The sequence below is a fragment of the Cryptomeria japonica genome, chromosome 4 (assembly GCF_030272615.1).
Source record: "Cryptomeria japonica chromosome 4, Sugi_1.0, whole genome shotgun sequence".
Lineage (NCBI taxonomy): Eukaryota > Viridiplantae > Streptophyta > Pinopsida > Cupressales > Cupressaceae > Cryptomeria > Cryptomeria japonica.
In genome coordinates this window covers 738757178-738829266 of record NC_081408.1, presented here as the reverse complement: position 1 = coordinate 738829266, position 72089 = coordinate 738757178, and the positions used below count along the sequence as shown (strand labels likewise).

Genomic DNA, 72089 nt, shown 5'->3' with positions numbered 1-72089 from the left:
TGTCAGATTTCTGGCATTGATATCAAAGGGGGAGAGATAGTGATGTGAAAAATAAATTCAGTTTTTTACAGAGATATTATTCATAGGGGGAGAGTTACTGATATTCAGAGCTATATGGAGAAGATTGTTGGCTATCTTCCACAGGGGGAGACTCATTTGGCATTTCTTGGTACTTAGATGTTTTTCACATCTAGTGTTGCCATCAATGACAAAGGGGGGGATTGTTGGCTATTTGGTGGAATTGATTATGTGTTACATTGATGTTTTGTCATTGATGTCAACACTAGCTGTTTGGATGCTTTACCGACACCCTTCTGGTCCCGATAAGTTGAGTAGTTTTTGGTTAACTTGGATCTGGCATGATATGGTTGACTTTGGTATAATCTGGTGATGGAATTGGCTTGTTCATGATACTCATACTCATATTTGGTCAGTTGGTTTTTAGTCTAGTGATTGGATGCTATCCTTCTTACTTAGAAGATTGGTTTCGGATTCCAATGAGGGTTTCATAGGCAAAGCTTTTGGTGGAGATCTTTGATGCATTGCATAATTGGTGTTGGTGCATCTTTTGATGGAGTTTTAGGATGTTGTTGGTGATCATGTTTGAGACTTGGCATTTGGAGATCATTGCAGAAGCATGTGGACCTATACCTGGTCTCTGTTGGTCTAGGTTATGGATTGACATTGATGTAACGTGTGGATAGGACCTATTGTTGTATTTTCAGGATGCCTTATGTGTGGATATTATTTTTTTTGTTCTAAGGCTGACAAGGTTTGTAATTATGTAATTAGTTTATTTTCTGTTGGTCGACTTGATTGTTTATGGTCGAGGGTTTGTATAAATAAGATGTAAGATATTGTAGTTCATCATGGTTATTGTAATAGGTCATGGTCAAGGTATGTAATGTGTGAATAATGTAATATCATTCAGGCAGAGGAGTTGGTCGACCATTAGAGATCAAAATGGGTCTAGAAGAGGATTTAGTCCTCCAGTATTGAGCTTAACCAAAACTATACTCAGGCATAGGAGATGTTATCTTTTGCAATTCAACACTTCTCTGGATTGTAGTCTAGATTTGTATGTAGTCAGTGAGACTCCTTTTGTGATGAGCAGTATGCTCTAGGTTGTTGGCCTTCCTACAAGTGCAAGCCCCTTCATTGTAAAGTCACATACTTACTATAGAAGTATTATCTGATTGTGGGTAGGCTTCCCACCATGGTCTTTCCCTTTACTAGGGCTTCCATATACAAATCTTGGTTTTGTGTGGATGGCTTTTATTTTGTGATTATTATTTATGCTTAATTGGATTAACTGCTATTATGGTATTAGTGTTTTAAATTGCTAGTGCTTTCGGTAATCTGTGACAATTGATTCACCCCCCCCTCCCCCCCTCTCAGTTGTCTTCTGGTTATCTAAACTATCTAATAGGTTGTTATCCAGAATCTTATATGAATCAATGAAATTGAGGAATTTTTGGTTGAGGTTCATATGTCTAGACTGTTTTATTGAGCTTGAATGGATTTCAGCTTCTTTTAAAGTATAACATTAAAATTGCTTACTCTATTCAAAGGGATTCTATGTAGAGAACAAGTAGTGAGTTGTAATTAGGAAAATTCATCTCATGCTATGGTCAGTATCAAATAATAATCATATTTTTTGATACTAATGCAATTAACTATCTCCATGATCATGATGCAATTACTAATGCAACACTACACTTTTTTAATACTTGAATGTTGAATCAAAATTATCAAATAAATAAATACTATTGCAACCTTATTCTTGAACACTGCAAAATAGTAGTATGTTAATTTATTAACTTGTAAATAGAAATTTAAAAAATGCTTAAATGACATTGATAGAAACATAAAATATCATCAAGCACAATTAGGATTTTCTAATGTGACAGATGAAATACATTCTCCAATATGCAACCAAAAATTTAATAAATACCTAGTAGCTGCTAGCACTAAATCTCTTAAATTTGTCAAATCATCTCATCATCCTGATCATCAAATTGAGAGCTTCCTTGATTATTTTCAATGTTTTCTTCAATCTGCATACTTTCTCTTGAGCGCATCTCACAAATATTAGTACATGTGTCACTTTCATTGGCATTCATTCTATCACTATCAGTTGTCCCACCTTGGTTTGAAGTGTTACCCAACCCTCTTCTTTCAATTTTGGACTTCTAGATTCCCAATTCCCTTTCATAAGGAAAACTTCAAAAATTATACCTCGATATATACAGCTGCAAGCAATTTTCCAAATTCTTGTCTAGTTTGTTCCTTAACTTTGATTTTAAGAACCCCAAAGCACTAAAAACTCTCTCATCCTCCACCGAACCCAATATCATGTTTTGACATAAATCAGCAAGTTTGAGATACTCTGATAATGAATCAGCCAATTGTATGCCCTGACTTATCTTCGTCCAAACCTTTGTTACTAATCTCTCTTCCAAGGGGTTCTCTTCTTTTTTTGATTCATCGATATGATGCATCATAGTTAATGCAAAATGGGTTGATTGCTCTCTAAGAATTTTTTAATTTAAAGTTCCTTTTATAGTTTATCCATTGATTTCTACAATTTTGCAAAAATGTTTTATCAAAGTCATTATCCTATGATGGAAATCAGATGGATTGTTGAGCTCCCAATATTGAGGAAACACAATAGACATGGCTTCAAGTAAATCATCATGAGGGGATTGTTTTCTAATTTCTGAGGAAACAAAAGAGGCGATTTTCTTCAGACTAGCAGTCACAAAATCAACAATCTTGCTAAAATATTCCCTTGTGACACTTACTTCTTGCTTCATAGAGTGCTTTCCTGGTTCTGTGGTCATGGCAAGGTGATGCATTGGTATCTCAAATCCATGTACACTGACACATAACTCTCCATTTGCATTAAACTAAAAAAAATTGTTAGGATTGTTCAAATCTGTCAATGTTTGCTAACTAGGAAATTTTAAATGTACAAATATTTGTTTTGATTGATAGAGATTATCAAGGCTCAAACATTTCATTTTACATAGCTTAGCATATTTAGAAATATACATAGCTCTTTCTTGGGTTTTTTTCACAAGATGGTTCATTTCCTCTAGCAAGGGAAGAAGACCTGCTTAAGTTGGGATTGTCTCTATATCACATAACCTATGAAGAAGGTCAAGAGCTTTGTCTACTGTGTGGAGATATTTTTACATTACTCCAATCAAGGATTTTGTACATCCTTCATAAGCTTGTTCTCATCGGTTATTCCATCGATAAAATTTTGAAATTCCAAAAGTCGTTTGGGACTTTGAAAGGAGTATGAGTAGGGTTCTTTGATTAAATCTTCAACATTAGCTACTATGGGATACTTTCTCACGTGAATTTTGAAAGCTAGATTCATTATGTGGGCCATGCAGTGAACGGAATTCATGTAGGACGAACAAGAAGTTTGTAGCTTTATGCAAAGATTGTTCTTATGACCTTGCATTACTGAAACTCCATCTGCTCCTACACATACCAACTTTTTTACAATTGTCCAGTCATCCATACCTTCATATTCAATTAATAAATTCTTAACTAGTTGAAACAAAGTTTCCACTATTGCACTATCCTTCAATTTAGAAACACATAGTAGATGAAGTTGGCGGGCATGATTCTTTACGGCATAAACATTCATACATACCCAAGACATATTATTTATTGTCGTAACTTCATCCAAAGACAATGCAATAAAACTTGCCCATTCCCAACCACTGTTTAATGACCAGTGACTGTTAGGAAATTTTGTAACTCCCAAAAAGGATAATAAATTACTAATTTCTAGGTAGTCTGTCATAGGATTCCCTCTGGTCAAAATATGAAAAATAACACTTAACTGAATAGTTTTTCTCAGTTGTGCGATTGGCATTGCCTTTCCAAAAATAACTTCAAAAGAACCTCCAAATTCAATGATCTTTGTCTATCTTTTCAAATGTGCATCATATTCCTCGACACACTTAACATGCTGACATTTCTCTTTTGTTTTCCATCTTATCACTAATTTTTCAACTCCATCTATGATTTGATTTTCATAAACTTTGTTGATATTCTTTTCAATGGTGTCAAGATTCAGCTGCAACCTCTTATCCTTTCTATATTTCCCATACAAATCTTACACCTACATTCTATTGGAGGGTCACCTTTGTTTGGATTCTCCACTAGTTCAATGAATGGATACTTTGACACCCGATCAATTTGAAAATGCCTTGCCATATCCCACTCCCAACTCATTTTTTCTTTTGATTTTCTTTTCCCCTTTCTTGCATCATCATCATCTATGACATTGTCAACAAGGTCGATTATCACATTTCTGCTATCCTTGGTATCTACCAAATCTTCTTCTTCTTTGTCATCTGAGATATCGCATTTGCCACCTTCTTCAATATTCGGTGTAAGTTGTGAATGTGGTAGTTGTGATGATGTACCTTCATGATCATCTTTTGTACCACAATAATTGCTAAAGTACAAATTTAAGGTTTTGCATTTTGCTAACCTTTGTTGGCCTTCACCATATTCAAGAGTCTTACCCTTCCTTCTATTTGACATCTCTGATGAAATAAAGGCTGCAAGTGCAAAAACTATTTACTTGTTTAAGAAGCAATAATAGACTATAATATTCATTGCCCCTAGGGCCTATATTCTATACATCTGAGCTCTCCCTACTCAATAAGAATGATCTAAAAGTTGCTAACATATCAAGATGAATAGTATTATAACATTTCAAAGAAACAACCACTTACCTTTAGATTCCCAGAGAGTAGCACATAGCACTAGTAGATGACAATGCAACAATGGTTGTTCTTGTCTGTAACTTTGCTATTGATTCAAATTGAGAGCTCTGAACCAACCAAATTGTGTAAATAAAATTGTGATCTTTCATACAATCTTATACCAATCCATATTTGGTGAATACTGCGGGAATTTTAAATGGTATACCAAAAATTTGCGAATCCCACTTAATTCTAACACATCTTATGGAAACATTGGGCAAATGAAACATCGACAAAACATATAGGTTGTAATTTACTAGGCAATTATGGACCGTCCATTGGGATGGACTTATAATAAAATTGGTGAAATCATTCCTCCCCCAACATTGAACGATTAATGATATTGGTGAATATTGGGGAGAATTAAGACACTCTTCTAGAAAATATCAGGTGAATTGGCTCCTTATGCAAATTGAATTATTGATGGCTATTGGCGAATTACATGGGTGCATTGAGGCACACTTTCAAAAAATTAGGAAAAAATATTAAATAGACCATTGTGATAATGCGGACTCTATTGGCGAAATATTGAAATCGTTAGAAAAAATTAAGAAAAATAAATAGGTGAATTGAAATGCATTTGACCGAAAATTTATAAAGTTGAGGTGATCTGGCCACCTAGATCGGTCCAACTTATTCGCCATTTTTTAAATTCCTGAGACAAAATATTCACTAATTGGTGATTATTCACCACAAAAGTTTTCTCTCTTCAGGATGCAATTGATGAAGGAGGTAATATATACAAGTCATGTTTGATTTTTCCCAAGTTTACTATAGACGTTGACAAGAAAATATGGGATTGTAAAAGTCATCTAGCAAGCATATCACAGTCATGCGCACCACAATCAGCTCCGGCTAGCAATTTTGAACCCCAAGTTTTGAGTATATTGAATAAAATCAAGAGTTTAAACCAAGAAAAGGATAGAGTTTTGGGTAGAGTATCTGAAGTGAGGAGTCTTATTACTACCCGAATAGATTCTTTGATGAGTAGCATGCAGGATGCTAAGGATGCACTAAATAATTCTATTCCAGCAAATAGACAAGGAGCATAAATGCATGCCTACCTTTTTAGTGGGATGATAAGCATTTTGGAGAGCCTAAAGAAGAAGGCATGGGACAATCATTTGTTGTCTCTTAGGACAATTTTTGCAGACATCTTCAAATTTTTGTAAGTAGTTGTACATACCCTTGTATATAAATTTTGGTGAATCATTTATCTTTGCCATTGTTTTCAAAGGGGGAGAGAGGGAAGAGTGAAAAATGGTGTAAATTCTTAGGGGGAGCTTGTACATTCCTAATGAGTTTGAAATTTTGAATTTTTGTAGTACTGAGTGTACAATTCATTTTTCACAATGTTGCCATCAATGCAAAAGGGGGAGATTGTTAGCAAGAGACACTATTTCAATGAATATTGGTGTATGATAGATGTTTAGGGGTTATCATTGATGGAAACTCAGTTACTAGTAGAGCATGAGATCATGGTGCACATCTTGATTTCGGTGATGTATTTTAGGTTGCGATGATCAAGGTAGTCGATTCAAGGTTCGAGATAGATTATCTCATGATCCTAATATCCGACATTGAACTATGTGCAAGTTTAGAGTGTCGGTATCTGGTAATTCAGTTAGTGCAAAGCATTTGGGAATAATGTGTGATGTAGATTTGTTGGGATGATTTTGGTGATCAATTTTGTGTTTTAAATGACTAGGCCAACTTATGGGAATCATTTTATCATCTTGTTTTGGTCCACATTTCGATTTATGATCAGATTGAGATGACTTGGTGAAACCTGTTTCATATTGTGTGTTATGTAGTTTTTGGAAGCCGAATTTGTAAATGATTCTTTTTGTTGATGTGGATATATACGATTGACTTGGTTGATAATTTTAGAGTGTTTTATGAGTGAAGGAATTCTGTGTGAGTGAATCTGTAATATTGGTGAAGATTTTGGTGCTCCGGTGTGTGACAAAGCAGTACTATAGAGTAGAATGACATATCAATTGCAGGAGACAATCAAAGCCTAACAAGAACTATATTTTGGCATAGTTAGATGCTACACTTTAGTTTAGTTATCATTGTAATCATTTTTATTAGCCTATAAGGTAGTGATCCTTCCTTTAGGTTGTAGCCCTTTTATGATTGAGTAGTGATCTCTAGGCAATGTGCCTGAATGTTAGTGCATTCCCTTTTTGTAAATTTTTTTTACTATAGGCCATAGTATAATAATATTATGGGTACTCAATACCACTGTGGTTTTTCCCTTTCTAGGTTTCCACGTAAAAATCCTAGTGTTATGGTTGTGTGATTAATTATTTTATGTTTATGCACTTTGATTACTTTCTTATTCATCCAGTGGTTTAAGAATCAACTTGATAAGTTTGCAAATAATAAACTATTGATTCACCCCCTCCATCTCAATGTTCATTGATTCCGTCAAAGACATCTATCTCCAAGAGGAGTTTCTTAAAAAAAGATAACATCTTCTACCAAAAGAAAGGAAGGGGAATGAGAATTCATACCTCCCTCATATTGCTAGGTGAAAGGGATTCTTGATGAAGGATAACACACTTTTGACCCAATGTTGGGGGTAATTTTATGATAGATGCACATTGCCAAGTGACAAAGAGGTTGTAGCCAAGGACATACACCTCTTGCATAAGAGAGAATTCCTAAGCAAACAACAAATTCAAACAAGGAATAACATCAAATCATAAAAAACACCACTCAATAAAAGAAAAGTGACCTTAGAAAGGATAAAAGGGAGAGGAATCATTGCCCCCAAAGTGTAAGGACAATGAGAATAATTACACAACTTCCAAAGAGATATTATTCATAAGAGATGTACCATTTCAAACAAAGAATAGGTCCTAACCAAGGAACACACATGTACTCACATGAGGGATAACTCTATGCAAGAAAGAACATCATGTTATGAAGAATGCAATAAAAAATAAGAGTTAATCTTTAAAAAGGATAGAGAGAGAGAGAAGGAAATGTTAGGATAACCGGTGAACAATTGAGAGGGGGAGGGTGAATTAGTTGTTAACAAATTATAATTAAACCACTTAATAATCTTTAACCGGAGCACATAAACATTGAATACCAGAATAGCAGAAATAAATACCGATAAGAAATAAAAATTAAGAATGAAAAAGATAATTAACACAATGTAACCATACCACATAACACCATGATTTGTACATGGAAAACTCGGTAAAGGGAAAAACCATGGTGGGAAGCCTACCCATAGTTAGATGATACTTCTGCAAAAAGTATATGATACAATAAGGGGCCTACACATACAAGAAGGCACACTTCCTAGAGCGTACTGCTCATTACAAAAGAGTGTCATGAACTACAAAGAGGTTATAACCACCTCAAGATATTTGGACAACAATCCAGAATAATGAACTGTCAGAGATAGCATCTGCCATGCCTGATTAAAGTCACAGTTAAGCTCAATACTAGGTGCCTTTGACCTCTTACTTAAACCCAATAATTCATCACTTGTTGTCATTGATGAAACACTCTCACACACACATATGATTATATTGACTACCAATGTAACTTCAATTATTTACACTATCAACCGGTATGTTAGAGGTTTATCTCTAACTGGTACTTTGTGTTACTGCTTATCAAGTTGCCATTAGTTTTATGTTCAAATTTATTCTATATACTCTAGTTGGTTATCTCTACCAAGATATTCAGTTGGTATGCACAATCTAGTAGGTTATAAAAGAAAGTAGTCTCAGAGCGTAGTATACATTGAGCTGTCTACCAAGCATCATTCCATGTCTACCGAGCAGCAAAGATGACACACCGAGTTGATATACACTGAGTGAAACATGTTACCAGATTCATTGAACCTAGACATACATATGAAAATGTGTTACAAGATCGAGGAACATCTAACCGTTATCGCATTGGAAATTGCACTTAAAGATTGTGTATGATTTTGAGGTCATCTAACCAATGAAATATTTTGCATGGTTATTCATTCGATAAAACATGTTTGTAAGATCAAAGCAATGAATGGATCACCGACATAAGAGATCTATTTATACAACATGGATTAAGATCAAAAATATACATGTAGCATGACATAAAGGAAGATATAGAAATATACAAATCAAGACATGTGAAAGCACTAATTGTTATGACTGTTACAGAGACACAGAGGTCACCGAGAAGGATTTCAGAGAACAGTCAAAGAACAGAGTAAATAGAAGGGTTTACCAAGGTATGCTATAAGCAAGGTAATCTTATTCTGAACACATAGAATCTGCTATAACATTCCAGATGTAAAGTTGCAGATATTTGTAATGATTTTATTGTAATATTTTGAAGTTGTAAGAGAAACCTTTAATAGGGTAAAAGACTCTAATCAAGTCTATAAATTGTAAAGCCTTTAACCAGGTGCAGCATTTAGTTTAAGTGTTGTAAAATCCTTTAGCAAGGTAGATCTAACAGATCTTGATACTCCTAATAGGGTAAGCTATCAGAAATAGCTAAACATGTAGCTCTAACCAAGCAACCTTTATTATTGTAGTAGTGAAGTTGTGGGTGCCATCCCCACCGCAGTTTTTCTCTCTAACCAAGAGTTTCTGCGTAACCAAAATATATGTGTTATGGAGTGAATCACGTATGATTGTTATCTATTTGTTTTAGCTTTATATTATGTTACTACACTATTCGGTTTATGCATAACAGTAAAATTATTGTTGAAGAAAAGTTTTGGAGTACTGATTCACCCCTCCCCTCTCAGTACGTTAGCTTTCCATATTGGGCCTAACAATTGGTATCAGAGCTTCAATCTTGGAAAAGGGTTTAACTACCTAGAGAGAAAGATCTTATCAATGGAAGGCTATAAACAATCTCAGAGGATTGTGTATTTGCAAGAAGAGCTGGATCATGCTAATCAAGTGATTGCAGAGATGCAAAGACAAATGCAAAAATCTCTAAAAGTAAGAAGAAGATTATCTAATGATTTGCAGGACTCTCAAGAGTTAGTGGAACAAATTGAGACATCATCTGAGAATAGTATATCTGAAGAGACTAGAGAAATGATTGGAGTATTGAAAGAAAAGAACAAAGCACTGGTTGATCAACTAAAAGCAATGAAAAGAGAACATGAACATTTTAGCACATAGATGACTAAAAATCTTGATGCATTGAGGACAACTGAGGATAAAGTAAGAGATCTAGAAAGAGAGAAACAACAACTTGAAGTCTTAGTATCTGATAAGAATGATGAAATCACAAGGATGACTGGAATTCAACAAAACCTGTCAAATCAACTAGGTTATGCACATCATGAAGCAAATCTGAAAGATGATGAGAATCAAGCATTAAAACTTGAAGTATTAAGGTTGACCGATGAACTTGAAATAGAGAAGAAATCCAAAGAAACACTGAAGAAGAGTTATGAAGCATCAACGATGTTGGATGAGCAACTGAATACAAGAAGACCCAATAAAGATGTAGGACTCAGTTACAAAGGAAAAGACTCTACCAAGAAGGGAATTCATACTACCGAGAGAGGGGAATCATCAAAGCAAGCTAGAAACAAGAAGAACATCAAAAGAAAGAAGCCTATTTGCAACTACTATGGAAATCAAGGTCACACTGCCAACTTGTGCCAAATTAGAAAAGGTAAGCAACCGAATGTCACTAAGTCCAAAGGTTATTGTTACAATTGCAATAAATATGGTCACACATCTAATCAATGTAGGAAAAAGTCTGTTAACAATTATCAGAAGGCAAAATTCAAAGGGTTTTGCAAAAACTACAATAGATATGGACACAGTACTGAGAAGTGTTGGCTTAAGCAAAAGAACTATATGTGGTCTGCACATTGAGCTAATGCTAGAGATTACCGAGCTCACACAAATCCTTACCAATAGTATTTTGCAGTACCATGGGATTACAATACAAGGATATGGTGTGAATGTTGTGGAAGATATGGACATATAAGTGCCAACTGTTTTATAAGGTTTGGAATGAACAACCAAAGATCATGGAGAAATCCCAGTATTGCATGTTTTCATTGTCACAAAGTTGGACACTTGGCTAGAGATTGTATACATCAACCTAGAAAAGACACTGAAGAAATAAAAGACAAATTAAAGATGATTTGGAAAAAGAAGGAAACTATGTCAAATGAAGAATGCACCTTACCTACTGAGTTAGGTGCACCTATTCCAAATTAATCAGTAAAGGTATGAAGGGACTGCATTCTCTCAAGGTTAAATCTTAACAGTTCCTATTTTATTATGTACTTAATTCAAAATTTGCATAATTAAGATGTATTAGTAAGTTTGAAATTCTATCAAAGTCTTTTGAAGCACAATACAAGAAACCTGTCAAGTCGGTGAATACAGGAAACCTGTCTAGTCAGTGAATGAAGGAAGTTTGGTTACTTGGTTAAAGCGAAAAAAGGAAAGAAAGTTAAGTGGAACCGAGTGCATTTAATGTTTTTGACCTAACCTGCATGGAGCTCGATAAGTTATATTGTGTACTTAAAGCATTTTCGCGGTCATTTTTACTTACCAAGTTTTTGAGAGAGCAAAGCAAAGCGAATCTAAGGTGATCAAACCTCCTACAAAGAAAATTCAAGGTATTTACATCTCAATGCATTGTTAAGCTGGTTTACCGATCTTATCAAGTTGCTATTATCTGCTAAGTATAAAGTGTCTGCCGTTTGAAAATCCTGAAACCCTAAGGATCCTTTGTTAGCTTTTATCTGAAATCTACAATGGCATCTAAGATCCAAGATCCCATCATTGTTAAGAACGTAGAAAATCCCTCACTAAAATACTCTTTAACTCCCAAAGTTGCATCTGAACTGGATGACAAAACTGCATTCTCACTCATCCCGGATAGAGTGTTATTAGTCGAGGATGTGAGATTCTTCACCAAATGTCGTGTTGAAGAACTCGATCATGTTGAAATCAAAGACACCTATGATGAATTATGCACAAATGGTAAATTGAATAGCACGTATGAGCACATTAAGATCAAGGGATTAACTAAAGCCCTAACCTATCCCCATGTGTTCAAACCCTAGTAGGTCAAGTTTGTTCTGAGAAAAGTTCACGATGATTTCATGTGGTTAAAAAAGAAACCATTTAGGATTACCAAGGAAATCATTCATCTAATTACTGATTACCCCATTTATGATCATGCCTGAGCCCAAAAGATGATATCACAGAAGGAATTGATCAATTTAACCAGAGTGGAATCTGATTGCAAAGGACTAAAATTGAACAATATCACATATGAAGAACTAAAATTTGCCATTAGAGTAATAGGTTACTGTTTCTTCCAATCAGCAAGGGAAAATAGTGTACCTTGTGCAGCAATAGACCTAGCATACAAAATTGTGAAAAAGGGAATGAAAATTGATCTATGTGAGGTGTTGTTGAAAAACCTGTTTGAGAATCTGAACACCATCAGGAAGCTGAAGAAGAACAACTCGGCTAATACACTACAGTTTGGATCACTACTTGTATGCATGTTTTTCTATTTTGAAAAATTCTTTCCATCAGTCGGTAAAGTTGTTTGGGAACTACATCGACCAATCACCCATCACATTAATGACTTCATTAAGAAGCTAGGAGATAATTTCAATGATATTATGGATGATTACTTCAGTAAGTTTCAAGAGAAAATGCATAACAAGTATAGAATTCCACCCCAGCTAGTGGAGAAATACAAAAATGACATATGTTTTGAAGTAGACACTGATTACTATTATGTGAATGCTGTGGAACTGAGAACTCAATCTTTGTCACCTATGGGTTACGAGATTGATTTTGACATCACACAACAGCAAATTGATGCATTTCTCACATTACCAAGGCATGCTACTGAGCTGAGGTATGGAACCTATGAGGAAATGAAGGAAAAGGTAAAGATGAGCATTGTAGTACCCAAAGCTACAAGAAAGGCAACAAAGAAGATAAAGGCATTATCGGAGAAATTAGGAGAAGATTCGTCCTCCACACTTGTCAAAGGCACTATAGCTATTACCAAAGAAGCATCTAAAGCCCAAGAGGTAGCTATAACACTGAGCACTGAATTGCCTAAGGGTAAAGTGTTGAAAAGAAAGAAACTGGATTCATCAAAGGCCTCACCGACTCCTCTAGTAAAGCGACCTAACACTAGAGCATCTGCAGCTTCATCGAGTAAGAAAACAAAGAGTGTTACTATTCCCAAGATAACAAAGACCTACAAGAAATCTACTCGAAGACTCATTTTGGCAAAAGAGTCTAGTGACACCGAATCTGAGGATGAAAGCAAATTTTAGATTGTCAAGAGCAAGAAGGTAAATGTACATAGTGTTGAAAACTTTTGTGCTAATCTGAAAGAATATGGTGGATTTGGAGGATTTAGATATGTTAAGTATGAAACCAGAAATAATGATGAAAAGAGACAAATTGAAGAAGTTGTCATCTGCACACTTCTAAAATTATGGTTAGCTCCATTGGAACTATCTAAGTCACTTCCAAATGAATTATATTTACATATTGACAATAGGTGGAAGTATGCAATGGACTCAGAGAAATAGATCAGAGAAAGAAGTCTGGTACATCTCTTTCCTGACATGTCAGTAGCTGAAATAAAAGAACATCTGACAACCTACAACTCAAAGTTTCTTGTCAAACAAAGAGCCTTAAAACTGATGAATGGGTTGTATATTGAAGTGGAAAATGAGACAAAAGCAAAGTGGCAGGAAATCTTTAAAATCAAGGATGTCGGTGAGCAAGCTATAGTTAAAATTGTTGATGTCACCAAGAAAGATCCTGATGTTACCGAGCAAGACCCTCCTGACACCATTCAAATAGATGAAGATATCATGGATACAAAGGCACCAGAATAGGAAATGATAGAAGGCAATGCATATGCAAAACTTGTATCCAGTGAATTAGTATTGGAACAAGTTTATTCTTATCCATTGGTTAATCAACCTGTCTCAGCTGAAACCCTTCAAGATATGGAACAAGGCACTGAAGGTCACAAGTCTATTGCAGGAGAAGGTACTACTCAAGAACAGACATCTCAAGCACCTTCTAGCACTAAAAAATGTTGTAACTAAGACACCAAGTACCGAGACACCAAAGGACTCTACAGAGGCTAAGGAAACCAACCAAAGTGTTGCCTCTACCGAGCAACCTACCGAGGGTCATCAAGCCTCACAAGCCATTGTCTTAGTCCCATCTATGAAAGGTAAAGAAAAGAAGATGAAAAAGCATAGTTTTAAAGTTGATTTGTCAAAACCAATAGTGTTGCCCAATGTAGACATATCAAAATTAAAGGGGCAAGCACTCATTGATTTCGGTGAACTATGCAAAGCAAAGGCCAAACAAGAGAAGCAAATGGCTATTCAAAAGAAAAATAAAGTACTTCAGAAGGTGAAAGAACTCTTAATAGATATGCTACCTAAAGCTACAGTGTCAACAGATGCGGCCATCCACATTCAACTAGATGAACTCCTAACAAAGATAGAGACATCTAGAGTAGATGCATCAAAATATTTGAGCAAGCTAAAAGACAAGGAGCTCACTGCAAAAATGATAGAAGAGGTACAGAAAGCTATAGCTATTGGCAAAGTTAAACTTGTCAAATTTATTGCTGAGTTGACTCCTCAACTCAAGCACATTCTTTATTTATTTCCGCAACTCTATACATTTTCTTTATTCATTAAAGACATCAAAAATAAAACAGAAGCAATTGAGAAAGAGATCACCGATCTCTCAAATAAGTTGACCACAAAGCCAAATTATGTTCAGAATTTTTATACAAAGTTGCAATAGCTCATGGCTCAACAATTGGACCTAAGAAATGAAGAACACAAGATTAGGATGGACATAATGACACTTCAGACATTATTCCTTCCTCATCTTTCATCCGTCCAAGAACAGATCAACCGAGCCACCTCCTTATCTACTACACAAGAAGGAAGCACTCTAGATGGTTTAATATCATTATTGGCTGATATTCAAGCACATAATTCTTTAATGGATAGTGTAAAGGATGCCCTCTCTATCACTCTCACCGAAGCACAGACCAAGTACAAATCCATTTTTGACCAATTGCCTCCACCAAATGGTAACTAAGTCTTGATGTTTGTCAAAAAGGGGGAGTGATATAGTATTAGAGGAGTGATAGAGGAGTGATATAGTATTCAAAGCATCAAAGTATAATATCAAACAAAAGGAGTATAGTATACAGGGGGAGTATACCAAGCAGAGCAAGCAGAGTATCCAAGAGCAGTGTACCGAGCAGTGAACAGAACAGTAAGCAAAGGGCAAGTACAACACACAGAACATTGATCACCGAGCATGCAAAATCAGAGTTTTGTATAGTATATCGATAAGGGGAGTATATCTGGATTTACTTGACTATTGTATATACTATTAGTATAGTCAAATTTTGCAAGTATATAGATTATTGAGTTATAACTTTGAAAGTAGTTTTTGTCAAACATCTCAACTAATGTCAAAAGGGGAGATTGTTACTACTTATCAAGTTGCCATTAGTTTTATGTTCAAAGTTATTCTATATACTTTAGTCGGTATGTGCAAGCTAGTCTGTTATAGAAGAAAGTAGTCTCAGAGCGTAGTATACACCGAGCTGTCTACCGAGCATCATTCCATGTCTACCGAGCAGCAAAGATGACACACCAAGTTGATATACATTGAGTGAAACATGTTACCAGATTCATTGAACCTGGACATACATATGAAAACATGTTACAAGATTGAGGAACATCTAACCGTTATCACATTGGAAATTGCACTTAAAGATTGTGTATGATTTTGAGGTCATCTAACCAATGAAATATTTTGCATGGTTATTCATTCGATAAAACATGTTTGTAAGATCAAAGCAATGAATGGATCACCGACATAAGAGATCTATTTATACAACATGGATTAAGATCAAAAATATACATGTAGCATGACAGAAAGGAAGATATAGAAATATAAAAAGAAAGACATGTGAAAGCACTAAGTGTTATGACTGTTACAGAGACACAGAGGTCACCGAGAAGGATTTTAGAGAACAATCAAAGAATAGAGTAAACAGAAGGGTTTATCGAGTTACTATATGGGTTACTGAGGTATGCTATAAGAAAGGTAATCTTATTTTGAGCACATAGAATCTACTATAACATTCCAGATGTAAAGTTGCAGATATTTGTAATGATTTTATTGTAATATTTTGAAGTTGTAAGAGAAACCTTTAACAGGGTAAAAGAATCTAATCAAGTCTATAAATTGTAAATCCTTTAACTAGGTGCAGCATTTAGTTTAAGTGTTGTAAAATCCTTTAGCAAGGTAGATCTAACAAATCTTGATACTCCTAATAGGGTAAGCTATCAGAAATAGCTAAACATGTAGCTCTAACCGAGCAACCTTTATTATTGCAGTAATGAAGTTGTTGGTGCCATCCCCACCGCATTTTTTCTCTCTAACCAAGAGTTTCTACATAACCAAAATATATGTGTTATGGAGTGAATCATGTATGATTGTTATCTATTTGTTTTAGCTTTATATTATGTTACTGCACTATTCGGTTTATGCATAACAGTTAAGTTATTGTTGAAGAAAAGTTTTGGAGTACTGATTCACCCCTGCCCTCTCAGTACATTAGTTTTCCATATTGGGCCTAACACTTTGTGTCAACCAGTATGTGCATAAGAGACAAACTATGGTTATACTAAGTCAGCATCAGATGAAGATCAAGATGGAGATCAAGTGGAGACTCAAGGGAAATGGTTCATATGTTTATTCAAACCGATATTAATTGTTCCTACCGATATTCATTGATTTTTATGATGAGTTACCAACACTAACTACTTGGTGGTAATTTTTGTGATGAGTTATGATCACTTGTCTAGATACACTGCACCTAAGAAATTGTGTCATGATTTCCTTAGGCCGACATAAGATTTGAATGTCTATTTAAAGACATCTTAGTGAATCATTTTGAAGAGATGTTATGTAAATGATGGTATGCATGAAGAGTGAAAGTATTTTTTGAAGAGTGATAAATGTTAAGATGAAGAGTGTGTTGAACGTACTTAGAAGGATCTGATCAAGCAAGTATTATGCTACTCAGAATAGATCAAACCATTCTTGTTGTTTTCTAACCATTACAACAAAATCAAATCCCTTAATTGGGCAAGCTCTAACAAGCTTCAATGTATAAATCCTCTAGCAAGGTGATCCATTAGTTTGGATTCTTAAATCCTCCAGAAAGGTTACTCCTAATAGGGTACTACTCTTAACATGGTATAAGATTCTAATCAAGCTTTGGGATCTCTAACAAGATTCACTCCTAGCAGAGCACTTTTTAGACCTTAACCGGTTAGTTATCTATTACTGCAGATAGTTAACTTGTGAGTTCCATCTCACCTTGGTTTTTACTATTTGGGTTTTCCACGTATAAACACTTGTGCTATGGTGGATTCTTTACTTTTTGTGGATGTTGTTATATCATTTTGGATTGCATTGTGTTTAAAATATTTGTTAAGTTCATCTACCGGTTAGTGTTTGAAGTAGTGTTTAATTTGGTGTCACTGATTCACCCCCCCTCTTAGTGCTTTTCAAGTCCATCAATTGGTATTAGAGCCTAACTTCTTTGAAGCCTAACCACTTAGAAGGGAGCCTTGAAACCACCATGGGGGATAGGAGCTACTTCGAGATGGCTAGAGAGCTAGAAGCTAGCAGAAATGAACTTGAATCCCTTAGGGTCAAACTGAAAGCTTCTCAAATCAAAAGGAGAGAGCTAATTGAACAAATATTAGAAATATCTAATAATAGTTCTTCAGATGAAGCCAATATTGATGCATTAGTAGAGGAAGTTGAAAAGTTGAATGGTGAGAAACTGAATCTAAGGAGAGAGCTAGAAGGTCTCACTATTCGCATGAGTCAAGAACTAGAAGCCAGAAGAGGTGCTGAAGATCTTATCAAGGAAAGAGATAAAGAGATTACAAAGATAAAATGGGAAAAAGACACTATGCATGAGAATTTGATTGTTGAAAGAGAAGAAAAGGAGAACCTACAGCTAGATCTTGAGCTTGCATCATCTCTGAAAGAGAACCTATCTAAGCATAATGAATATCTCATCAAACAGCTTACTGAAGAGAATGAGAAATTGGAGAAGTTCATCAAAAGTTCTACCATGCTGGAAGAACAAATTCAATCACAAAGAATGAAGGGTGATATCTCTGGACTTGGTTTTCACACAACTGAAAAAAGGTGAATCCTCCGGTACAAAGAGAAACAATCCTAAGAAAAAATCTGCTTCTAAGATCAATAAGCCTATAGGTAAGAAGGTCTTTAAACCTGTATACTTTGTTTTCCATAAACCTGGTCACACTACAAATGCTTGTAGAGACAAACCTAATAGAAATGTAAGTTACAATACTAATGCTATGTATGTGTCTAATAAATTTGAAGGTCATTGCTTCACATGTGGAATGCATGGACATAGATCTGTTGAGTACAGATATGGAGAAAACAATCTTGTGCCACACATGCATCCAAGACCAAATGGTGACCGGATGAGGAACTTTGATAACTAGGTAAACCTAAACTGGCAAAGATCCTATGGCAACCAATTTAGTCCATTCGAGATGGAAAAGGTAACAAATGTTATTTGCACCTTCTGTAATAACTTTGGTCATGTGGCTATGAACTACAAAAGAATAACATTAAGAGGAAATGCAGGACCTTGGAGATCATCTGGTATGGTCTATTATCACTGTAACAAACTGAGGTACTTAGCAAAATTTTGTAGATCCAGAAATAGCGAACCGGTCAACTCTTCCAAGGATCAGAAAGGAAAGCAAAAAGTTGATATTGAAGAAACGAGAGAGGATATGAATCGGATTTGGAAGAAGAAAAGTGATGACTCACCTGGAGAAGAAACTGTTCCTTCACCCAGTGAAGAGAACCCTGCACTGGTGACTTAAGCCTTTTTAATATGGCTAAGGGGAGCTTAATGGTAAAACATCTCCAGACCCCTTGTGAAAAATGAGCTTTCTCTGTATTCTTCTTGGTATGTTTCATTTTCTAGAATAAAATGTATGAACCCCTTTCATGTATATGCATATTTGGATTGATAAAAATGATAGGAGGTGGAACTAACCCCCTTTTTTTGTGTAGTGTCAATGTGCATTGCTCTATTTAAGATAAAAACACATCTTGATACAATTTTTTTTGAAAAAAGTATATTAGACTAACTACTATTTTTTTTAAAAATCTATTGAAATATTTAGATCTCTCCTCTATATTTAAATCCATATTTTCTAATCACATAAAAGCAGATTTTCTAAAACTAATAAATTTAAATAACTACATTTTTTTTCATTTTTAATGTCATATAGTTAACTATAGGAAAAGATGAATATATCTACTTTTATTTTTCTGCATTTTTCTTTTTTTGAAATGAATGACAGAGATAACTAAATTACAGTAGTATGATTATAGTCTAGAAAGCACTTAGGAACATTAAAAAAAAATGCAAAACTATTATTTCCCCTAATATCTATTTAACCATATTTTGCATTAGGAAATAAATAAATAGAACTAAATAATTACTTTTCTCTTACTAACATTCATGCCTTACTGTTTCATTAATTTCAATTATATTTTCTGCATTTTTTTTTAATAACTGATAGAGATAAATAAATTGCAGCAACATTAATATAGTCTAGAAAACACTTAGAAATATTAAAAATGTAAAACTATTATTCCTCTAATATCCATTTAACCATATTTTGCAATATCAACTTAACAAAAGAATACATTTTTTATAAGAATACTTTGAATACAATATGTCAACTTTACAAATGGGTGAAATACCCAACTAGCCTCTCATCCCTAATAAATGAGGACTTAAATAAATAAATACATTTCCTTTTCAAAAATAATACAACAAAAAACTCTTCTCTTTCATTTCTGCAACTAAGATACCACAATAGGAACAATTCCAAAGCTTTTCCTTTAATCCCTTCTCAAAGCAACCTGCAATACAAAATCTTAGGGTTGTGACCATGGAGGGCTCGCCTCCCAACCTAGGCTTACTAGAAGCCACCCCCGAGCTTGGAGAACCAAGACCTAGATGGGTTACACTCAAACAATACACAAACAAGAAAGGAAAAACTCAAAACAAACATATTCCCATCCCAAGGCTAAACATCATCGCATAATGTGATTTTTTCATATGGGTGGAAGTGGACCAAGTACCTTGAGGAGAACTACAAGATAGTAGATCACAAGTCATCTCATGGCAACCAAGAACACATCACAAGTCCATCTTGACCCAACATCTTTATGACCCCGAAGGCATACATGCCATAATATCTCCCCTTATGACCCCCAAATGCATAAACAAAACTATGCAGCAAGGGTCACATAAACAAACTCTTTAGATCACTCTCTTAAAGAGAGCCTCTCACTCTAAGGATGTCAAACAACCTTCCACCCCCAAGACCATTCTACCCTCCCAAGGGTAAGATGGCCTTGGATACTCCCAAAACACAAGTAAATGCATACCAAAAATAAGAGAAAGATCACATATATATATATGTTTTCACAAATAAAACACAAGGGAAAAAAACAACTACATTCAAGCAATCTTTCAAAAACAAAGTTTCAACATACAAGTAAGAGATTGAACCAACATTTAATCTACCAAGGGTTTACAAGGGATATTTTGAAGAAGAGCAACCCAAATCCACACTTCTTTTCTTCAACACTTAGCCAAAAATTCTATCCTAAACTTGTTTTCAAAACTGCAAGATCTAGTCTCCAAAGATGGATAGTGGGTGATTAACTTCCTAGGTCTCAATCCCTTGCCTAAGAAGGTTTCTCTCACTCTTTCCAAACCTCTTAGGTAGAGTGAGAGCTCACATTGGTTGGTATTCCCAAATTCTTACATACTCCCTAACCAAGGCACCTCAAAAAGGGGAATAAAATGGGGAAAAGGAATGACACATACCAAGAAGGTTATCTAACCAAGGATGGCTCTCCTAAAGATGAAATTCGGCCATCTTGGGAAATTCAATTTTTGGGGAGGTTAAACAAGTCCTAGGGAGTGAACACATAGCCAAATTTGGCCTTCATCCATAGGTACACCATATGGCCCACTAAAAATGCTCCAAAACTGACTCTAGGAGTTGGTCTAACCCTTTGAAAGTCCACCCAAAGTTTACCTACGGGTCAACTCTTAGTTGACCCTCCTAATGGCTCACTATCCTAGGTTTACTTGGGACCTTCAAGAAAAATTGGGAAATATAACATTGGTAAAATGAATTCCTCAAAAAGAGGCATGACAATGCCAACTCAACATAAGATACATGTGTCAAGTGACACTACAAAAAGAATTCCACATCATAAATACACACATGGCAATTGTCCCTATTGAAATTTATAAATTAAATAAATTAATAAATACAATTTAACACACATGCAAACATTTATGTTTATGAATAAAATACCATACATACGAGGTGTTGTCTCTCCAAATAGACAACCCCTAGTTTTACGAATGTACATAGGTCTAGGCTTGATTCGCCATAATGTTTTCATGGTCACATGGATAATTTTCGTGCGCATCTGAATTACACATTAGTAATTCCCAAATAGCCTCATATAATATTAAACACATAAATAAGAATACAAATCAATCACTCTGCATACAACTGACATCATACAAATCAATTTACCATATAACAAAGCAATCCACATAAGCAATTTATCATAATCCTCATAAATTTAATCCATTCATAAGATATGCATCATATTTCTAGCATCATAATAAAGTTTTGCAAATCAAATAAATGACATACACCATCTCAATGTTATCCTATCCTAGAATCATATAAAATTCTATATCCATAATGCATAGAAATGAAGCATCAATATATCAATGTTATCCCATCTCGGGGTCATCTAAAGTTCTATATCCATAATGCATAAAAATAAAGCATCCATAATAGTTCCAACATGAAAATCACTGAAATGCTAGGATGGGTCATGACAGCCTCCAACGTGAGGTTGTACACTAAACGAGTAGGGCGGCTTATTACATGACAGCTTATAGTGCAGTGGTGCCGACATATAGGTAGATTGTACCTTATTCGCAGTATATGGCTCAGTCAGAGTGAGCTAGGGAACCTAGATAGGATTATGCTCTTGTTCAGCAACCACCACCTCCTGCTCCAAGTGATGAGGGAGAGGTGGAGAGTTATATTTTTAGATGTCTCCCAGATTGTGTACCCCATTTTTTCACTCAATATATTTATTTCTTCGATAGACATTTTATATGACAGTTGATGTCATTTATACCCTTTGACATTGATATTTTTTATGAGAGATATATATGAGTCTATGATTTGATCTTATTGTTCTTGTGTTGAGTTATATGAGATGATTTATGAGATGTCATTCTATATGCTTTTGTTCTATATGAATGCATTTCTTTTTAGTATGTATGTAGATGAAATTGAATGTTTTTGTTTCTTTTTCATATGCAATAAATGATAACAATGATGAGCTAAGGATGTAATTTTTTATTTATTTTTCATGCAATAGTATGAATGCAAATGAATGCGTATGCAAACTAGGACCAAGTCACTAGATTTTAATTTGCTTTTTATCATCACTGAGCATTTTAGAATGTGGGAAATAGACATAAGCATCAAGGCACAAAGAGCTAGGATGACCTGAATGTCAAGTCATTTTTAATATAGCAAGCCAACATAAGCATCAAGGCATAAAGAGCAAAGATGACCCAAATGTTACCTATGTGCAAACACACTAGACAAAGTAGAGTTCCTTCCTTGTTATATGCAATATTGATTATTGTATCTGCAATGACTCTTGTATTGTTCATATCCTAGGATAGACTAAGCATGTATCTAGATTGCATAATAAAGCAATTTACTCGAAACAGACAAGGAAATGATTCCAACCTCCCTATAGCATACAAATAAACAGAATCAAGGTATATGTAGGAATTTCACCTTGATGTGAAGGCACTTATCACAGACACCCAGCTTATGAGATGTTTTCAGATCATAGGAATTATTCCTGCAAGCAAAAAAAAAAAAAGTATTATGTCCCTAGTTAGTCAAGATAGACTTCCTCGAGTTACTCAGAGGGAATAATAATTGAAAACCAATTTTAAAAGGATAGCATGCAAAGAAAATTTTAATCAAATCTCAAATAGTTTTTAGTGATTATTTTCAGTGTTCTTTCTTTATGTGTTTATTCAGTGGTAAAACTCAGTAGTGGATAGGAGACAGGTGACTAACTTAGATTGGATGACTTGGTACTACCGATAGAAAGATGACCTGGTTGAACTACTTAGGACATTTAAATTGACCAGTTAATTTCCCTAAGACTAGGACGTTGATCGGTTTTAAGCCATGAGGGTTCCAAAAAGAACCAAGGTGTCATGAAAGCGAATGAAAGATATATACAAGCTAAAAAGAAGATGCAAAAAAGCAATAAATAAAGTAGGAAATACCAAATTAGCATTGAAAGATGGAGCACTTGAGTACAAGAGGCGCCTATTAACCAGGTTTTCACTTGCTTGGCAAATATTCTTTCTTTCTTTTTCTTTTTTTGGAACTAGAGCCTTGATATGTTTCTTTATAAAGTGATATATCTCCTTTCCTTACAAGCACGTCTTCCATCTTGAGAGCACTATCTACCATTTTATTGAATGAAGGGTATACTTGCATTTGGATATTATATTTCAACTCAGAAATCAGATTATTGACAAAGATGTCCATTTTCTCAAAATCAGGAATGGGTCGTGAATACCTAGAGAACCTCTTGTAGTTGTTTTGTCACCAATGCTAGTGGAGTATCATCTTCTTTAGTGATAAGACTTTCAACATTGTAATCAGGGGGGAGTTTAGCTCCTTGTTTGGTCAATTCTAGAAAGTGTTCTTCTTTTTCTTGGGCCATGATAATCTTCATCATTTTTATGAAGTTTTTGTCTTTTTGACATTTTGATACTGTTTCTTCTCTGGGTTCGAAAACTTCAGAATCACTAGAAGAAGAATCACTATCATTAGCTTAGACACTAAGGTCATCACGAGCTTTATGTTTATCAACCTCTTTTTCTTGTCTTCCTTCAGACATATTGGAAGATAAAGATTGATCCAAAAATGGTTTGTTTGAAGACGAAGGTTTGTCTGAGTTTTGTTGTTCAAAAGATTCATCAAAAATTGGTTGCTCTTGGTAAAAAGGATTGGTTTGTAATGTTACTCTCTTCCTTTTTCTTGTTCTTATTCTTAGAAGAGTTCCTGGTTTGAATAGGAATTTACAATTGATGTGACCGAGAGTCAGATGTGATGCAGATGTCAAGATTAAATCAAAGGTAGTTACGCATTTTAACTTAGTGATTAAGAAAGGTGACTAAGACTCAATTAGGTTTTAGGAATGATCTATCCTATGTAAGATGTGATCTAAGCAACCTAGGTTGATTAAGTTTGATAAGTGATTGCTAAGTGATTGATAAGTTTGATAAACAATTGATTGAACTAGCTGGGAGATAATCAACAAAGTCATGCAACACAATGACAAGGGTATACTATCGAGGTTGTTTATACTCGAGATTACGATGACTAGATTTACACTCACTATAGACTTATTAGGCAAGTATGATAGGTTTGAAAAGGATAAAAAAGACAAACTTTTGGATTCACAGAATCAGAGGATCATACGATCAAATATGACAACTCGGACAACGATTTAGTGAATCCCAGATGACAAAGATAGTTTCTCATACGAGAGGTTTTTCAAACTTGCACGACAGTTTAATGCTTACTAGACGACAACTTGTCACAGATCAGAATGACTCGTATGCCAGATTTTATAAGCTCAGATGGAAATCTTTAGAGACTAGAATGACAGTTTAAATAAGCTAGAACAAAAAACTAGAAGACTCAGATGATAATGTATTCAACTCGTATGATCAATTAGGAAGCTCGTACGCCAATTATGCTTAGAGACAAATTTTTGACAAGGAGACTGAGTTTTTCGACCACTGAATTTTGATTATTTTTTTTGGTGTTTTTGAGTTTTTTGAGTTTTTTAGATTTTTCAGTTTTCAGCTTTCAGCTTTGGACAAAAAAACACAGCAAACACATGAGATCCAAAGTGTCATCAAACACAACAAGCTACTTCTAAGGAAATTGGCTAAGAGAGAAAACCTTTCTGGTAGACTCAGGTACACACCCAATAGCTAATCAGAATACGGCCACTGAGTCTCATGCAATGGATTCTCAACACTGTATTAGCTGACTCCAAATGTTAATGGGGGCATGAAATGGAAAGTATCTTGGGAGAGTTACTATCTCTCTTGCACAGATATTATCCCCCTTTCGGAGGTGAATCGGGTAGCTACTATTTTAAAGTTCATAGTAAAGATTTCCATTTGAAATTAACCCTTGAAGTCGCGCAAGTGCGATTGAGACCTATAGCCCGATAAGGTACTAAAACAAGTTGTAGTCACGCAAGTGTGATTGAGATCATGAGGCCCTACAAAATGCCCAATATGAGAGATCTCAAAAGAGAAAACTCAAATAATATCGTCCTCCGAGACTTTAATCCCAAAAGGCCTATTTATTATAGTGAGTTGGAATGCTTGGGTTTAGTTGTACTCACTTGGGTCATTCTCACAGGGTGATTACTTTTTCCCACTATGACAGGCCCGCTAAAAGGTACACAAATCTCAAACTTAGAAAAAGTTTCAAGGGTCTGGATTTCTGATTGTCTGTGCAGACAAGAGCATACTTTCCTACCTCTTAGATTTTTCTTCAAACACAAAAGACATATTTGTTCATTAACCAAATAGAAATTTAAGTGCCTAAAAATGAATTAAAGAATATACGATATTTGGTCGATTCTCCTTACGTAACCTGCAAAACCAATGCATCGGTAGTCATGTTGTTTTTGATTCTTTGATATGCGTGAGTTTGATTTGATAAATTATTCGATAGGTGTTTTGCAGAAAATGAGTTAGACTATGAAAATCACAGGCAGACAGAAGACAATTCAAGGTTAGCGTTAGTGAAACTCAAAGCCAAGTCAAGAAAGCCCTAAAATAGATATTGCTTATTGAATGAACAACTTAGAAATTCATACAAAAATTTTCACAGAGCAGAATGAGGATTCTCACCAAGTCGAACGAGTAAAACCAAAAAGAAGACAACAAAGAAAAAACTCGTACGATAGTTCCCATAGAGCCAAATGATAAATATCTGATGCAGTCATAACCAGTAAAAACCCTCAAAAGAGTCAACCGACTTATGCAACAAGAGAGACACAACGAAATCACTAAGGAAACAAAACAAATTCATATAAACAGATTAGATTATAGCCTTAGAACTTTCGGCAATCATCTATCAATCTTCATATTATTATCAAAGAACATTTGGTAGTTAACCAATTACATGCAGGCTTCAAGCCAGATAAAATCCAACCAGGACTCTAAGAATCAACCAGATTACAACATGCAAATCTTAATCCATATTCTCAGTTCTAATTCCTTTTCCTCCACAAATGATTACATAACATCATATTTATACCCATCGAAGCATATCCGGGTTAGTCTCAAAGGATTACATTCACCAATGCAAGAAAATGAAACGTTTAATTAGGTCGACCCTAAGATTTAAGAAATCTTTCTGAAAAATAACAACCAAGTGATGCGGTTCAGTAGGAAGGTCGGCCACATGCCAAAGAACATTGAACAAGACCCAAGATGGATCCACATGCCAATAATCGCACTTGTAATGAAGGAAAACCAACGGGTAAGCACAAGAACTATCCTGGGAACCCAGAAACAGCCAACCAGAAGCGATAACTGACTGGAGAAGAACCCAAATGAACTAGAAATATGGAATCAACCACATGAAACTGCCAAGAAACTACAAATAAGATCTTCCATGAAGAACAAGCAACTACTGGTACATACCGGTTAAGAATATTGAAGCTACACAAAGAACTAAACAAGAACAAAACTAAAAGGACATGTTTTTGGTTGATGCAAGATTGTTCATCGACCAAGGATGCTCCTGCATCAATATCAGAACTCGTCCTGTAATGAATAAAAACTCGAACGACTTTTTGCAGAGGCTCTACGGACGAAAAAACTGAAAAGAAAATAAAATAAGGATTTTGCAAGGCCGAAATTTGATTTGTCGGGCCCCATGGTAGGAGACAAAAATGTGTGTGTGAAAAGTGGAATTGTATTTGTAGTTGTATCTGAATACACAACACTTCAATTAAGTCATTAGATGCATGGTTAGTAAATCAATAATAAAAAATGAACAATAAACCATTACAAAGCGACCTATTGCCTTCTAATAGATGTGAGTTTAGTTTTGCTCTTAGATTTACATATGCAGCACCAGTGACTAGATGACACCTAAGTGAAGCATTTAATCTATATGAGTATGAAATTGAGCTAAATGGATGCAAGATTAAGCTAGATATGCATGATTAATCTAACACAATTTTAAGCAATATGAATGAACATTAAATATGTAATATCTCAAAGCACAAAATATCAAAAAGTCGAGAGCAAAAACAACATAATAACAATAATCTCCAAGGTCTTTTTTTTATGAGAGATGAGAGTCTGATTTTATAGATTATCCAGAGAGAGGCCAACGGTCAAGATCGATCAACAATGAGCGACAAAGATTCTCCAAGAGGAAGCACAATCCAGGTGAATTGATGTGATTGGCTGCTTTTCTCAGCTTTAAAGGAAATTGAACTAATTTTAAGATAAAATCAGAAAAACGGATTTATTTCATATTTTATATTTAATTTTGATATTTAATTCATTTAATTCATTTAATTGCTTTTCTGATATTTTTCAATTTAATTCCATTTTGATTTCTTTTCTCAATTTTAATTATTTTTCCAAATTAATTTTTTTTTTCAAATTAATTCCATTTTGATGATTTAATGGCAAATTGATTTATTAATTAAATATGCTAGGATATTTAATTGAATAAATAGGATAATTGATAAAAATGATTTACTTGGAATGATTAATTAATTAAATGATTATTTAATTAATATTGAGTGATTTATTTGCCATGTGACATTGATGACTGGGAATTAATTAATTAGGTGCTCATGATTGATTTAATTTGTCTTTGGTTAGGACCTTGGTGATGTAGTCGAGATTAGGGGCCTATGATTTAGATGACCATTTTTAGGGTATTACAATATGTTACACTTTAAAATATATATTTAGGTTTTTGAAACTTAATCAAACCATTATTTAAATAGGAGTATTTTTAAATGAAATCTTCATAGAAGTCGAATCACTTATATAAGCGCTCATTTATGTCGAATTTCTTATCTTCGTGTAATTCTTCACATTAAAGTTTGTATCCTTATAATTTTGTGAACTCTGTGATCAAGTGTTGAGATATAACAAGTGTGTTTCTTTGTTGTTGATTTATTCACATTCACATACCTATCCTAATTAAAAGTGTGCACCTCTTTGCCAATGTGGACAAGTTTTGAATAAATGGCTACTTGAAGTTGCTAATTTCAAATCAAGAGGCACTAGACTAAAAGATGCTTCGCTTGAATAAATACATATTCTCCTCTCAATTTACCAAGGAAATATATAGGAATAATCATACACTAAAGGTAGGGGTCTAAGACTATTAGACGGTACATCAGATTTAAATTCTTATAGGAGACTTGTTGACACAAGATATAGTTTTAATCCACACATAAAATATCAATAGAGATGTGCTTTTTTTTTTTGTATCATAGAAGACTTGAACTCAAAACCCTCTAGGTACCTAAAACATGAACTTTTCCATTAAACCAAATGCCCTTTGACAAAATAGAGATATGATGCAAAAGGATATTTTCTCTAAACAAACTTAACAAGATTCTTGATGAAAGTAATAGAGGTTTTTTTAATGACACTTTGAAAGATAACATAATCATCATATTCAATCCTTGTTAAATCCTTTTGAATTTTAAATTTGTTTTGAATAACATTAGAAGTATACATCAATCCTTTTTATACATTCATAAAAGTATAAATCAATCTCCCATGGTATTCTAAATAGCCTTGGCAATCGTGAGATAAACTTTACCGAAGTCATTGCTTATTTATAATATAGAATATCACTTGGATATTGTTGTCCTCCTCACTTCATAAAATGTACCGCGCCTTAATTCCAAGAAAATATATTTGTTGTTTTCAACAATAATATTTGACACGTCCATGTGAAAAATAAGGGATAATGTGTCTCCCAATATTTTCTTGTGTTCAAATGGAGGAAAGGTTGCAAGTACTCTAAAATTAAAAATCTACAAATTGGTCAATCTTGCCACTTTATACTACAATTCTATTGCACTTTGTATAATTTATGGAAAGGGAAGGTGCAATTTATTACATAATTATGAGGTTCATTATTTGCTTGATTATACATTTTTCTAGATAAGCCACCACATATGGTTGATTCTAAAGTTTTGGAAGCCTTCACATTATTTATATTTGGTCTCTATTTCTATTCATATGGTCACAACATTTACCAAAAGTGACATTCTTTATCTATTGTGGTGTTATGAATAATTTCATAAATCACCTAGTTTAGATGCACATTTAATAGTCTCTTCCATGATTGACTGTTTATTTGGATACACTTTTTTGTAGCACTAAGAATAAAATCTAAGATTTCGGTACCCCTTACCATGATGATAAAAAGGCTCACCAGTATGGTTGATACTTCTCATATTAAACTTCATTTCATATCATATAAGTTATTAAATGACAAAGGTTCATAGCTTTCTTAATTGAGTAAAGGAAAAACAATAGACTAGCATACAAATTGAATACCAATTCTTTAATGTTACACTCAATTGAGAAAGAGAAGGATGATGTGAAAATAAATTCAAGGACATAGTGTAATTGAAGGAACAAGTGTGACATTAGAAAGATAAATTAGATGAATATCGTGTTGATGTGATTGCTATCTATGAATAACTGAAATATAATATTTTTTATTGTAGCATTATGAATTGTCATCGGGTCAATTGGTACCTCATGTTTGTGCTTCTATTTTAGTGTGTCTCTCCCTCATTTCCTATCTAAGTCTGTCTAGTGCCTTAATTCCAATTTTGATGCCATGTACACTCACCAATTAACTTCCTAGAGGGATACCCTTCTCCTTGGGACTAAATTAAGGTCCCTGACTAAGAAGGACCAGGGTGCTAGCGCACCGGTCCTTCTTAGTTGGGCCCTATTTTGAAATGGGAGATGGGCCCTATCTCTCCAACAAGAGTTCAACTTTGTGGCTCTGCTTGCCTATTGGAGGTCGGCCTAATTGGTAAATGACCTAAATATCCATATGTAAAGACATTAATCAATTCATTTCAATCTAAGACTCAAAGCGATCAACCTAAAATCCTTGCATATATGAAGCATTCATCATCAAGCATTTTCAGAAGTCTTCAAGGTTGCATATTCGTCATTCAACCATTATGGAGAAAAATTACATCATTCATATGCAAGCATGTGTGTGTGATTAGGGTTTTGTCATATTCATGGCATTTCATACAACGTATTTGATTACATTCAAGAAGCAAAGCATCATCAACAACAATTGTAGATCTTAGGTATATCCTTCCATTATTTATTTTAATATTTACAATATTTCATTCAAGGTTAATTCTTAAACTAGGGTTTGACTTAGGCAAACCCTTATTCCTAACCATTTTCACCTTCTTCCTATGTGTAGGAAATAGGTGCAAAGCTGCAATCTTTAGGATCAAAATTTACAAAGACGAACAAGTTCCCTTTTAGATGATGAAAAGTGTGGAGGACCAAAGTGACAGGCATTTTGGTCCCAACAAATCGGGAGCTCCTTCTGGGAACAAGTCCAAATGTTGCGAATGTGATGTTAATGGTTGTCATTGATGTCAACATTGTTTTAGGATTGGTTCCTTAAGTTGGTAATCTGAAATGTGTTTCCCAGAATGTTTGGTGCTCCAGAAGATGTGTTAAAGTTTATATTTAGTATCGATTGATTATGTTGATGGTGTTCTGGATCTCTCTATTTACTAGATATGGTATTGATTGATTATATTCATGAGTATCTCAGTTCCCTTCCTATTTTTGCTAATTTGAGTAGTGTTATTTTGGGTTTGGTTCGATTCGGAATTGGAAAATGAATAACGACATTTGTGTAGCATATGAGTCATGTTTTGGATATGATATTTATGATGGATGTAACATATTGACTTGTTCGATGAAGTGCATTATGGTCTGGTCTACTTCTCATTCCCTTCCACCACAGGATTGTTTGGTGTTGACCTATTTCAAATCTTTGTTTAGACGACTTAAAAGATTATGTTGTCCAAAGATCAATATAAATAGAAGGATGATCTGAATGAATGTATGGATCTATGTGTATGGAAAACGTGCGAGACTAAAAAAGAAAATATAATTGATGTTGATGTGTGAAGTGTGTTGTTACTGAGAGACATCCAAAAGTAGTTTCACTATTGTTGATTATGTCTTAGTGGTGGATTCTCTTTTCTTCCTTCTTCTTTCGGTAGTGATCCTTTCTAACTAGTGAGGCCTCCTACAGTGAGAATTCTAGCAATGAGCCACCTTTTGTAAAAATCACCTTAACCAGTGTTATATATTGAGAACTAACATTCTTCGCAGTTTTTCCCTTCTTGGGTTTTCCATGCCATATCTGGTGTTCATTGTTTGATTTGATTTGTGTGTGTGCTTTCATGTTACATGTGTTCTAATTAATTTTGTCAATAATTCCAAATTTGTGAAATAATTTTTTAAAAAAGGGTTCAATTGTCAATTGATTCACCCCCCCTCTCAGTTGCCTCGATATTCAACACAAAATACTCTTACATTGCCTAGATATAGGTTTGTGGCTCAATTTGATGACTGTAGCTCACTATTTGTGCATAATTACTTCAATTTCAGCACATTTACCCTAATTTTAGCATTTCATCAATTCAACTCAAAATAGGGTAATTAATTCAAATCCAGTGAATCCAATGAGAATTATCAACCCTATCCTTTCTGATTTGAGGCTAGATCTATTGGGATCACCCTTATTTAATGTAATTGGTACCAAAGCAAACTTAGTGGTTTTCTCCCTTCAAGTGGACAAAACCCTAATTTTCACTTAGAAAACAAGACATAATTCTTTGTGAGGAAAATGCTAATATCAAGCATCTAAATCATTTTGCCAAAATTGTGTGGTTATCTCATAAGGAATCCCATGTGTTCTATGATATCTCTCATTATTTTATGTTATCAATTCTTTAAAGGTCTCCAGTGACCTTGCACACTTCACATACATGTCAATAATCTTATCATTAAAAATGGTCAATGTAAGAAAAACACATTGTTTATGATTAATGTAAGATTATTTTTTGCTATCAAACACAATGATGAAGATAAATGTATATATGAATAATATTATCATGGGAGATTGCTTTCACAATGCTATAAGAAATGGTGTAGACTTGTACTTTCCTAGATCATCCATTATAAGTGTTGATACTTCTTAATTCCCTTATAAAGGTGTTTTATAATTATGTGAGCTTGAATTTCATCCTTAGAATGTTACCTGTAATAAGTTAGTTTCACAAAATACAAATGGAAATGCATACAGGAAATCCAAATTCAACCAATGAAACTACATGAAATACATATGAAATAAAATACTAATATTACCTTCATGACTTATGTCTCATTGTGTCCTAACTCCATTGTTCTTGGTTGCAGATGGTGTGCTCTCAGACAATGCACTGTTGGCTTCCAAGATGGCATATGAAAAATGGACTAATAACTTGTAGTTAATTGATACTATGATATGCAAATACTACATGATTATGCTAAAATGCTATATTATATTATTTGCTATTTGCTTCAAAAACTCACGGATACATATGATTGATGTGAAGACTAATTTGAAGACTAACTCTCTCTCAACTAAAGCTCTTGATTTTATAGACTTTGAGAGGATTAGATGATGTGGCTCAGATCAACGGTCATGATCAAATCTACATATTTGAATGGCTATGAGCAAAGGTGAAGGTTGAGAGAAAGGGGGAAGGAGAAGACATGTGTCACTCATCTCACCTTGACTGGGTTGCTGACTGGGGGAATCTAGGGATGGTTGGAGGAAATTTAGGCATGATAGGACAAGTGGACTCAAGTCCTTCCTAAGATGTAGGGAGTGTTGGAGAGAATATAGGAATTGGTTATGAAATATGTGTACGTACACAATATTCATTAATTTTGGAAGTTGGAGATAAATGATAAATTAATATTTAGAAATATTAATTTTCTTAGCCACATGTTTGATGAGTTGGCAAAGGGAAGATGAAGTGGAGATGGAGGGTGAGTTGGAAAAGGGATTAAATAATTTTGAGAATTATTTAATATTTGAGACTATAGGATAGGAGAATAACCATTAAATATTAGATATTTAATTGATTGGAGGAGATAATTAAATATTAGATATTTAATTAATTAGAGGAATAGGATAGATGAATTAATAGAAAGACATGAAAATGAATTAAATAAATTAATCTTTTCAAATTAACTATTTAATAGAAGAATAATCTATTAAATAAATATAAAACATTTATTTAATTGCTCATAGCCAATATTAGGTGTATACATTCTGCCCCTCTTTGAAATGATGTCGAGACAACATTGTTTCAAAGATTAAATCAAGTCTCGATAATGCCTAATAGAGATAAAAATCTTGATTGTGTGCCCCAGTTACTGATTTTTGGATATTGATTTGATGATGATTCCCCCTCAAGAGATCATTTGTGCATTAAAGGCATGGATGATCTCTCGATAGAAGAAGAATGTTATATGAAAAATATCTTGTAGATTGATCAGATGAATTGGGTTGATAAGATTGATTGGATTGAGATCAAGTCTGGTTTCAAGAAGGACACATCCCGTATAAGACAAAAGATGATCAAAATGGCTGGTTTCAGGAAAGATACATCCTGTATAAGACATGATAGATGATCAAAACATCTCGTTTCAGAAAGATACATCTTGTATAAGACTTTATAGATGATAATTAAATGAATGATGAAGATATTAAATTGAATAATCATTCCATTAGATGATGATGTTGGTGCAGGTGTTAGACCCACAAGCTTGAGAGGCAGTCATGATTCTTGACTTGATTTGTATTGATGAGGCATTTGTACTTTTGATCTGATCTCATTCTATACTTGGACTTTATTGTTTTATGATGATCTATATGTAGACATGGATTCTATATGATGATGATCTTTATATGTATGTTACTCTGTTTGATTATGTTCTATATGCTTTGATTATATGGATGCAGCGATTAGATGGATGATGATATGAAGATGATTGTCTTGCCTTATGATTATGATCTATATGATGCAATGATAAATGTTTTTGCTTTCATTTTCGATTTTGATGATCTTGGATGCAAATGAAAATGATTACTAACTTAAATGATGCAAATGCAATGATCTATACGGATTTGTACATGAATGATTGATTTGGTTTTTATTTATGATGATGATATAAATGAAAATGATCTATATAAATGTTTTTTTATTTTATATGCAATGTTCATGAATCTAAGTGCAAAGATGCAACTAAATGATCGTTAATGAAATGATAATGCAAATAATAATGGCGATACACTACATGATGAATGAAATGCACTTAATTTCAATGCAAAATAATGCAATGGAAAAATGCAACTAAATGAAATGGATAATGATTAAAATGATTCTAAAAATGAATGCACCTATTGTTTTTGTTTGTCCAAGTATACTCAATATTTATTTATGACCATTGATCTGTTAATGAAATGATATGCTTATAATGCAACTTGACAATGAATGCTTATAATGCAGATGAATAATGAGCTAATCCAAAATCATCTAACTAAAAATTGTACTGCCATTCTTCATATGCTATCTTGTAACAGTGCTTGATTTCATCATTGAGCTTTTAAAATGTTGTAAGAAAATACAAGCAACTTGACATAATGATTTAAGATGATCTGAGTATTCCTTACATGGATTTTGATATAGCAAGTTAATACAAGCAACTTGACCTGAGTATTGCTTGCAGAACAGACAAGGAGTATCTCCTTTCATGCATGACTTGGAACGTCCTCCTTGATCTTTTGCCGATCATATCCTGAGACAAGTTCATACTGTAGTAAGAGATAAACCACAGACAACAATCAAAGAAAAATAATCATGCCCCATAATAGCTTCTCTATTCATGGACATCCTTGAGTCGCATAGAGTACATGATTAGCAATAAAATCAAGATATAAACATTGAATCTTGCATGTCATTCACATGTTCTTATGGTCATTAACTGATATAATCATCTTGACGAATGATCTTTGATAACCCTTTATAGCTTGCCGATTGATTCTTCGGTTTCTAAGGTTCATGATTCTGTTGTTGATGAAATGTCTTGATCTTCATTGCTTTGTTGCTTGTTATCTATTTCAAAACCCTAGGTATTTTTGGTTTTTCAAAGATTCAAAAGATCACCTTAGCAAAAGCAATCAGGATTTTGCCCCTAGTGGAAATAAAATTTATTATGGGTGTATGAATTGATCAAGATCCAAACCATAGTGGGATACAAATACAGATATGATTGATGCTGATAAAATCTAAGATAGTGACTACGACAAGTATGTCAAAGATTGGTTAACTATTGGTAAGCTGCTTATTTCTTGCGAAATGGTTCAGAGCAATGGATGCAAAAGATGGAATGGATGAGCTAGGATATGATGGAAGCAATATATTTGCATATGATGATGTGGATAGGTGCGCAAAGCGATCTCATAGATGGAGGAACTCATGTTTTTAGATAGCACCTGTTTACCAGGTTTTAACCACTTGTTTTTATTGCACATTTTGATTTATTTTTCTGATTTTTTTGTCTTTCCTAATTTTTGAGAGATGAAACATGTCCTACCATCAATTGATAAAGATAAGACTACCTAGAACAAAATCCAATAGTCATACTGAACTATGTCATTGTTTTGATTTGTCCATTGATTGATAAGAATGTCTAGTTTCAAAGAGTGAGTACCATGTGTAAGACTGACCTGTCTGGTTTCGAGTGTACCTATCCCTATATAAGACACATTGATGTTGATAGATTTTGAGTGATGAATTGATTAACAAGACATGTGGTCAGTTTGATTGCAGTATTTGATAAGTGAAAAAGCTAAAATCACTTTGATGATTAGATTTGATGTGTTTGATGCACATGTATGATGAAATAAGGACTTGATTGATTTGATTGATCGATTGATTGATGTTGTTGGATAGATTGATTTGATTGCTTGATTAATTGATTTGATTGCTTGATTAGCTTGATTTCTTGATAGATTGCTTGATTGTGTGAGTAGTTCTAAGAAACCTATTTAGTTTTTGATATAAGAGCTTAGCAGAGTTTTGAGTGAACTCGGTGATTGATAGAAAACCATGATTGATAGGTTTTAAAAAATGATTTGATAGCTTAAGTTTCTTGAATTTGATTTGATAGATTTGATAATTAATGATTGATTCAGTTTGATTTGATAGATTTGATTGGCTCTAAGAAACCGATTTAGTTTCTAATGCAAGAGCTTAGCAGAGTTTTGATTGAACTTAGTGATTGATAGAAAACCATGATTGATGGGTTCTTTTTAAAAAAATGATTTGATAGCTTAAGTTGCTTCAATTTGATTTGATAGATTTGATAATTAATGATTGATTCAGTTTGATTTGATAGATTTGATTGGCTCTAAGAAACTAATTTAGTTTCTAATGCAAGAGCTTAGCAGAGTTTTGATTGAACTCAGTGATTGATAGAAAACCATGATTGATAGGTTTTTAAAAATGATTTTATAGCTTAAGTTGCTTCAATTTAATTTGATATATTTGATAATTAATGATTGATTTCGTTTGATTTGATAGATTCGATTGGCTCTAAGAAACCGATTTAGTTTCTAATGCAAGAGCTTAGCAGATTTTTGATTGAACTCGGTGATTGGTAGAAAACCATGATTGATAGGTTTTTAAAAAAATGATTTGATAGCTTAAGTTGCTTCAATTTGATTTGATTGATTTTGATAGTTTTCCTATTGTTTATTTGATGGATGGGCCATGCGCTCATGCTTTGATTTTCAATTTTGTTCTTTTTTTTTTTGGTTTTTGGACATTTTTTATTTTTTGAGCTTTTTGGATTAGAAGAAAGATGTATTTGGTTTCCCCAATGTATAGCAAGACAAGGAATGGATGAATTGTTGAGATGAAGATGAATGGGTGAAAGATGGAGGTAGCTTATGAGGAGACACATCAAGAGATTTTTTTGAAATCATGTTTTTGTCCTTAGTTTTGATCACGATCAAGGATGGAAAAGGGGATAAGGATAGGAGATAGGATATGGATAGGATAAACAAGATCATAGATGGTGATACCTAATGGAAGAAATGAATAGTTAGAATAGATGGTATAGATTAGCATGAAGCAAGTGTTGGTATTTTGGTATGGTTTTTTCATTGATGTCAACACCTACTAAACTTTATCAACTCTAGCACTTTGGAGAATCAACAACATTCATCGGCAAGCAAGTGACTTATGCACAGTCACCGGTATATGGTACACCGGTAGGATATAATGACCACCTGCACTTGGAATGGCATGGAAAACACTTGGTTATGTTGAAGACATCATTTGGACACCTTGTCTTGGAGATTTGTTTATTGGCATATTCGTATTTGCATATTTGTTGTTATCGACAAATAGGTCCAGGTTATACACCAGCAGGTTTATCTTTTCCAGATCAGTACGACACGCTATGGAGATGATTTATTATTGTTGTAAATGCATCAAGCTGACATGTTGAATCAGTTATTGCATCACATATTGTTTTGTTTGTAAAATGATTTTATTGTAATATCTTGTAGAGCCGACCTACTAAAATTGGTCTTAGGTTATGTTATAAATGTAAGATCTTATTTGTAAGATCAGATGTGGAATGCGAAAAAGAATTGTGTGAAGGTATATGTGAGAATAAGAAGAGCTATACACACAGATATCATTTGAAGGTGAAGCAAGGTTTTTGTGAAAGCATATCAGAACTACACCAGTACTGAATCTAGCATATGAAGATGCTATTTTGAGCAGTACATGCTTATTGGATTTAACCATCCAATTGTAGTCAGTGTGACTCCTATTTTGTGTTTGAGCAGTGAGCTCTAGGCGCTTGGCGTTTCTGCATGTGCAGACCCCATTTGTATACACTTACTATCTGCAATAGTATCATCTGATTGTGGGTAAGGTTTCCCACCGTGGTTTTTTCCCATACAGGGTTTCCATGTACAAATATTGGTGTTATGGGTTGTGGATGACTTTATCTTTTTGTTTCATGCATTAATCTTTACCGGTATTGCAATTATCTAATAAAACTGTCCACCGGTATAAAAGACTGGTTCACTGGTATTAAGCAGAAAGTTGATTAAGTTGTTTTTGGTTTAAACATATTAGACAACTGATTCACACCCCCCCCCTCTCAGTTGCCTCCGGGACCTAACAACAAGATCATAGATAGCACTGGATGACTTTAGATAGGGTAATGGATACTAGAGGAAGGATAATGGGAGATGTGGTATGAAGAATAGAGTGGATGAAGCTTTGACCCCAAGTATATAGAAGTCTCCATTTGTAAAGAGGTGATATGTAAGATTGTCACAGTATTTAACACCACCTGAATAACTGTTCCTGAACTTTTCAAAGATAGAGACCCAACCCACACTTAGAACCTGTGGAAAATTCAACCGAACATATTTAGAAACTAGGAAGTAGACTCAAAAGGGAAGAAGAATCCCCACTGGGTCAAGGTACTTAGTCTTTGATTACCCATGTGTGTGCAATTGGGTTTATTCTTTCTCATATGATCATTGTAATCTTCAGAATCCAATGTGGCTAGCTACATGAGTTACCTTGACTTCAAAAGCATCCTGGATAGAGCCTCGCTGCCAGAAAGCATTCATAGCTCCAACAAGGTTATCGCTGTAATATCACAAATATTGCTCCATTGCCAGCCAGGCGTCCATAGCCCCGATGGAGTTATTTGCATATTCCCATAGCCAAGTTTTTTATATTTCATTTTTTCTTTTCTTTTCTTTTCTAGATATTTCTTTTCTTGATCATACTTTGGATCTTTTAATATTGTCTTTTTCTTTTCTTATTTTGATTGCATTGGATTGTAAGTAATGAAACTTACATGGGTTTGATAATTACAGTGGTGCTGAAGCAAGATTTTAGATTTTTCACTAGCCATGTCTTCGACTAAGGGATCACAATGATTTAGAGCAATTGATTAACTATATGAGATATAGTAATTAAAAGATGTTGGTACCAAGATACGATAAGTTATTCTTTTTTGGATTGAGTGTGTATCTCAACCAAAAGATAATGTTAAAGAGGAACAACCTCAGATTCTAAAGTGTATCATGAATAGATATCTAGGAAAAGGATTGAACATAAGATTCAAGCATGGGCAAGCATGTGACAAAATGACACAAATGCTTATTTCACAGATGATGAATTTATGCAAAGGATTGAATGAAAGGGATGGAAGGATAGAAAAGATGTGTTGGATAATAGATAGAATGTTTGAAGATTTGTGCGAGGATAGATAGAAATTTATTCAAGATGAGTGTTGGTACACAACTTAAGAAGTGATGAAGAGATGGAGGAAAATTGAATTTTGGGACATAAGAACCCAAAATAGATAAAGGAAATGATGGAAGAATAGTTTTAAAAAGATGTTTAGATATTTATTTGAAAGAAGTTCAAATATGCGTTCCTTTGTTGATCTTTCTTATGGATCATTTGAGGTGATGGAATGGTGGATGGAGGGAAGTAAGGACCCAATATGGATGGAAGGGATGAAGAGTTTGACTTTGGAATGAAAGGACCTAAAATGGATTTGGAGGATGAAGAGTTTGAATTTCGAACGAAAGGACCTAAAATGGATTTGGAGGATAAAGAGATTGACTTTGAAATGAAAGGACCTAAAATGGATTTGGAGGATGAAGAGATTGACTTTGGAATGAAAGGACCTAAAATGGATTTGGAGGATGAAGAGTTTGACTTTGGAATGAAAGGACCTAAAATGGATTTGGAGGATGAAGAGTTTTCTTGATCTTGATCTTGACTTGGAGTAGGATCATTTGAGTTTGTGTTTTTCACTTGATTTTGAATTAGATTAGTGAAGGAGATGGAATGGATACCATGCTCTTTCTTAGGAGGTGGATTTTGAATGGGACTCTTCTCTTGAGATAAAAGGGGATCATTGTGGATGGAATACCAGAATTTTAGGGGATCATCATAAGATTCTTGATTGGTAGGATCTTGATAAAAAATGGGATTAGATTGGAGAGCCATGATATCTTGATCTTGATTTAGGCTAGGACTCATTTCCTTTGAATAAGCTTCTTCTTTTTCAAGCGACAAGGGATGGTCACATGAGTGATCAAAGTTTCAGTTTAGATAGGTTGATGTTGTTGAATTGATGGATACTTAGTTCTAGATACTCAAGATCACTAAGTCGAATAGAGGGTTTGTTCGATAGGCCCCTATGACAAAGTATGTCAAATGATATGGATAAAGTCTCTTGATATGGAAAATTGACTTGACTAACTTGAATACCTATCTAGGTATTGTTGTCATTGAGATAGTTGGATGATATACTCTTGATCACTTGGTTTGATCTGGTGTTTCAAATGTTGGAAAGCCTTTGTATTACCCTTTTGATCAATTTTTTTCAGCAATTTGTTGGATTTTTGCTCACTTGTAGATGATAATCTTCTTCAATTTTTTACCATTTGGAACATGTTATAGACATAGAAGACACAATGTTTAATAAATAAAATGCAAAAGCAAGTACAAATCTTATGGCAGGCTAAGACAATAGTTGTTGAATCTCACATGGGGTTTCCCCTGAGGCTACACTATTCAAAGTGGATATTTAGATGCTTGACCCCACTGGTTCCACCCTCGGAACTCACTTCTTTAGGGTAGCCAAGCACTAGTTTCCATGAAATCTCTCCATGGCAAACTTTATATCTCTACTAGGAACCGTATGTATGTGAGCCGCTTCAGAGGTCCGACCTCCTGCGCCAACAACTAGAAGGATTTTGGCAACTAGTACAAGTGGTTTTTAGTAAAGGCTTCCAGTCATGTGGCCATACATGCGGCACTTTCAGCTCTGTAAATATAGAAGGTTCCCAACCTATAGAGGTTACACTCCATAGGGTTTATGGGGAAACATAGTGTTGGTATGAACTTATCAGCACATGTTGTTTGAGACTTTCATCACAAACACGATTTATTAATAGTGGATTGGAAGGACTCGGTATTACCCTGTTTCCACTTTAGGTCGTTCCCCTCTCACTGGCCCCCTCAAGGCAGCTCAGGAAGGCAGGCCCTCTAAAAGGATTTAATTGCTTGAAAGTAAAGAAAGCGTAAAAGAGTGGGTTTGGTTTTTTGGTCACCCAATTAAGGGGAGAGCATAGACCTACCACTTTCGAGACACGGAATATAAGTGTTCTTTTTAATCATTTCAAAGCAATTGTTGGCTAAGTCCTATTTGGAGATGTTGCTCCAACAAGCATGGTTTTCATTTTAGCCCTTTTAAAAGTCTATATGCAACTATTTTAGAGAAAATACCAAAATGCAAGTTGCATGTTGTTAATTCATCCTCTTAGTTAAACTAGATGAACAAGATATGATATATTACTTCCCAAATGAAGACTTTTAATTAGCTAGATGATAAAATGCATAAAATTTGCCTTAAATGCCATCCTGTACACACATGTTAGTAATCTAAAAAATCTATTTTTTTAGACATTCAGACCTGCAAGAAAATTTTGTCAGTTTATAAACAAAAGTGCTAACCTAACATATGCGCTATCTTTCTGTTCAAAAGAGCTAAACTGCAGATTAAAAGCGCTAACTTAGACTACAAAAGCGCTACTATGTGGATACAAAATCGTGATTTCTTTGACATATGCGCTAACCTATGATGCAAATATGTGAACCTGTGATGCAGATGCACAGAATTTAAGACAAAAGCACTAACCTATATGACATATGCGCTAACCTATGATGCAAATGCGTAGTTTTTCAGACAAAAGCGCTAACCTATGATGCAAATGTGCTAACCTGTCGAACAAAAGCGCTGTCAGAATTCACACATGCATGAATCTGCATTACAAAATGTGTTAATTTAACTTTTTGCAAGATTTTTAAAGGTAGATGCGAGGTCCAGCCCCACGGTGGGCGCCAAAATGTGTGAGCTTGAATTTCATCCTTAGAATGTTACCTGTAATAAGTTAGTTTCACAAAATACAAATGGAAATACATACAGAAAATCCAAATTCAACCAAAGAAACTACATGAAATACATATGAAATAAAATACTAATATTACCTTCATGACTTATATCTCATTGTGTCCTAACTCCACTATTCCTGGTTGCAGATGGTGTGCTCTCAGACAATGCATTGTTGGCTTCCAAGATGGCATATGAAGAATGGATTGATAACTTGTAGTTAACTGATACTATGATATGCAAATACTACATGATTATGCTAAAATGCTATATGATCTTATTTGCTATTTGCTATTTGCTATTTGCTTCAAAAACTCACGGATACATATGATTGATGTGAAGACTAATTTGAAGACTAACTCTCTCTCAACTGAAGCTCTTGATTTTATAGACTTTGAGAGGATTAGATGATGTGGCTCAGATCAACGGTCATGATCAAATCTACATATTTGAATGGCTATGAGCAAAGGTGAAGGTTGAGAGAAAGGGGGAAGGAGAAGACAAGTGTCACTCATCTCACCTTGACTGGGTTGCTGACTGAGGGAAGCTAGGGATGGTTGGAGGAAATTTAGGTATGATAGGACAAGTGGACCCAAGTCCTTCCTAAGATGTAGGGAGTGTTGGAGAGAATATAGGAATTGGTTATGAAATATGTGTACGTACACAATATTCATTAATTTTGGAAGTTGGAGATAAATGATAAATTAATATTTAGAAATATTAATTTCCTTAACCACATGTTTGATGAGTTGGCAAAGGGAAGATGAAGTGGAGATGGAGGGTGAGTTGGAAAAGGGATTAAATAATTTTGAGAATTATTTAATAATTGAGACTATAGGATAGGAGAATAACCATTAAATATTAGATATTTAATTGATTGGAGGAGATAAATTAAATATTAGATATTTAATTAACTTGGTTAAAAGGAATAATTAAATATTAGATATTTAATTAATTAGAGGAATAGGATAGATGAATTAATTAATAAAATATTAATTAATAGAAAGACATGAAAATGAATTAAATAAATTAATCTTTTCAAATTAACTATTTAATAGAAGAATAATTTATTAAATAAATATAAAATATTTATTTAATTGCTCATAGCCAATTTTAGGTGTATACAATAATATTTTTTATGAAATATGTAGGCTAGTAAATATGCATGAGTAAATTCAAAATTGATAAATTTCTTATTAGAATATGTTTTGGCAATCAAAGAGGTTTGTTATTCTATTTTGTATTTGGTCCATTTTTTCAATCATACTATTTATAACAGGTGGCTATCACCCTTATGAACTATTTATGGAGAAAACCTAGAAAGGATAGCTCACCCATTGTGTAATTTTTTTATGGATTGTTACTATATGTAGTAGTATGTCTACGTCTCTAATTATTCATGCTTATGCTTATGAAAATATATGTTGATCTCCTTGCTACTAATCATTGGATAATATTTTAAATTTATGAGGAATCTTATATGATCTTTCAGAATGACAAATTCATAATATTATATTTTTTCTTTGCACCAAGAATCAACTTTAATTGATTACTATGTTACTAATTATATTGGTGCTTCTTTGGTGAGACTATGCCCTCAAAACCTATGGTGCAAGTGATATTACATGAATGGTACAATACTTTAATAAAAATGTTAACTTCTATGTGTCCTTGAATCAAATGGGTTAAATATGAAAGTAGCTCACAAAGAATCAATATGACCTTGAATATTTATGGAATAGTTCCAACTGGATACATGCAAAATTACCATCTTACTTGAAGTTGTTTTACTCTTTCCAAAGAATATCATTTGTAAAGAGAGAAAAGCACATGGAAGATCATGGGCACCTCACTAAAGTAAAAGTTCAATCATAAACATTCTCTCTAGTTCCATCATAAAAGCATGTTGAAGATCACACACACATAAATATTTAAATTGGAATCTTATCCATCACTTATTAAAACCTATATGCAGTATTTATCTTTTAGGTGATTCTATTCAAGGGGAATGTACATGACACGACCTAGTGGTTAAATCCTAGATGTATGACCTAATAAGTGTAAGGCCTTTAGGCATTATATGCTCCAAATTCAAATCAATGCTTGGCCTTAGGTGATTCCATTGAGGGGGAGTGTGCATGTCAATGACACCACCTAATGGCCAAATCCTGGTTTTAAATCCCATGGGTAGGCATAAGTAAGTCCTAATAATCATAAAACAATACCTATATAGGCATTAGTAAGTCCTTTAAGCCTGCAGGTAGGAATAAATAAGTCCTTTATTGTTTTAAATAATACATGTAGACATTAGTAATTTTTATAGACACATTTGTGCTAAAGTCCTATGGGCATATTGTAAATTGTTCTCCTTGTAAATCTTTCACTTGTAAAAGCATTGCATTAAGTCCTATAGGAACATTTGTTCTAGAAGCCTATGAGCATATTGTAAATTGTTCTCCTTGTAAATCTTCCACTTGCAAAAGCATTGTATTAAGTCCTACAAGAAAATTGTAAATTACATTCTCCTTGTAATTTTTTATAAGGCCTCACAACATCACTTTTAAAACACTTGGATTATAAATTATGACAAGATGACTTTCATGTAGTCTGGAATGCATGATCTTCATGTTGGCCTATATTTGTGTCCATGTTTATCACTATCAAAGAGAACCTTCATTATTGGGGTGCTTCATTTTTTTTGTCATGAAAATTGTCATTGGATCCCATATTAACATTAAGGGGGAGTGTTAGAACATAATGTTATTAGGGGTCACATCCTTATAACATTTATAGATAATTTTCTAATATAAGGTTATAAAACCTTATATATTATGCACTTTATAAGCATATCCCATTTGAAATAATTATAATCTAGAATAACTATTAGATTAATTATTTGTGAATGGGTGTTATTGAAAAGGTGCGACTAGTGAAGCCACCCTTCCTCCTATATTTAAGGAGGTTCTCACTCATTTGAGAGGTGTGAGAATTTGCAGCTTTATGGTGAGTTGTATCACTGTGCACAAGAAGTATTATTGGTCGTGTGGAAATATTGGAGTGAGTGTCCCTAGATTCTAGTCTATTTTATGATAGACTACATTTGTGAGTGTTTTAATTAAATGATGCTTTATAGGATTTTTTACCCAAAAGAGTTTTTCCCATGTATATCTTGTGTCATGTGTTAATCTATGGTTGTATGATTCTTAAAGCATTTAATTTATATCTTGTTTACTAGAGTATTGTAATGTTTTGAAACTGCACCATGTGCTCCACAACCCAAAACTAGATAACTAAAATTGTAGACACCTAAAATTAATATTTAATTAAGCCTATCAAAATAATTAATTAACTTAATTGTGTTATCCTTATTCTTCTCAATGTTAATTAAATCTAATTTAATTAATTCTATCACTATTGTCTAATAATTAATTTATCAAATTAATTATTCCCCTATTCTTCCAAAGTCCCCTCCAATAATTATTTCCTCTAAACCCACTCAGTTAATTAATTCTAATTAATTAACCTAGTCATGTGATTCCTACAAATCACTTTTCCTAATCCCACTTAGCCTAATTAATCCTTCTATAATCTCTCATAATCATGATTATCATTATCCCTCAATTTTTAATTCCCACTCATGTATCAACATTGAGTCTCTCAAAGAAATTCAAATTTCTTTGAATCCCTCAATGCATCCTTATTTTGGAATTTTTAATTCCTCATATTTGAAATTCAAATTTCTCCCCACCTTTTCTCAAGGAATTTTATATTCTTGTTTATTTTCCCAAGGCACCCTTGATCCATGCCTTCTATCTAAAATCAATCTCAACCCTTCATGATCAAATCAATCTTGGCCCTCCATTGGCCTTCTCCAATCTATAAATTGGAGCCTATTCTCCTCACAAATCATCCACTTCCCATGCATTGTCATGTTTCCTATTTCTTCTCTCATCCTTTTCTAATCATCCCTCTATCATGTCCTCATAATCCTTAATTAAATTCAAATCCATCCAAAATCCACCCAATAATCCTATCAAATCCATTAATCTTGTTGAGCAAAGGAGATTAAACCACATTCAAATCAATCAAAGGAGCACATCAAGGGGCGTCTTCACTTCATCAAGCTCAATTTGAGGGAGATGATAGCTTCCAATGTATAAAATGGTTTTGTTTGCATTTTGAATGTTTCTTTGGATTCCTAACCATCTAATCTTACCATGCACAATTTTATCCTCTTCAAAAATAAGTATGAGAAGCTCCTAACAAGAACAAAGTGCATAGTTACATTGCACTATTTTCCTATTACAAAATGAAGGATAGTAGACAAAATTTTGAAAAATAAGTCTAATATTTAACTCATACTATAAATAATAGTGATCAAGGCTTGTTCGCAGTGGTCCTCCTCCAAAAGTTTGAGATGACATTCATTCACCACCTTTCTCACGAATTCGTTCAGCCAATCCTTATTGGGGATTGGTTCCATGTCCAAGAGATGCTAGAGAAACAAGAGCTGCAAAGCAGTAAAGTTCCTACCAAAGAGTGCAATATGAATGACTTGTTTTTGCTTGCTTTGTCTACTATATTTTCTTTGTTGTCATTAAAACCAAAATTTGCATAAGCTTATCAAAATGTTTCTAAGTAATCCTTGATTGAACTGTGATCCATCTGCTTCTCCTAGTTACTTCTTATTGAGTGAAGGACATGAAAGTAGGTGGTAGACCAACATTATACATAAACTACCTTAGAAAACACACTTGTGCATGTTGTGAGTTGTAAGTACATATTGTTTAGATTAGGGTTTTAGGTTGTATTTTTCTTACAAGGAACTTCACCTTGTTATTTGAATAGAAGTTATACTACACACATATTCTATTTGTTTTGCACTAAGCCCTTATGATTCACTACAAATGTTGGTTAGAGTACAAGCAACTAAAAGCACAATCTTTTAGTAACTAAAATGTCATACATAATATTTATAATCTTAATTATATATGTGTTTTTAAAAAATTTATAATAAGAAAGCAAATTAGAAATAATAAAAAGTACACCCAACAATTTTTTTTCTAGTAATGAGATACTTTCAAAAAATTTAAACATTTAAACATTAAAAGTTGCTCAACTTCAACTCGTGTTGTAATTTGACCCCAAGATTGTAATGGGGCAGCTTGGTTTGATGGTTTTATCAATAATATCTTTTCATTACACACAAAGTCATGGTTTGCATTTTTGTGAAAGTGCATCTTCCAAAACTTGCACTTTACCCATCCATGTTGTCCTTTCCATCTACATCTTTTGTTCCACATTGTTCCCTTTAGATTATTTGATTATAATATGCTTTTACCACTTATTTCATGCTTAAAATGCACAGACCACTTACCCTCTGGATATTTGCATTACAAGTTTCATTTTGCAAATCTCATATTCGCTATGTCTATGTCTAATCTCATGCAACATACCAAACAATGCTTAGTTAACTAGAATTTGATCTTTAATCTGTTGAGTGAGAAATTGAAAGCCAAAATATTATATGCATAGGCAAAAACATTTGACATACTTGCAAGATAGGCACCATGGACATAACCATTGTGTTCCTGACTGGTATGCTCTCTAGTAAAATACACTAGCGTGGATCCTAAGACAACGAGGTTATCATGGAAGAAAATTGTGTAAGGGTAAAAATGAAATATTAGAAGTTACAATAACTACATAGACAATCATGACAAATCGGTTTCACCAAAGAAATAAGAAAATGCAAATCTATAGACAAAAAACCATTTGTAAACTAAAGGCATCTCTTTCAGGTTGATGAAAAATTGAATAAGGTGGAAAGAACCCCCTGCCAGCTAGCCGCTATCACTGTATGATAACACATCATAACGAATCACCCTAACCTCATTCTACACTCTCTATTGAGTTTGAAGCACTATTAAGTGGTGAAGCAATAACACAAATATCAATTATTTCTTTATGAATATATGTCCATTTTTTAAGGGGCCACATTGCATTTACATGTAAGATAGATGTCAACAAATCACACGGTACTACTAGTAAGAAAATCAGGGTATTTCCTTAAAATTGTGTAGGACAATTATACTGTTGTAGTATTGGGAAACAACTAGGAAGGCTCCCCTCTTTTCTTTACTCTCTTATTTTACAATAAAACCCTAAATTTCTATGTAAGGGTCAAGATTGTTTGTAAATCTAGGATATTATTCTCATTTGGGGGAAATGAAATTTGTGCATTGCAGTGAAACTTGTTTTGTTTTCTAATGCCTGCGTAATAATGTGCATCAAATTTCTACCCATAACTGCCCCTTCAACTACCAGAAACAAAAAAAAATCCCAATATTTAGAGGTATATTTTTTAACTTTAATTCTAATTATTATAAACAAAAAAATATTAGAATTTTTTTAAAATAATGTGAAAGCTTAAAAAATCATTTAATATTATTTTTATTTATTAAAAATCTATATTATATATTATTTAATAATATATAATATTTTTCTATGATAACTTTTTGAATCAATTAATTAGGTAAACGAAAGTGAACTAATGTCATATTAGTGGATTAGCATGTAAATATTTTAAGTGCACATAAATTGGATATGCCTGTAAATATTTGAACTACACATAGACTCCACATTGAAAATCCATGGATGAAAAATGTCATTCAATTCGCATGCCTTAAAATTTAAGGCACAAACCCTAAAATCTAGAAAACGTTGAATCATGAGGGCAAATCACAGGCAAAAACATGAAAAAGCTAAATTAGAGCAATGAAATAAAGAATTCCAATGTCTCCAAATTAAAAAGCTTTTAATATGTTTTGCATGTTATTTTTTATTCATTACTATATGATGACTTTTTTTTCAAAAAGGGCATTTAAAAGGAAAATGGGTTTAAATCAACTTTTTAATTTAAAATAATTATTTATTTAAGTTCATTCTTTTTGGGAATAATTTATTAATTAATTTGTTCTTTATATTTGTGTGCAAGAAATGTGGAAAGTGGGATCCACCATGCTAAAATTAAGGGGGTATTTATTTTATTAAGTTTTGATTTATTTTAAAATTTAATTAAAGTCTATTATAATAATTTGAATCTTATGCAATATTGTTTAATCTAAGAGATTTGAATTACTTTATTCAAAATGAAATTAACTCTTATTTTAAATTGTGAATTTATAAAATGGATTGGCACATTTTAGTAAATGAATTAATTTTTTTTTCCATGTGTAGGGTAAATATTGAATGAAAGTTAAGCTGGAAATGCATTGAAGATCAAAACGTTGTTTGAAAGCTTGATGTATGGATGGACTACATTTGAACCGGAAGTCAAAACTAAGTACTAGCAATACTAGAGGTTTGATGTGTTGTCTAACTGGAGCAGACTCAATGTCACATTTGGAAAGCTACCATTTCAAAGACTTGTTTGCATTCGCAACTAGAGCTGATTTTGAGCTACAAAAGGAAAGTTTGTGTTTGCATGGAGAAATTGGGGCTTTGATATGATGTTTGTAAAAGGGGGATTTCTTGGAGAATTGTTATAAAAGTAGAAAAAATGCTCATTGTAAAGGGTTAGATGCTCTGAAAATTATACTTTCAGAATTAGGAATTTAGACTTAGGAGTTGGAAAACTTTTGGAAAATGGTCAATGGTCATTCCAAATAGTTGTTCCTTTGCATTTTTATCTTAGTGTAGCTCGAAGTTATTGTTGTATAGCGGTGGGAGAGTATCTCCACCTAGAAATGAAATCAAGGGCATTCATTTATATTTATTTGTTGAGGTCGACTCTTCACCAAAAGTCATCTCCTTTTGTTTGTAAAGTCATCTCATTTTTTAAGAGGGCTAACCTTTCACTCATGGTCACCATGCATGTATATATTCACTCAAGCAAATCCATTCAAGACATTCAAAATCTCATAAAAGGCAAGTTTGTGTGACCTCATGAAGATCGGCTATCTTCAATAAATTATCATATTGCTTTAGATCAATATATTGAGGAGATATCCAAGTCTTTGTATAAATTTCTCCTAAGAGAGGTTCTATACTCATTACTTCAGATCGGCCTAGTCTTTGGGCCAATGGTAAAGCAGATTTTTGTCTTCATTAATATAACAATAAAAGAGATTATTGTTGTTGGGTTTTTTCTCCCTCAAGAAGGAGGGTTTTCCTAGGGTTTTGACTATGTCTTATTGTTCATTATTGCTTTATCTCTGCTTAACTGAATTTTGATCATAAAATCAACATGGTATCAGAGCCAAGTTTAAGAAAAGATCTGACCAGACTTGTTTTAAGTAGTAAAGTAAACCTTTCTCTAGGGTAGATCTTGAAGGCGTAGTATTGCAGATCTAAGGTTGCAAATTATTTTAGACCTAAGTGAAGATCTTTGAAGGAGAATTTGTGCAGAAAAAGAAGATGGTGAATGGTGTCAAGGTAAAAGATAGTCTTGATGGAGCCTCAAACTTCAACTCTTGGAATCCGAGGGTACTCATTGCATTAGAGGAGAATGATCTTCTTGATTTTGTGGAACGTGATATGCCTGAGCCTTTCGATGATAGTGAGAAAATCAGGTGGAAGAAGAATGGCATGAAAGCTAGGAAGATCTTGATAGACTTTGTGATGAATCACCTACTACCAATCATCTCCAAGTTGAATTCATCTATAGAAATGTTTGATACTCTAAAAGGCATCTATGACATCAACAACACCAGCAGAGCCCTTGCTTTGAGACAACAACTTCACCATGTAAAAATGGATAAAGAAGATTCAGTCATCTCATTCTTTATGAAGATTACTTATTTTAGAGAACAATTGAGTGCTATTGGGGACATGATTGTAGACATGGATCTTGTTATACTAGCACTAAATGGTCTTCCCCAATCTTGGGAGCCCTTCATCCAAAGAATCAATGGGAGATCTAAGTTGCCCAAGTTTGATCATCTTCGAGCTAATTGTATTCAAGAAGAGTCCAGGTTGGCAGCAAGAGGAATGTTAGGACCCGGAGGCAACTGAGAGGGGGTGGGGGTGAATTAGTTGTCTATTAATTTCAACCCAACCATAACTTAATCAAACTTAATCCATATCAGTAAACCAAAATTAATGTCAGTTGATAGTTTAACAGTTAATAACAGTGTTGATAAAGTTTAATGCATGAAACAAAAAGGAAAATAACATCCACAATACATAACATAGATATTTGTATGTCAAAACCCTATAAGGGGAAAAACCATGCTGGGAAACCTTACCCTAAATCAGATGATACTACTACAGATAGTATGTGTGTACAAATGGGGTTTGCACATGTAGAAAGGCCAACTACCTAGAGCTCACTACGCAATCACAAGATGGGAGTCACACTGACTACAATTGGATGGTTAAATCCAATGATAATTTACTCCTCAAAATAGCACCTTCATATGTTGGATTCAGTACTGGTTAAGCTCTGATTGTCTTCTTCATACCTTCCTTGAATCTTCAAATGATGTCTGTGTATAGATCTATTTATATTCACATATACCAAATATCACAACCTTGTAATACCTTATTACCTTCCCTATATCAATCTCACAAATGAGATCTTACATATATACCAAAACCTAAGACCAAATGTGTAGGTTGGCTTACTAAGAATATTACAATTAAATCAATTACAAATGAATCAATATGTGATGCATCATGTCGGTTCAATGCATTTACAATAATAACCAATAAACAAATCATCTCCACAATGTTTCGTGCTGATCTGGAATAGATAACGCTTGCCGATCCATAACCTAGACGAATTTGTCGGTAACAACAAATATGCGAACTTGATTAGACCAATAACCAAATCACCAAAACCAAGTGTCCAAACCATGTCTTTGACGTAACCAAGTAATCTTCAGATGATAACAGATCATCCTTAGTGTCAGTAAACAATATAACCTATCAGTGAACCAGATACTAGTGACTGTGCATAAGTCACTGAACATGTCGGTGAACATAACCAAAGATCTCCAGTGCTAATAAGTGTTGACATCAATGACAAAACCAATGCAACACATCCATAATACCAACAATCTCCACCTTTGGCATTGATGTCAACACAAGATGGAAAAACCATTTAAGTGCCAAAGCAAAAATGCCAAAAACCAAAAACCAACAATCTCTCGAAGAGATCAATTACCAGAAATTAAAATACAGAATATCTCTCCCCTTGGGAATAATATCTCTCCAAAGGATAATGATTCCTAAATACAAAGTTTTTCCATAGATATCTCTCCCCCTTTGACATCAAATGCCAAAGCAATACAAAATGAGATACACCCAGTTCATATAAATAATTACAAATACCAATTGTTATAACAAACTACTCCCCCTGAGAAGTAGCTCTCCTTCATCAAAGCTAGAAAAAGATTTCTTTGTTAATTGTTGTCAGTCTAATGCCATGCTCCAACTGTCTAAGTCTCTACTGGTACAGGTATAACCCCAAGCTTCTCTCTAAGATATTCAAAAGTTTCCTTAGGAAAAGGCTTAGTAAAGATATCTGCAATCTGTTCTTTAGTATTCACATAGACCAATTTCACTTCTTTTGCTTCAACATTCTCTTTCAGAAAATTGAATTTGATAGAAACATGTTTAGTTTTAGACTGAAATACAAGATTCTTGGATATAACTATTGCTTCCATATTATCACAGTAAATGGTTGTAGGTTCTTTGCATTTTATCTTTATGTCCTTCAACATTTTCTTAATCCATAATACCTAAGTACAATTAGTTGTTGCTGCAACATATTCTAGTTATGTTGTTGATAATGATGTACAACTTTATTTCTTGCTCGACCATGAAATCAATCTACTACCAAGAAAGAATGCTCTGTCGGTGGTTCTCTTTCTTTCATCTACATCTCCTGCCCAATTTGCATCTGTGTATGCACATAAATCAAAATTTTCATCTTTAGGATACCATAAACCAAGATTTGTTGTGCCTTGTAGATACCGAAAAATCCTTTTCACTGCTGATTCATGATTTTCCTTAGGTTTACTCAAAAATATTGAAACATTACATACTTCATTCATAATATCAGGTCTTGTTTGTGTCAAATATAGTAAACCTCCAATCATAGACTTATATCTTGTCTAATTAACAGGTGTTGATTCATCTTTCACTGATAAGTTATCAGTTGTAGTCATAGGAGTACTTACCAGTTTAGAGTTTTCCATACCAAATTTCTTTAGTAGTTCTTTCAAGTACTTTGATTGACATATGAATATACCTTTATTAGTCTGTGAAATCTACAATCCTAAAAAGAATTGTATCTCCCCAATCATAGACATTTCAAATTGTTCCTGCATCTTATTAGAAAAGTCTTTACATAATCCATCTTCTCCTCCAAAAATGATATCATCAACAAAAAATTCAATAACCAAGATGTCATCATTAGTCACTTTGAAATATAAGATGTTGTCAGCATTACCTTTAGTTTAACCAAGCTTCAAAAGATATTTGTCCAATCTAGCATACCAAGCTCTAGGAGATTGCTTTAATCCATATAAAGCTTTTCTTAATCTGCAAACTATATCTGTGTCATTTGTTAAAGAAAATCCATCAGGTTGTTCAATGTAAACTTCCTCTTCAAGATCACCATTTAGAAATGCACATTTAATGTCCATTTGATATACTTTATAGTTCTTGTGTGCTGCAAATGCTAGAAATAGTCTGACTACCTCAATTCTAGCTACCGGTGCAAAGGTTTCATTGTAATCAATTCCCTCTTTCTGTGAATATCCCTTACACACTAATCTTGATTTGTTTCTAATTACCTTACCATATTTATTAATTTTATTTCTGAATACCCATTTAGTTCCAATTACATTATTGTTTTTAGGCCGAGGAACCAATGTCCATGTGTTATTCTTTTCAATTTGTTCCAATTCATCTTCCATAGCTTTAATCCAATGTTTATCTTCACATGCCTCACTAATTGATGCTGGTTCAATTTGAGAAATTAGACATACATCTTCATTTTCCAGTCTTCCTCTTGTAATAACTCCTTGATAATTATTCAAAATTATTTGTCTTTCAGAGTGATTCAATCTTACATACCTAGGTGTATTCACTTGTTGTTGTTCTTCAGTCACTATGGAATTCTCAGATGATGTCGGTGTGACTGGATCAAAATTTTGTACTAGTGTATTTGGTGTAGGTTCATTTATGATTATCTCAACTATCAGTTCAAAGTTCATAGACCTTGAATTACCTCTAAATTGTTCATCAATCTTTACATTTGCACTCAATGATTTTCTGCAATCTCTTATTAAAACATCTATATGTCTTGCTCTTAGATGAACAACCAATAAATATTCCTTCATCACTTCTAGGATCAAATTTACCAATATAATCATCTCTCCTAATATAACATTTGCTTCCAAATATTCTAAAATATTTAAGAGTAGGAGTATTACCAAACCATAGTTCAAGAGGGGTCTTACCAGTTTCACCTTTGATGTGAACTATGTTGAATGTGTAAACCATTGTATTCACTGCTTCTCTCCAATACACATGAGGTAGGTTTTCTTCTGATATCATGCTTCTAGCTGCATCCAAAATAGTTATGTTCTTCCTTTCCACAACTCCATTTTGCTGGGGTGTCCAAGGTGCTGATAACTATCTTTTGATTCCATTCACTTAACAGAATCTATTAAAATCCTTAGATGTGAATTCACCTCCTTGATCTCATCTTAAACATTTGATTTTCTTACCAGTTTCATTCTCTACCATTGCCTTGAATAGTTTGAATTTGCCAAAAGCTTCTAATTTCTCCCTAAGAAAAGTAACCCAACACATTCTAGAATAATCATCAATGATTAGCATAAAATATCTATCTCCTTGTAAACTTCTGGTTCTTGTCGGACCACGTAAATGAGTATGAATTAAGTTAAGAACATTATTGGATTTCTCTGAAATACTCTTAAAAGTTGTTCTTACTTGCCTTCCAAATTGACATTCCTTACATACCAGATTGTGAGGTTTTACAATTTTAGGTAAATCCCTTACTGCCTTAGTTGTATTGATCTTTATAATGCAATCAAAATTTACATGACAAAGTCTCTTATGCCATAACCAACTTTCATCAATATGTGCAATCAAGCATATCTTCTCATTTTTATTCAAATGAAAGATGTTACTGTCGTGCATGTAAAATTCATCTTAATAAAAATATCAATTAAAAGAAAAGGGAAATCATGAATCCCTATCTAATCAAAGAATTCTAACAAACAGACAATGAAATAATGCAATATCAAACAAAGAAGGAATTAAAATCATTCAATAAAACTCCATATTCCAAGATCGCATATAGCTTCCATTGTTCTTCTCTTCTCTGTGGTATGATGGCTCTCAGATATTTTGTTGGTAACTTGCAAGTGACAAAGATTCAAAGTTCACGATTATAGAGTAATTGTCCAGGATTGAAGAGGAGGAGATGGAATGCTTAATTTATAGATTTTTGGAGAAGATTGATTGAAAGGTGGAACAAATTGATCAAGAGGTGGAACTCATGTGAGCTCACATGCAAATTGATAGTTGAACTGTTGACTTGGAGGTGAAACATAATAGATTGAATAGATTAATTGAGTCAACTGATTGAGAAAAAGCTGACTAAAGGAAGAAAAAGAATGATTGGAGGAAATAAAGAGGATGACAAAGAAGGCTTAATTTAGAAAAAGCTAACTAGAATTTGAAGAACTAGAAGAATTAATTAGTTAATTAAATAATTTAAAGAAACTATTTAATTATGCTAGAAATGGACTTTAATTAAATAATAAAGATTATTTAAATTAAAGAAATTAAATCACAATTAATTAAATAATAAGTATTTAATTAATATTTAGAAGAGGGTTGAATGATTAGATGATTAGAGATAGAAACTGAGAATTAATTAATTTAAATAATAAAGATTATTTAAATTAGGGAATTAAATAGAATTAATTAAATAATGAATATTTAATTAACATTAGAAAATGATTTAAATGATTAAATGATGAAAAAATAAGAAATAGAATAATTAGTAAGATTATGAGGAAATATGAAATTAAAAGAATATGATTAATTAACTTAATTAAATAATTAAAGAATTATTTAATCAATTAAAGGAATAATTAATACATGATCAATGAGACATTTTTAGGTGTCTACATTTGCCCCTCTTTGAGACAATGTCGAAACGATATTGTTTCAAAGAAAACAAAAAAATTCCCGCCCCAGTATGCCCCGATGACACTTAGGGTGTAATGTTGTTGGTGTAAATAATTATTCATCTTGGATATTATTACACCTTACTTAAGTTTACTTAGTAAATGCATTACATAGTAGTTTGGGTATGAGACACTTGGGTGTTTGTGCCACATTGGGATAGTGTGTGTAGGAGAATTTCCACCTTTTGTGGACTTATCTTATTGTTACACTCCACATTCAGTGGGTGATCCACCTCATGTGGACTATTATATTGTTTCTCCTACCTACCCACACCTATTTCTTACCTACCCTTGTTTCTTATTGAGCCACATGTCATGTTTGTGTGCTCACATATCCATATAGCCTTGCCTATATAAGCAGGCTCATATTCATTGTATGTATCAATTGATGATCCAGTTGATCAGTATTTTCATCTTGATAGAATACAATTTATTTCTATCATATATTTTGTCTCTCTTATTTGTGTTTTCCATTGCCTCTTGATTTTTGCAAAATCTCACATGGTATCAGAGCCATTAGAGTGTCATTGGTTTGCTAATTGAGAGAAATTTGATGCTATTTGGGGTTTGCATTTTGGAGCTTTCTATTGTAGGTTATTATTGAAGCTTGATGGGTCTAATATGAGGTTACCATTGGATTGAGGAGGTCCAAGAAAGTCATTTTTGCCTTTTGTTTCATCCAAATCGGACATCGGAGGCCAAATCTAGAGGCATTTGAAGTTTGACGCTGTGGTGGAAATTTTCCAAAAATTATAATTTTGCAGACAATTTTCAAATAGTGATATCTCACTCATCCAGACTCATTTTTTCGAGCAATTTTTTTTGTTTTGGGGTATAATTTCATGATCTGTATAGTGGTGTAGGATGTTTATGATTTTTGGATACAATTTTTTTAGAAATCATGAAATCCCGATTTTAACAACTTTGGAGGCTTCGTTTGGGCTCATATGGACTCCTTTTCAAGTGCCATTTTTTTTTAAAGTGCATATTTTTTCATCTACTTTCATAATCTGCCATTTGTTTGTAGTGATTTTAAGTAGAAATAGTATTTTCTGTATTTGACCATTTTTGGCATATTTGGTACTTGCATTTTGCTTGGATCTCAGTTTAGATCACTAGTAGTATTTGTTGAAGTCTCTTAGATCTCATTTTGAGAAGTTGTAAATTGAAATCAGAAGTCCACTTTGCCTTGTTTTGCAAGTGGCCCATTATATACGCACTAAGTATAAAGTGCCAAAATCACCATTTGGGTGGGATTTCTTGATTGAGTATTTTGGGGGGGTGTCTTGTGTGATTGTGCCTCTCTCTATCTTGTGTTTTTTCATTTTTGGTGCTATGGGTTCTCCTAAATTTTCACTTTTAACTCCTCATAATTATGCATCATGGAAAGTTAAGGCATGGAGTAAACTAATGGAAAAAGGACTCATTCATTATGTAAATGAAACTATTATAGCACCACCTGATCCTAAGGTTGATCCTAATGCTCAAATTGAATGGCTTACTAAGAATTCTATGGCACTTGGAACTCTTAGAAAGTATGTATCAGATGATCTCATTTTTCACATCGATAAGTGTACAACAATTAAAGAGGCTTGGGATATTTTTAAGAAATTGTATGGTCAAGTTGATGAGATTAAGGGCTACAAGCTTGATAGTGAACTCACAACTTTGGATCCCAAGGATTTTGATACAATCTAAGATTATGTCACAAAAGCAATTGAACTAAGAGCAAAGCTAAAGGATTGTGGAATTGACAAAAATGATGGTCAATTGGTTTATAACTTGTTGGACAAGCTTCCTTCAGAGTATGTAGCCTTTGTATCTAGCTTTCACACCCATAGGTTAGCTCAAGGTTCCTCATACACTTCTCCCTTATTTGATCCATTCACAGAGATGTTGATACTTGAGCAATCTAAGTTGACCACGATGGGGATTCTCAAATCTTGAAAGTCACAAGCTTTGGTGGCTAACAAAGGGAATCAAAGTAATCAAGGAAAAGAAGAATCAAAAGCAACCTAAGTCTAAACCACATCAAGATGGAGAACAATCTTCCTCTCCACAACAAGGTGATTCACCATTCTCACCTAAGAGGAAATCATATAAGGACAATCTTTTTTGTGGATATTGCAAGAAGTCAGGACATGATGAACATCATTGTTATAAGAAGGATATTGATGAGTTGAAGAATATTCTTGAGAAGAATAGAATCAACCTACCTTCTAGAATGTCTACATCGACTTCTTCTTCCAAGGATAAAGGAAAGGATCACTCTTTTGGGATAGATAAAGGAAAGGGACAAGCTCTTTGTGCTACTACAAGTCATGATTCAGGGAGATGGCTTCTAGATTTAGGGGCTTCTCATCATATGGCATCTTTATAGTCTATGTTTTCTACATTTGAGCCTTGCCACATGCCGTAGATTTTGATGGGCAATCATACATACATGGATGTGATTGGGAAAGGATCTATTTCCATTGGGGATAACTCCTTCAGTGATGTGTTGTGTGTACCCCGCTTGACAAATAATCTTCTTTCCATCTATCAAATCACACATGGGGCAACTAGGAAAACTGTGGAGTTTACGCCTAATTTAGTTATCATTAGAGACTTGGAGAGTAGAGCTATCATTGCGACTAGGGTGGTTGATCATGCATCTCAATTGTACTCTTTTTCAGATTTTGGTCCTATTGATAAGGTTGGTTCTTCCTATGTTGATGATTCTGATTTTGAGGAGAACTTTGGGCATTTGAACTTGGGGATTCTCACATGTGACCCCATTCTTGAGCCTTGCATTTCATCTCCTCCTATTGATATCACACCACCTATTGCACCTGATGATGCAGCTAGTGTGACAGTTTTGCCTTCTTGTGATTCAGTGCAGCAAGATATTTCATGTCTTCCAGTTTCAGTTACATTGCAGATTTGGGAGACACCATTAATGACATTCATCTTCTCTTTGATGAAGATGATCCTTCTTTGATTGTTGTGAGGGATCACTCTAACCCTCTTGTGCATTCTCTACATGATCAATCTTTAGAGGTTGAAATTATTGTGGATACTTTTGTACAACACTTGGAGGAGGTCTCTTTATCTTTTGAGGAGACAAATGAGTCTTTGGATATTGTTCTACATTCATCTCCACTAGATCTTAGAGTGCCTTTTTCAGCAGTGTGGCACAGTTTACCACCTTTGGAGGGGGTACCTTTCAGCATCGACATGGGGACACTTAAGCAATTTTCAGAGATTCCTTTCATTATGAGTATTTTTTCTCCATCTTCCTTTCATGGTTGGGGATACTTTTTGGATCCACCTTTGGTTTTGTTTCTTCCTAAGGGGAGGAATGTGGTTCAACCTTCATGGAGCAGTTTCTTCATTCATCTTCGAGCTTCTATCATTGGTGCAAATTCCACATTGAGGGGGGGGTGGCTTCCTAGTCTCTTTTCTTCTTCTCTCATATGGGGGGGACTTTTTCCTCACATGGGAATTTGTCCTTCACATACTTCTATGAGAGTTCTTTGTATCTAGTTTTCATCTCTCTTTTGGGGGAGGGTTTTTTCCCATTGGGTTTTTCTCTCTTTCCCCACTTTGTGAGAGATTTCATTGCATTGGTTTTCATGCATTTGTATTTGTACATGGGTACCTAACATGGCCTCGTAGTCGGGACCCATCTTGCATTGCTTAGTTGCATTCTAGACTTAAGTGCATTCCCCTAAGTTTCACTTAAGGGGGGGTGTTGGTGTAAATAATTATTCTTGGATATTATTACACATTACTTAAGTTTACTTAGTAAATGCATTACATAGTAGTTTGGGTATGAGACACTTGGGTGTTTGTGCCACATTGGGATAGTGTGTGTAGGAGAATTTCCACCTTTTGTGGACTTATCTTATTGTTACACTCCACATTCAGTGGGTGATCCACCTCATGTGGACCATTATATTGTTTCTCCTACCTACCCACACCTATTTCTTACCTACCCTTGTTTCTTATTGAGCCACATGTCATGTTTGTGTGCTCACATATCCATATAGCCTTGCCTATATAAGCAGGCTCATATTCATTGTATGTATCGATTGATGATCCAGTTGATCAGTATTTTCATCTTGATAGAATATAATTTATTTCTATCATATATTTTGTCTCTCTTATTTGTGCTTTCCATTGCCTCTTGATCTTGGCAAAATCTCACATGGTATCAGAGCTGGTCCATGTCTCACAAATGCCCACTCAAGAGATTGTTTGTGCATTAAAGAGATGAATGATCTCTCGAAAAAAAGAAGAATGTGAGATGAAAGATAGAAGAATGGTTAGTTGATTGGAGATAGAGATAGGTGATGTGAAGATGATATTGAGATAGAATATGAGAGAATGAAATAGAATAATCTTAGGTGATAGAAAATAATTTAGAAAGAGATGATGGGAAAAGAATCAACAAACTAGCAATAAACATATGTGTGAGATTTTGCCAAGATCTAGAGGCAATGGAAAGTACAAATAAGAGAGAACAAAATAGATGATAGAAATAAATTGTATTCTATCAAGATGAAAATACTGATCAACTAGATCATCAATCGTTACATACAATGAATATGAGTCTGATTATATAGGCAAGGCTATATGGATATGTGAGCATGCAAACATGACATGTGGCTCAATAAGAAACAAGGGTAGACAAGAAATAGGTGTGGGTAGGTAGGCATAGAACATAATTTAGAAAGAGATGATGGGAAAAGAATCAACAAACTAGCAATAAACATATGTGGGAGATTTTTCCAAGATCTAGAGGCAATGGAAAGTACAAATACGAGAGAACAAAATAGATGATAGAAATAAATTGTATTCTATCAAGATGAAAATACTGATCAATTGGATCATCAATCATTACATACAATGAATATGAGTCTGATTATATAGGCAAGGCTATATGGATATGTGAGCACACAAACATGACATGTGGCTCAATAAGAAACAAGGGTAGACAAGAAATAGGTTTGGGTAGGTAGGAGAAACAATATAATATTCCACATGATGTGGATCACCCACTAAATATGGAGTGTAACAACAAGATCACACCATAAAAGGTGGAAATTCTCCTATACACACTATCCTAATGTGGCACAAACACCCAAGTGTTTCATACCCAAACTACTATGAAATGTATTTCCTAAGTAAACTTAAGTAAGGTGTAATAATATCTGAGATGAATAATTATTTACACCAACACCCCCCTTAAGTAAAACTTAGGGGAATGCACTTAAGTATAAAATGCAACTAAGCAATGCAAGATGGATCCCGACTACAAGGCCATGTTAGGTACCCATGTACAAATGCAAATGCATGTAAACCAATGCAATGAAATCTCTCACAAAGCAGGGAACGAGAGAAAAACCCAATGGGAAAAAAACCTCCCCCAAAAGAGAGATGAAAACTAGATACAAAGAACTCTCATAGAAGTGTGTGAGTAACAAAACCCCATGTTAGGAAAAAGTCCCCTCCCATATGAGAGAAGAAGAAGAGAGACTAGGAATCCCCCCCTCAATGTGGAATCTACACCAATGATAGAAGCTTGATGATGAATGAAGAAACTACTCCATGAACGTTGAACAACATTCCTCCCCTTAGGAAGAAATAAAACCAAAGGTGTATCCATGAAGTCTCCCAAACCATGAAGGGAAGATGAAGAAAAAATACTCATGATGAAAGGAATATCTAAAAACTGCTCAAGTGTCCCCATGTCGATGCTGAAAGTAACCCCCTCCAAAGGTGGTAAACTGTGCCACACTGCTGAAAAAGGAACTCCAAGATCTAGTGGAGATGAATGTAGAACAATATCCAAAGACTCATATGTCTCCTCAAAAGATAAAGCGACCTCCTCCAAGTGTTGTACAAAAGTATCCACAATCATGTCAACCTCTCAAGATTGATCATGTAGAGAATGCACAAGAGGGTCAGAGCGATCCCTTGCAACAATAAAAGAAGGATCATCTTCATCAAAGAGAAGATGAATGGCATCAATGGTATCTCCCAAATCTGCAATGTCTGTCAAGTAGGCATCTCAATCAACTGATGTTGGAAGACATGAAATATCCTGCTGCACTAAATCATAAGAAGGCAAAACTATTGCACTAGCTACATCATCAGGTGCAATAGGTGGTGTGATATCAATAGGAGGAGATGAAATGTAACGCTCAAGAATAGGATCACATGTGAGAATCCCCAAGTTCAAATGCCCAAAGTTCTCCTCAAAATCTAAATCATCAACATAGGAAGTATCAACCTCATCAATAGGACCAAAATCTAAAAAAATGTATGACCGAGATGCATGATCAACCACCCTAGTCATAATGATAGCTCCACTCTCCAAGTCTCTAATGATAACTGAATCAGGTGTGAACTCCACAGTTTTCCTAGTTGCCCCATGTGTGATTTGATAGATGGAAAGAAGATTGTTTGTCAAGTGGGGTACACACAATACATCATTGAAGGAGTTATCCCCAATGACAATAGATCCTTTCCCAATCACATCCATGTATGTATGATTGCCCATGAAAATCTACAGTATGTGGCAAGGCTCAAATGTAGAAAACAAAGACTGCGAAGATGCCATGTGATGAGAAGCTCCTGAATCTAGAAGCCATCTCCCTGAATCATGACTTGTAGTATCACAAAGAGCTAATCCCTTTCCTTTATCTGTCCCAAAAGAGTGATCCTTTCCTTTATCCCTAGAAGAAGAAGTTGATGTACAAATTCTAGAAGGTAGGTTGATTCTATTCTTCTAAAGAATATTCTTTAATTCATCAATATCCTTATTATAACAGTGATGTTCATCATGTCTTGACTTCTTGCAATATCCAAAAATAAGATTTTCCTTATATGATTTCCTCTTAGGTGAGAATGGTCTATCACCTTGTTGTGGAGAGGAAGATTGTTCTCCATCTTGTTGTGGTTTTGACTTAGGTTGCTTTTGATTCTTGCCTTTTCCTTGATTACTTTGATTCCCTTTGTTAGCCACCAAAGCTTGTGACTTTCAAGATTTGAGAATCCCCATCATGGTCAACTTAGATTGCTCAAGTATCAACATCTCCATGAATGAATCAAATAAGGGAGAAGTGTATGAGGAACCTTGAGCTAACGTATGGGTGTGAAAGCTAGATACAAAGGCTGCATACTCTAAAGGAAGATTGTCCAACAAGTTGTAAACCAATTGAGATTCCTTTTTGTCAATTCCACAATCATTTACCTTTTCTCTTAGCTTAGTTAATTTTTTGACATAATCTTGGATTTTATCAAAATCCTTGGGATCCAAAGTTGTGAGTTCACTATCAAGCTTGTAGCCCTTAATCTCATCAACTTGACCATACAATTTCTAGAAAATATCCCAAGCCACTTTAATTGTTGTACACTTATCAATGTGAAAAATGAGGTCATCTAATATATATTTTCTAAGAGTTCCAATTGCCATAGCATTTTAAGTGAACCATTCAAGTTTAGCATTAGGATTAGTCTTAGGATAAAGTGGTGTTGTAATAGTTTCATTTACACAATGAATGAGTCCTTTTTCCATTAGTTTACTTCATGCCTTAATTTTCCATGATGCATAATTATAAGGAGTTAAAAATGGAAATTTAGGAGAACCCATAGCACCAAAATGAAAAAACACAAGATAAAGAGAAGCACAATCACACAAGACACCCCGCCAAAATACTCAATCAAGAAACCCCCCCCCCAAAATGGTGATTTGGCACTTTATACTTAGTGCATATACAACAAGCCACTTGCAAAACAAGGCAAAGTGGACTTCTGATTTCAATTTACAACTTCTCAAAATGATATATAAGAGACTTCAACAAATACTACTAGTGATCTAAACTGAGATCCAAGCAAAATGCAAGTACCAAATATGCCAAGAATGGCCAAATACTGAAAGTACAATTTCTACTCAAAATCACTACAAATAGATGGAAGATTATGAAAGTAGATGAAAAAATATGCACTTTCAAAAAAAATGGCATGTAAAAAGAAGTCCATATGAGCCCAAATTAAGCCTCCAAATTTGTAAAAATTGGGATTTCATGATTTTTGAAAAACCTATATCCGAAAATCAGAAAACTTCTGTACCACTGTACAGATCATGAAATTATACCCTAAAACAAAAAACATTTCTCAAAAAAATGAGTCCGGATGAGTGAGATATCACTATTTGAAAATTGCCTGCAAAATTATAATTTCTAGAAAATTTCCGCTGCAGCTTCAAACTTCAAATGCCTCTAGATTTGGCTTCCAAAGTCCGATTTGGATTAAACAAAAGGAAAAACTGACTTACTTGTGATAGTTCTGATACTAAATGTTTAGTATAGATGCCAAGATGATAAGATGAGAGGGGGGGGTGAATCATACAAACTTAATCTTCCATAAAAACATCAAATTCAACCTCGGTAACCTATACATCAATAATATAACCAAAACTACTAAATATGCAAACTCAAAAGTATATAAACATTATAACACTCATAACACCAGATTTAACATGGAAACCCAAATAGGGAAAAACCACTATGGGATTTCGGACCCATTAAGAAATATACTCTTCTAGAGTATTCTTGGTTAAAAGCAAATCTTGTTAAAGATTACAAACACATTGCTAGATGTGACCTGGTTAAGAGATTTCCCTCAGATCTGTTAGGATCTTCACTTTGTTAGAAGTGACCTTGTCAAAGGATTTCAAGCACTCAATCAGAATGTCACCTTGCTAGAGGATTTACAAATAAGACTGTTAAGTCCACTCGGTTAAGAGATTTTTTGTCACTTTACAAAATAACAGTAATAAAAATCTATCTGCAACTTCACATCTAAAATGCTAAAGTAGATTCTTATTTTCTCAATACAATATAGACATAGAACTAATCTTGTCCATCTACTGGGCTCTATACTCTGTTTCTCAAATAGGTCTTCAAGCTTCAGTGCTCGGTAAATACTGTGTAGCATCCCCTTTGCTTACACTTGCCCGCATACATTGTTTATCAAAAGTTTCCTATTTATAAACAATCTGCTAACTGCTTAATCTCCTTGATCACATTTCCCATGATCAATCATAGCCATCAGATCTTCAAACTCGACCAGGTTCAATGTATCCTTCGATCTGAAAAATGTTTTACCTCACCTTGGAACTTGCATACATTTCTTGGAACTTGTGCTAGGGTATTGCGGTTCAATCTGAGCTGTAGATCTTCTTGCCGATTTTCCTTTGCCATAGATTCTTTAACAAACTTTATTCATGACATACCAATCATTTAATCATAGCTAGCTCATCAACTTCCTTCATTAAATAATGCTTTTATTCATTCAATGCATTCTGTTATTACTCGGTTGCAACTCGGTGAATACTAAACTTCACTTGGTAGACATTCCACCTTCATTAACTGATAGAGATAACCTTAGGGTTTACCGACTAGGTTCCTTAGGGTTTACCGACTAGTTTCTTTGCTCGGTAACATAGAATAGTATTAACCTTGCAAACAACAACATATGTAAGATATCAAAACAATCTAAAACATCATGATCTCATCATTGTCTAACTCGGTAATAGTTGCCCATTGAATAGCTTATTTCTCCCCCTATTCATCATATTCTTTCTGTGTCTTTTACTGATTTCTTTATACTCATCAAAACATACTTTTGAAGATATGGCAACATCATACTGAATTAGAAAATCAATTTCTTGACATCAATGACAAAATAATAATATTAAGACAGTAAATATCCTTAATCAATTATATCCATAAACATCAACAACCTTCTTAATATCCTTTGAAATGCCAACAAGCTCTCATTGTTATTGGAATGCCAACAATCTCCCTTTGTCTGTTATAATACCAACAATCTCCCCCTTTGGCATTGATGGCAAAACCAAATTATTTGACCTAATTGATTCAGATTCAGATTGCTATAAAATGCTGAAATGCTTTCCCCCATACATTAGTCTTCTCCCTGGTTCTGAAATGTAGTCTTCTTCTTCAAAATTCTCTCCCATTCGTTAGTCTTCTTCCCCTTTGACAACAATGCCAAAAATGAAAAGAACTAATGCATAATTTCTTCTGTTGAGAAGTGAATTCCTTGCTGATATGTGTCAACTCAATCTCGGTTAGAGCATTTTGTCTTCAAATTTTTTTTCCCTATTTATTGCTTTCTGTACACCTTTAGAAAATTTCCTAAAGTGTGTAAATCGGCATCACCTCCTGAAAGATGTTTTGTAGTTTCATCAAATTGATGCTTTCACCGAACTCGGTCAATGAATGGAAGATAGGGGTAGGACCCCTAACTGACTTCTAAGATACTCAAAAGTGTCCCTTGGTAGTGGCTTGGTGAAGATATCTACTATTTTCTCCTTTGTTCTAACATATTACAACACCACTTTCTTCTCTTGAACTTCTTCTCTAAGATAATGATATTTGATATAGATGTGCTTTGTCTTAGAGTACATAACAAGATTCTTTGAAATGTTAATGGAACTAGTATTGTCACAGAATATAGTTACTGGCTCAGTAACTTGCTCATTTATACCTTCCAACAGTTGTTTGATCCACGCTATATTAGTGCAATTCAATGCTGCAGCAACATATTCAGCTTCTGCTGTTGACTGTGAAACACAACCTTGTTTCTTGCTAAGCCAACTCACTAGTCTTTCTCCTAAAAAGAAAGCTCCACCACTTGTGCTTTTCCTGTCATCAATTTTGCCTGCCCAATCAGCATCAGTATAAACTTTTAAATCAAAATCATTTCCTTTCTGATATACTAAGCCACAATCTTCAATGCCTTTCAAGTATCTGAAAATTCTCTTGATTGCTGTCATGTGTGTTTCCTTGGGATCTACAGAAAATCTTGCAACTATACCTACTGCATGTGCTATATCTTGTCTGTTGTGAACAACATATTGTAGTTTTCCAATCATAGATCGGTAGAGTGTCTCATCAACAAATGCAGATTCATCATTCTTTGATAGTTTACAGTTGGTAGTCATAGGAGTACTTACTGGTTTTGAATCCTCCATTCCAAATTTCTTCAAGATTTCCTTTATGTACTTGGATTGAGTAATGAAAATCTCATTTTTCATTTGCAGTATCTATAAACCTATAAAATACTTTATCTCACCGATTAGTGACATCTCAAATTCTTTGCTCATTTCATTTCCAAAGTTATTGCATAGAGAGTCATTTCCACAAAATATATTGTCATCAACAAATATGGCTGAGATCAGTATTCCATTTTCATCATTCTTCATGTACATGTTATTGTTTTCACTTGTTCTTATAAAACCAATTTTGATCAAATAAGAGTGCAATCTGTCATACCATGCTCTGGGTGCTTGTTTCAAACCATATAAAGCTTTGTTCAATTTACATACCTAATCTTTATTGTTGTCTTCAACAAATCCTTAAGGTTGTTCAATAAAAATTTCTTCTAATATACCTTTCAGAAATGCAGACTTGACATCCATTTGATATATCTTGAAATTCTTGTAAGTAGCATATGCCAACAATGTTCTTACTCCTTCAAGTCTTGCCATAGGTGCAAAAGTTTCACCATAATCAATTCCTTCTTCCTGAGCATAACCTTTGCAAACTAGTCTTGCTTTATTTCTAATGACCTCACCTTTTTCATTCAGCTTGTTTATGAAAATCCACTTTGTACCGATTACATTTTTGTCCTTCGGTCTTGGGACTAGTGTCCATGTGTCATTCTTCTTGATTTGATCAATCTCTTCTGTCATAGCATTTATCCAATCTTCACTGTTGATTGCCTCTTTCACCATTCTTAGTTCAAATTCAGATATCAGACATGTGTTATGTCTCAGTTTATTCCTTGTCATCACTGGATCATCCTTATCTCCTATAATCTGACTTGATGCATGATGTCTTCTGACATATTTGGCTAATACAGGCTTGGTAGGCTCTGTATGATCTTCTTAATCACTCAGTAACTGGATAATATCTTCATTTCCTTCAGCAGTCTTCTCAGTAAGACTTGTCAGTTGAACATAGACAAATTCATCATAATCTTCTGGTTCCTTAGAATTTCCTTCATCATTTCTTTCTGCAAATTCATCAATTTTCACATTTTCACTTTCTACTATTTTGTTAGATGATTTGATTAGACATTTAAATGCTTTACTTCTAGAAGAATAAACAAGAAATGTTCCTTCTTCACTTTTCTGATCAAACTTGCCATTTCTATCATCCTTATGTATATAGCATCTACTTCCAAAGATTTTAAAATAACTTACATTAGGTTTCTTGTCATACCATATTTCATATGGTGTCTTCAAAGTTCCTTTCTTCAGTTGTACTCGGTTCAGTATGTAAACTGCTGTGCTTATTGCTTCTCTCCAAATTGTTTGTGACACTTTCTTTTCAATCATTAGGGTTCTGGCACAATCCACTATAGATTTGTTTCTTCTCTCAGCAATTCCATTTTGCTATGGAGTTCTCAATGCAGATACTTGTCTTTTAATACCATGATCATTGCAATATAAGTTAAACTCATCAGATGTGAAATCACCTCCTCTATCTGATCTAAGACATTTCAGTTGTCTTCCTGTTTCATTTTCAACTCTTGCCTTGTACCATTTAAACATTTGAAAAACTTTTGATTTTTCTTTTAAAAACATTACTAACATCATCCTTGAGTAATCATCCACAAATAATATGAAATATTTATCACCATAGTAACTCTGAACTTTCATAGGACCACAAAGATCAGTATGCACAAGATCTAAAATTCCCTTAGAGGTGTAAGACTTACTTGTAAAGCTTGATCTTGTCATCTTTCTCATCTGGCATCCTTGGCACATAACATTCTCAGGTTTCTCAAGACTCAGCAAACCTCTTACTCGGTGCTTCTTACTTATTTTGATCAGATTATCAAAATTTACATGACAAAACATTTTATGCCATAACCAGGTATCATCTATCTTTGCATATAAACACTTATTCCGAGTTGAGTCAAGTTGAAATGTGTTACCTTTTGTTTGAGTCCCAGTAGCAACTAACTTTCCATGCTTGTCATGAACTTTGACAATTCCATACTGAAATTCTATTCAGTAGCTTGTGTTGTTTAGCTATGCTACACTCAACAAATTGTATTTCAAACCTTCAACCCAATAAACATCATTGCATTATGCATTGTCAAGAAGTGTTATAGATCCTTTACCTCTTACCGGACATGGTGCATCATTACCAAATCTTACATAGCCTCCATTAGAGTCTTCTAATATAACAAACTTGTGTTTATCACCTGTCATGTGATGTGAACATCCACTATCTATGATCCAAGAATCATTTTTACTTATATGAGATAGTAGAGCTTTTTCTTCATACCTTTCTTCATCTGATCCATCTTTAATAGCCACATAAACAACTTCCTCTGTATCAGTTTCATCTAATTTATCATTATTAGATTCCTCATCGGCTATTAGGCATGTTTTCTTATCTCTTCTGAAATCTTGGTGTCCTCTGTAATCATTATCTTTTTGTCTGTCATCTCGGTAATCTCTTTTTTCACTAGATTCTCTGTCAAGATAGTTTGAGGCCATATGTCCTATTTTATCACAATTGAAACATTTCAAAGGTAGTTTTCCCTTATACTTACCTTTTCCTCTCAATAACCTTCTGGGTAATAGTGCTTCAAACTCTTCTTGTTTCTTGATTTCCTCATACAGCTTGTGTACTTTTTCCATATTCTTGCGAAATCTCTCACTTGCTCCACTATGATCTCCTTCAGTGTATTTACTCATTCTATCATTGTAATCATCAGTTTCATCAAGATGAAAAGAACTGAAAGCAGATTCTACTTTATTTACCGATGACCCACTGTTATCAAAATTACTTAACTCAAATGCATGTAGCTTACCAATAGTAGCATCTAAAGAAACTGGCATATTTGGTACATACCTCAATTCATTGATTGTAGAGACTCGGATTGCATAAGTTGGTAGAAGGGTTCTTAACAACTTACTTGTTATATCCTTTTCTTCAATAGTTCCACCTGCTCCTTTGATTTGATTGACAATCTCTTTTAGTCTTATACTGTACTGGGTTATGTTCTCACCTTCATTCATCCTTATAGATTTAAGTTGTCTTCTTAGACTATCCACTTTTGCTCTTTGAACATGTTCATCTCCACCATATACAGATATGAGCTTATCCCAAATTGCCTTTGCATCATTGCAGCCTTCTAGATCATTAAACCCTGAGTCGGACAATGCAGATGTTATTTCAATCATTGCTTGGATATGTTCTTGCTTTGCCTTTATCTCTTCCATTGTCAATGGATAGGTGCTCAGTGTAATGAAATCATTCTCCAAATAATATACAACATATTCTCCAACTCCTGATAAGTGCAGCTTCATCCTTTTCTGCCATGTAGAGAAACTTGACTTGTTCAGCTTCGATGCATCCCTTTTATACATCTTTGGATCTTTGCCTCAAGTACCTTTAAACTTTTTTCTTTTTTTTTTCTGGACTCCAAAGTTCTGATACCAATTGATAGTTCTGATACTAAATGTTTAGTATAGATGCCAAGCTAATAAGATGAGAGGGGGGGAGGTGAATCATACAAACTTAATCTTCCATAAAAACATCAGATTCAACCTTGGTAACCTATACATCAGTAATATAACCAAAACTGCTAAATATGCAAACTCAAAAGTATCTAAACATCATAACACTCATAACACCAGATTTAAAATGGAAACCCAAATAGGGAAAAACCACTGTGGGATTTCAGACCCACTAAGAAATATACTCTTCTATAGTATGCTCGATTAAAAGCAAATCCTATTAAAGATTACAAACACATTGCTAGATGTGACCCGGTTAAGGGATTTCCCTCAGATCTGTTAGGATCTTCACTTTGTTAGAAGTGACCTTGTCAAAGGATTTCAAACATGCAATCAGAATGTCACCTTGCTAGAGGATTTACAAATAAGACTGTTAAGTCCACTCGGTTAAGAGATTTTTTGTCACTTTACAAAATAATAGTAATAAAAATCTATCTACAACTTCACATCTAAAATGCTAAAGCAAATTCTTATTTGCTCAATACAATATACACATAGAACTAATCTTGTCCATCTGTTCGGCTCTATACTTTGTTTCTCAAATAGGTCTTCAAGCTTCAGTGCTCGGTAAATACTGTGTAGCATCCCCTTTGCTTACACTTGCCCGCATACATTGTTTATCAAAAGTTTCCTATTTATAAACAATCTGCTAACCGCTTAATCTCCTTGATCACATTTCCCATGATCAATCATAGCCATCAGATCTTCAAACTCGACCAGGTTCAATGTATCCTTCGATCTGAAAAATGTTTTACCCCACCTTGGAACTTGCATACATTTTTTGGAACTTGTGCTAGGGTATTGCGGTTCAATCTGAGCTGTAGATCTTCTTGCCGATTTTCCTTTGCCATAGATTCTTTAACAAACTTTATTCATGACATACCAATCATTTAATCATAGCTAGCTCATCAGCTTCCTTCATTAAATAATGCTTTTATTCATTCAATGCATTTTGTTATT

At 34.0% G+C, this 72089-nt stretch overlaps 1 protein-coding gene across 1 annotated transcript; it reads left to right on the top strand.

The window, feature by feature from the left end:
- Positions 1 to 50696: 50696 nt before the first annotated feature.
- On the top strand, positions 50697 to 51293 carry LOC131027480 (uncharacterized). The gene has a single exon (XM_057957565.1). The coding sequence runs from the start codon at positions 50697 to 50699 to the stop codon at positions 51291 to 51293; it is 597 nt and encodes a 198-aa protein (XP_057813548.1).
- The last annotated feature ends 20796 nt before the right edge of the window (positions 51294 to 72089 follow it).

Coding starts and splice junctions, on each gene's coding strand:
- LOC131027480 (XM_057957565.1), top strand. CDS start 50,697: ATGGTGAATGGTGTCAAGGTAAAAGATAGTCTTGATGGAGCCTCAAAC.